Here is a 69,615-nt window from a genome sequence, read left to right on the forward strand (position 1 = left end):
GCTGGATACCAGGCAATGAGAGGCTTCTCATCTTGTCCCCAGGGCTGGTCTTTGCTGCCAGGTGAGCATGTAGCAGCAGCCACGATGGGGACCTGCCTCCCCACCCTGCCTACCTGCTTGTCACCACCTGCCTGTACCTGCCACAAGGTCATCCATCTCCCCGCTGCATCCCACTCGGGACCAGGTGGAGCACCTGAGCAAGACCAGGCTATGCCTGGCACGTCGCCTGGGAGCCTGGCACACGGAGTGATGGCACCTGGCTATGGAAGAAATACATTTTTATTAGGAAAGCGCTCTGCAGAGGTGCCAGGCTCTGTCGTACCAAACTAATCCCTCCAACTCCATCGGACAGGACACGGGACCCCTAAGGGCATCCAGCTCTGGCCGTAAATAGTGCTTTCCTCCTGGCCAGAAGCAAGCCCAGGGGTGGAGGGGAGGGTGGCATTGGTCGAAACCAGCTCGACCCCACGCCGGGCATGGTGTGGCTGTGACGGGACCGGCAATAAGAGAGCTGTGCCTGGAGCCCAGGGCACCAAGGCAGGGGGTTTGCTGCCAGCCATGGACGTGGGACACATCCCTGGCGATGCCCAGGGCGCCAAGCAGCAGCACCCTCCCTCTCCCGTGCACTGTGAGCCCGACAGACCAGAGTGGGGCGTGGAAAGTGAGTGGCTCCGTTACTGCAGAATATACCATGGGTACGTCTAGTACAACAAGCGCTGCTTATGCGATTGATAATACTGCTACAAAAAAAGGGGGGGGGGATATGCCACGCACGGACCCCCCCAGCCGGCTCCCTGCAGTCCTGCCCTGCGTGGGGAGGGCGAGCTGCCAGACCCGGGCAGGGAGCAGGCAGCAGGGCACAGATGGGGAGGGGGATCGGGTCCTGGGGCAGGGGGGACTAAAGGGAAAATGAGGATGAGAGAGATGGAGAGGGGGGTAAATGGACGCTCAAGGCTCTTCCAGTGCCCCCTGCCCAGTCCAGGCTTCCACGTCCGCTGGCCGTGCTGGAAACGTCCATCCTCCCAGCACATGGCTGGCCGGTGTGGGGCCGGTGCCCGGCTCCCGGTCACTGCACTGCCTGAGCGGGCACAGCGGCTGCTCGGGGCGGCTCCAGGCTGGCTTCTCGACTTTTCTTTCGGGGAGGCTTTTTAATGGGAGTTTTCTTGGCTGCTTGCTCGCTGGGGAGAGCCTGGTCCTGGCTGCTGCCGGTGCTTGGCTTCTCCATCCACTTGGGCTCCCCGGCCGCCGGCTCGGCCACCCCAGGGATCAGTTTTTGCAGGTGGGGAGAAGTGGGCAGCAAGGGCTTGCTGGTCTTCTGGCCGCCGGCGGCCGCCGAGCGCTTGGCTTTCTGTGGAGGGGTGGGCTTCTCCCGCTGGGTGCCCACCCCGTTCACCCGGCTGCCTCCATCCCCCTTGTTGAGGCTCTGAGTCTTTTCCTTCAGCTGGGCGGCCAGCTCGGAGGCCAGGTGGGGATGGAGGGGCTCGGAGCGGGGTTTGCTGGCACCGGGGCTGCGAGGAGCATCCCTGCTGTCCCCGGCCCGCCGCTCTGGCTGGAAGGTCCCCATCTTTCGGAAGGCATTCTGCACCGCCCCGTTGATGCTCTCCGTCTGCTCCGAGCTGGTTTTGCTCCTCTGCTTGGGCTTGGAGGGTGACTGGGGCTCCCCAGTGAGGCTGGCTTTGCCCTCAGGGACGCCAGGTTCCTTTGGTTGCTTCTGCGCTTTCTCTTTGCACCGCATGCTGCCTTTCTCCTCCCCTCTGCCCTGCACACCAGCTGATGTCTCGCTCGGGCTCCTCTTCCTCTTGGCCAAGCCCTGGCCTTGCTCGGGGCTGCCAGACCGGGCAGCCGCTCGCTCCGGGGACCGGCTGGGTGCCGGCAGGGAGTTGGACTGGCTGGAGTTGTACCTGCCGTGGATCCAGGAGACTTTGGGCTTCGTGGCCGGGTCTGGGGGACGGGGCTTGGTCCTTTCTGGGGATGGTGGCTTCCCGGGGCTGCGGGGCTCTGTGGTGGCATCCTCCTCCTCCTTGGACTGCTTGGAGAGACGGGCGACCCGAGCGTAGAGCGCAGCAGCGGCTGAGCCCGAGCCACAGGAGGAGCGCTCGCTGTCCGAGGACTTGAGCAGGGGCGTTTCGCTGCTGTCGGCTGGGAAGGCTCTGACAGAGCCCGTCTCCTTCAGGAATGTGTATTCACCTGCTTCCTCCCCACCAGCCAGGGCCACCACCTTGTCCCCGGGGCTGGCAGGTGTCCCCCTGTCCCTGCTGTCGCCCACGCTCTCTGTGGGAAGAGAGCACAGAGGTGTCAGGCAGGGATGTGCCTGGGGAGGGGAAGGACCAAGATGCTCCCACAGCATGGTGGGATAACATGCCACCCGGTGTGTCCCCCGACCCCAGTGTGTCCTCAGGTGCCCCCATTCCCTCCTCCCAGTCAGGGACCCCAGCATAAGAGGGCTCTTGAAACTCTGGAGCAGCAAACACCAGGGAAGGAAGGTCTGGAACTGCATCCTGCATCCCTTCCCAGGACACAAGGAGCCAGAGTGGCACAGTCCCCACCATGCAAGGGTGATGTCTCTAGTGGCCCCTGGTGATGGCCCCAAAGTCCCCTGGGGAAGCACCCTGTCCCCCTGCTCACCTTCATGAGGGACGCAGTACACCGGCCCCTCATCTGTGGTGTCAAAGGAGGAGAAGGAGCCACGGGATGACCAGGATGGGGAAGGCTGCTCCACCACAGAGGGTGGCTCGATGAAGCTGCAGTTCAGAGTGTTCTCCAGGTCGTGGTGGGCCACTGCGAGGGCAAGAACTGCTGTCAGTGTCTATCCTGCTGGACCCTCCATCCAGGTCCCATGCCAGCCAAGAGGCTGAGATGCTGCACAGCTCCCCACTGCCCAGCTTGCTGGTGGCTGCTGGGGACAAGGACAGCATCCCAGGCATGGGGACAGCTCTCACTGGGCATTGTCACCAGGTCCCCCAGCCATGTGTCCACAGAAGCCATCAAGCAGCAGGGGTGGTGACCAGCATCCCCCGTGCTTGGGGAGGAATGGCTGTTGCCAGTAGAGCCCATGCAAGCCTCACACCTCCTGGCTATCCCCCTCTCCATGGCAGGTCTCCAGCTGCCCAAATTGAGGATGCACAGGGTGGAGGGACAAGCCACCCAAACCCCTGGGTCCCACAAGGACCTAGTGAATGTCCTGGCAGTCACCCATGAGCTGCGCAATTCAGCACAGCCACCCCATAAAGAAAGTCCCAGCGCTGTGACTGTCCCCTTCCTGGGGAAAGAATTGAGCTGCTGGCTTTAATTGCACTAATTGCCATTTCAGCATCACTGTTCGCATTTTCCTTTTTTTTTCTGCTTCTGCAAAAAGAGGTAGAAAGATGGTAAAAGGATATCTGTGCCGGTGGGGGACGCACAACGCTGTTTTTTCCCAGTTCTGCCACTCTTCAATCCCTTTGCCAGCTTTTCCCATCCCGAAGCCAAGGAGAAGCATCCCTCCATGCCCTGGCACTGCCCCCTCTGCCGCAAGGGCCACCCACAGAGAAGCTGAGCAGAAGAGAAAACCCACCAGAGAGGAAGAACTTGGTGTTAAAAATATTTTCAGTTTCAACAGTTAAAAACCAACCAAACAAAAAAAAAAACCCTACACCCCCAAGCAGTGACAGCTGTCTTGGCCAGGAGGGACTGCTTTTTCTGATTGATCATTTGAAAGGCTTTTTGCTGGGTAAGTTCACGTCTCACCCCATCCCACAGGGCTTCCTCAGGTGCCTGCAGCTTCAGCAGCATCCTCGGGGGACCTGCAGGGTGGTGACCCAGCTGCGTGGAGGGGGCTGACCCTCCCCGCCCAGAGAGTCAGGCAGCAGCAGATGCTTGTCCCCATCCCCTGCCTGCTGGCTTTTGTTCCCTGGGATGGTGGCAAGCTGCCTCCAAGCCCAGGTACAGCCCCGCTTTGCTCTAACCCTGCAAAAACCCAACACACAGGCAGGCTCCTCCTGTGCAGCAGCTGTACATCCATATTTCCAGGTATTTGTAACCTCTGCCTGCACATCCCAAGCATCTAAGCCACACTGCAATTTCCTGCTCAGACTGTTTGATTCTTGCACCACGTCCCTGTTTTACAATAAAATAACTCAAAGTGTTATTGGGATGCGCACCAGAACATTATTCTTTATTAAGGAATTTGGCTTCAGAGACACAGGGTCATTAAAATGACGGCAGCAATCCATGCTTGTCCCTGCATAGTTTGGCTTCTTGGAGAAAGAAAAAAAAAAAAAAAAAAGCAGCGATATTTAAAGAGCAAACAGCCTGGAGAGGGGGAAGCAGCAGTTTCAACATGGCTTTCCTTGTAATAAAAACCAAAAAGGGAAAATTAAAAGCAGCCGGCTGGAAGTGGATGAAGGGAGATGCTTCCTGAGAGGACGTGTGATGAGTGGCTGGGACTCATGGCCGTGAGGCATCTCCAGGACTCGAATGAGACCCAGGATGTGGCCAAAGGATAAAAAGAGGATGCGCAGTGCACCCGGAGCTGAGCTTGGGGGATCCTGCGTTGTCTCCTGGGATTTATCTCCCCTGGCTTATGTATCGTGGGCTGATGGGGCTTGGAGAACAGTGGGTACTTCCCACAGGTCCCCTCCTGCCACCGCTCCCTGAAATCTCCCAGGGCCACAGCATCAGGGTGCCAACCTCAGCGCTGCTTGCACGGTGGCTGACAGGTCTCAAGATCAGGACATAGCATCGAGCAGCTGCAGAACGGCCATGAGAGGGTGGCCCCAGAGCCCTCCTGGCCACCCCCTCCCACTCATCCCAAGCTCCTCACGGTCAGCATCACCTTTGGGGCTGGTTGAGCTTTGCTGCTTGGAGAGGAGACGTGGTGGTGGGGTGGCAGGAGTGGGCACTGCATGGTGCAGAGCTTGGGTTAGCCCCAGCATCCATGGGACAACACGCAGCTGAAACCCACACTGACATCCTGAGAAGCAAACCCTGTGAAATTCACACACACAGGGATGCCCAGAGCCTGGCACCACCGCCCAGGATCGGGCCGTGTGGGCTGCCAGCTTAGGTGCAATCCCTAGGGAGATGCTGTGGATCTGAAGCTGGTGCCAAGGCTGGGGAGCAGCTTTCAAAGGGGGCACCTGGGGTGCCCGATGAGCTTTGGTGGGGCTTCAAGACCTGCTGTCCCACCTAGGAAGGTTCTATCATGTGTGGGCTTGTGCTCCCCAGTACTGACCATGACCACATTTGAGCCCAGAGGGGAAAACCCACCCAGCACCAGCAAACACACGGCCATGGCAGTGGCTTTGCAAGGATGTAAGCAGATCCAGAGTGACCATCTACTGGGTGTCCTCAGCTTCAGCCGGCATCTTTTCACTGCAACATCCCCACAGGGTCCTGAGCACCTCCAGCACTAATGTGGCACTTCGGATGAGGCATTCCAGCATCCCCTGGACCCTCCTGCTGGAACAGGGCCAACGCAGGGAACAGGTGGCCCCTGACACCGTGTACCAGCTACTGTGGCTTCCAGGTGAAGCCTCATGCTGACACGGCACTGCGGTCCCTGGGCATCACAGGGATGCAGCTACTGCAGGCACCCCAGCAGGTCTCCCTCACCTGGGGGGGTCCCCAAATCTGGGGGGGCTGGAGGCATTGCCGGACCATGCACCAGAGGGACGGGGAGCTGCTGAAACCCACACAGGCTCCGCTGTGCAGGATAACACGATGCACACAAGGCAAGCCCTGACCAAAACCTTCCCCTCCAGTGAAATAAGCCCCCCCAGCCCCACCACCAGGCTCTGGGAATAGCCCCAGCTCTGCTGGGACCGGAGACCACCCTGAGCATCCCTCCAGTGCCAGTGCTGCATCCTTAGCCTTTCCCGGGGCCGCTGCCGCCCTGTTTACACAGAGCAGCTGGATGGGCGCCAGCTGCCTCCAGCTCGGCGTGGGGAAGGCGCAGGCAGCCCCCCTGAGCCCCCCTGCCCTCGCCGCACACAGGCACCTTCTGTCCTCCCCAAGCCCTGCCCGGCCCCTTCCACAAACACGGCCTCTGTTATCCTCTGTTATCCTTGCAGCAGGAATGTTGCTCCAGCCCCGGTGCACCACGCTCCGGGGCAGGGCTTTGCTGTGCCCCATGCGGTGAGGAGTCCTCCACCCCGTTTTGATGCTAGAGCTCAGGCACGGCGTGCCGGCATGGAGGTCACCTCCATGTCCCACCTGGAATGGGGGAACTGGCTTCATGCTAAGCCACTGTGTGCAGGGATGCAGCTGCTGGAGGCACCCCATGAGCGCTGCACACCTGGGGAGGTGCTGGGCTCGGGAAAAGGGGCATGGGGCTGAGCCCCATGTCAGCACCGGGTGGGAAGTGCTGCTTTTACCCCCTGATTTATTCAACAGGGTCCTCTCCGAGGCAGCACATCCCTGCTCCTCAGGCCAGGAGGAATGGTTCAGGGCACATAGGGGATGCAGGGGGTCCCCAACAACCCTAACAACTCCAGGTCAGGGGCTTTGTCAGGTGCGAGCATCCCCCTACAAACCTGATTTGTGCCCAGGCAGTGTGGGGAGCTCACCCAAATTCTCTGCCCCTCCATCCTCGGCATTGCTGCGCACGGCAGTGGGGTGGGCTCCAGGCCCAGATTGGATGCTCTGGCTCCATGCAAAGCTGGGGCACAGTTAGGTCGGGATCAAAAGGGAAAACGAGGCATTTTGCTGCTGTGACAGAGACCGTTCCTCTACCTGAGGAACCTAAAAACCTCACAAGCCAGCTCAGCAGAGCTCCAGGCACCAGGTACCCACCCCCACAAAGCAAAATGATGCACTCTGAGATCCAGAAGCTGCAGATTTAGAAAGGGCTGAGCCCCTGCAAGCCAGGCAGCTCGCACCAAGCACTGCAAGGGTCTCAGGGACCCTCGTGTCCCCATCGCACTGCTGTGCTCACTGCTCTGGGTTGGGGGCTGGAAAGGATGCTGTGAGCCATGTGTGCAGCCCTGCTGGGAATAAAGCTTCCAGGGTTTGGCTCTCTGCCCCCTCCTCAAACCCCAGCACCTTACCTACGACCTTGGGCAACTTCTGGCGGCGCAGAGGGATGCGCGGCAGCTTCATGCTGATCCGACTGAAACGCCCACACAAACGTCTTGGTGGCTTCTTGGCTGCTGCCGGGTCCTGGCTGGAGCTGCAAGAGAAGGTGATGGCCCCATCAGGGAGGCACCGGCACCCACCCCGTGGTGGGGACAGCCTTCACGGGCTGATAGAGAGAGTCAGGAGCTCGGGGATGCTACAAATGCAAAGGGGTTTCAGGGAAGAGAATGGGGCAGATGAAAGTAGTGGGGTGCTCAGGGCACAGGGGGTCAGGGACCTGCTGGGGCCGCTGCCAGCACTGGGCACCAGCTCACACCACACCAGGATGCAGAGCAGTGCCAGGGGATGGGGGCAAGGCCAGATCTCGCTGTGGCCATTGGCAGCCTGGCCCCAAAACACCCGCAACGCTCAGCCAAGACCCTGAATCTTTAAAAGAAAAATAAAAATCATCCCAACCCAAAAGCAAACACGTGGCTTCTCTTTATTTGCTCTCTGGTTTTGAAGCCTCCTGGGCCCGAGTTTTCAGGCAATTATCTGTGGCCACAGGAGTGAGCAGCTTCGCCTGTTGATGCGAGGCAACTTGTGACATGCTCACTGTCACCGCAGTCCCTCGGGATGCTCCAGCAAGGGACCGCTGCTGGGATGCAGGTAACTCAGCTGTGTGCGGACATTGTGGAAATCTGGGCACCCCAGGAGAGGGGAAACTGTTTTGAACCATTTCCCCTCTCCCTGTGCGATACTTCACCATGCAGGGCTGCGTTTGCGCTTTTATCTGCGGGATAATTACACGCAGCCCCCAGGCTCTCCAAGCCAGATGGGCCAGGCTGGGATTGAGCTGGCAGGGCTGCAAGGGGAGGCTTCTGGAAAATTCCTCTGCAGTGGCTGGCGGCACGAGGGGCGGCTTTCTCCACAGCTGGAGGAGCTTCCACAGCCCGCTCATCCCTTGCTGAGCAGCACAAGCCTTCCCCTCCTGCAATGGGACTGTCCCCATCCCTGTCCCCACGATGAGATGCCACATGGTGCTGCCAAAATGCTGCCAGCATCCTGACCTGGCTACAAGAACTCACCCTCCCTACCTGAAATGTGTGGGACTGCTGGGAGTGCCATAGCCCATCGCCCCACCAGGTCTCATCCCACAGTCCCGGGGTTTGTTCTAGGGGTCTCGGTCACATCTTAATGCCCTCGCTCTATTTTAGGGTTCTCTTTGCAAATCAGCTCCAGACCCCCAGAAACTGGAGGGGACCTGGTAGGTGTCCATGAAGTGATGGCCCACGAAAGGGAAACAGTCCGGGAGAGGGCGTCCCCAGGCAGGGCTCACCTGAGCCCCTCCATCAGCCCCTGGCTGGGTACCACCCCGAGGGTGTGGTGGGACCTGCTCAGAACCCAGAGACCGGCAGGGCAGACAGTGCAGGGTGGGCAGCACTGCCCTGCCTCAGTTTCCCCACAGCCCCACTGTACTAGTGCGGTCCCTGTGTCCCCACAGTGGTCCCAGCGCCATGCTGGTCACCAACATCCCCAGCTGTCCCCAGCCCCGCAGCTCAGGCTTTGTGGCAGAGCCCCCCTCCCATCCCCAGCACTCACCCATGGGCTTCATCTTTCTTGCGGCAGACGCAGCAGCAGCAGAGCAGGGAAAGCAGAAGGATGAGAAGCAGCGCTAGGAGGGCTCCTGCCCCGATCACCCCCATCCGCTGGTTGGCCTCTGCAAGACAAAATCCCCCGGCTCAGCGCCGGGGTCAGCCCTGCGGCACAGCCCAGCACCCTGACCCGTGCCCGCTGGCACTCACCCATGTGGCAGGCACCCGTCAGTGGGTCGCAGGCATCGTCGTGGCAGCTGCAGGCTTCAGCACAGTTGGCTCCGTAGTGGCCAGGTGGGCAAGTGAGGTTACAGCTGGGGGAAAGGGGCTGGATGAGAGCGGTGTCTCTCTCCCCAGGCACAGCGACCAGGGAGCCGCTTGGCTGCTTCCTCCTCCCAAACCCTGCACGTCCCCAGCCTGCTCCGACACAGCCCCCTTGCACCATGGGGGACCCTGTAACCCACAGGGAGCAGGAGCCCGTCATTCACCCAGCAGCTTTGCCCATTGCTCAGGGGATTTGGCACAGCTGGAGCTCAGACATTCTCACTGCTGCCTGCTGGGGCTTTGCAATTAGGTACGGTAATTACAACAGGTCATTAACCCAGCAGTTGCATCTAAAGACTCCCTAGAGTCACACACAGGGTCTCCAGCTCAGCTCAGGGCACCCCCAGGCCCCACCATGCCAAGCCAGGCAGAGTCAAGGTGGCCACAAGCTCAGAAGGTGCCCAGATTAATTTTATTTCTTTATTTAATTTTGGCCCCAAGAAGAAAAAACAACTGAGGGGTCCCAAGGCATCCACTCTGTCAGGGTGAGCCCTTCTGGTTCGGCTAAGCCTTGCATCAAATCTCCACCACCAGTAAAATGACCTCCCTGGTGACATCACCGAGGCCATGGGGACATGGATGAATGGGCACCGACACGTGAGCATCAAGAGCTTGAGCATGGAAAACATGTGCGAGCACATGCTAAAGCAACCGGGTCTCTGTGTCGGTGGGACTGACCCCACCTGCCACCCCAGCTGAGGGACAGGCACCACAGTGCAGCACCCAGATGGATTTGGGGGATGTTGGCGGCACTGCTGGGTACCGAACCCTCCACCAGCTGCTCACCGGCAGGAACATCCCAGCTGGAGAGGCTGCAGCCATAAGGAGCCAGCAGGCCCCAGCCCAAACCCGCTCCCCTGGGGACACAGCTGCCCCCCCAGCCCTCGGCGCTGTGCCTGGAGGCGGCTCAGCCCATTTCACACTCTGCCGACTTGCAAAGCACCGCTCCGGCCAAGCCTCGTGCCGGCCAGGTGCCACGTGCCCGCTGGGACGGGCGCTGAGCCCCCGCCGCCGCTCCAAGCAGCTGTGCCGAGGCAGCAAATGTGGCAGGATAACAGCAGGGATACTTCCCCGGCAACCCAAAACCCTTCACCCCACAACTCAGACCCACATTTTTGCCCTTGCTGAGATTTTGGGAGAGTGGAAGGAGGCAATTTTTTTTTTTTCCAGGAGGGTCCCTACACCTCTAGGAATGACACGGAGGAGAGAAACCACTTTGCACATGCCACAAATATTTTAACATTTCCTTTAGCATCCTCCCGATGTAGCGCTGAGAGGACACCCCTGCTCGGTGAAGACATTGCTTCTGCCTTCCTTCCAGAAATATCCCCTTTTGAGCAAAATTACACGCTGCTGACAAAACTACTAGTTTGCACATAGTCGCAGGGATCTGCCTGAGCACTGAGCAAGTCCCCGAGCCCTCCTGGCGTGCACCTGTATGACACAGCCCAGCCCGCGGTTACAGCTCTGGGGTGCTGCTGGGACTGCACCCTGAGCATCCCTGGTCCCCCCACCCCCGGTGCTGTGCTGGGGTGTCAGAACAGTTTAATTCACACACTGCCCTCCGGCACTGTGCTGAAAACACCACTGTACACCCCCAGTGAGCACCGGGATCCACTCGCCTCTGCTACTGAAAGCACCAACGATGCCCAGGCCAGGCATCCTTAGCTGATGCTCTTACAGTAACACGAGTGGTTGGTGAAGCCCCCCCCCAAAAAAACCCCACCTGAAATCCAAACGCTCTCTGTTTGTCTACCCTGAGGGAAACACTGGCACAGGCAGAGTGCCAGCTTCAAATCCCTGCTGCTGCCATCACCCTCGCAGTTAACTGCTGGGAAAATCTGAGCAACACCTGCCAGGACCTCGGGGAGCTGTTTGCATGTCCCAGCCGGGTGGGAAACACTTCCCTCGCCTTTTCTAACAGCATTTCAGTCCCACGTTGGAAAAAAACATCAGGGGATGTGAACAGGAGGTTGATGTCCCTTGTGCCCCTTCCCTGGGCAGGGGGAAAGGCTTCCCAGAGGTGAGGAAGACCCTGACTGGAGCTGCAGCTTGCAGCCGGAGCACCCCATGGGTGCCATGCCCATCCCATGAGGCTATTTGTTATTCTGGGCTGTGGTTTTCTCTCTCTTTTCAGCTAGAAATTCTACCCTGGACTTAAAACAAAAAACCAAAAACAAAAACCAACCAAAAAACCCAAACCACCATTTCGTCAACAGCATTTTTTTTTGCCAAATAGGCATTTCCTAAAGCAAACCCCCACTCTTGCACCATTACCTTGCTGCTGACAGCCCCGTGAGCACGTCCCTTCCCCTCTGGTCCAAAAATAATCCAAATTATTGCCCACGAGTGCTCCCACCGCAGGAAACCCCTTGGCTGGGAACCACATAGGACCCAAGGGGGCAGGAGGTGCACGTGCGTTACCTGCACCCCGGGCTGCACCCCGAAGTGTGCCTGCCGGGGCTCACTTACTAGGTGCCGTGGGAGCCGGGGTGGCAGAGGCACCGGCCGGTCTCAAAGTGGCACTGGCCATTGACGCAGTCGCTGCAGACGAAGGCGCAGTTCTCCCCGTACGTCCCGTTCCGGCACTTGGTTTCACACCTGGGGAGGGAGGAGGGCAGGCAGCTGGAGCACCCACGGCTCCTGGGGACCTCCGGCATCCCCCTGGTCCTCCTGCCTGCAGGCAGGGAGATGGGGCTGGGTGTTGTCAGCCCCATTTGGGTGCTGCAAAGCCCCGGAACCAACCCTGGGCACAAGAGCCTGCGGGAAAGCATCCCAGCTCGAGAGATGAGCCCCAGCACAAGCACCCAACATCACCTGAGGGCATGGGGCAGGGGTCTCGCAGGCTCCCTCTGGTCCCACAGCTGTGCCAGCAGGCTCAGCCCATCCCTGCCCCACCCTCCTGGCTGCAGAAACCCACTGCCACCCCTGTTCCCTGGGAAGAGCAGCAGGGAGGCTGGGCATCGCTCCGCCAGTGCCCGGCTCTGTAGCCAGCCACACTCACCGGTCTCCGATCCAGCCTGGGTTGCAATGGGAGCACTTGCCATTGATGTGGTTGCAGGTGTGGCCATCTTTGCAGGGGGGACAGAGCTTCTCACAGCCCTCTCCATAGAAGCCAGGCGAGCAGGGCTGGTCGCACTTGGTGCCGTTCCAGCCTGCCTCGCAGGTCAGGCAGCGCCCATCCGCTACGGTGCACGGCTGCAGGCTCTTGCACTGCCCGCACCTGCAACGGCCAAGGGGAGCCTGTCACCCGGTGCAGCACCCCCAAAACCTCCTGCCACCACCTCCCACCAAGCCCCCCTGTGCTGGATCAGGCCCAACAGGGTCTGGCCACTCACCGCCTCCTGCAGCCTTGGCCGTAGAAGCCAGCCGGGCATGGCTCGCGGCAATACTTCCCCCGGTAGCCCGGCTCGCATGTGCAGGTCCCATCCACCTGGTTGCACTTGCCCTTGTAGCACTGGCAGTAACGGTCACAGCGGGGCCCAAACGTCCGCTCCCGGCACTGGCAGCGCCCCGTGAACTGCTCGCAGGGCGAGTTGTTGCAGGAGCACTGGTTGTTGCAGCCGCGGCCCCACCAGCCGGGCTGGCACAGGCAGTTGCCCGTCTGCTGGTCGCACTGCGAGTTGTGGCTGCAGTAGCAGGAGCTGGAGCACTGGGGTCCCCACCAGTTTGGCTCACAGGTGCATTTGCCTGTCTTCTGGTCGCACTTGCCGTGCTTGCAGAGGCAGATGTTCTCGCATTTGGGGCCCCAGCGGTTGGGGTTGCAGGTGCATTGGCCTGTCACATCCTCGCATTGCCCGTTGGGGTGGCAGCTGCACATCTCCTTGCAGTCAGGACCCCAGAACTGCCGGGGACACTCTGCAGGTGGAGCTGTCAGACCCAGCACTGCCTGGGGAACAACCCCACAACCAGGCAGCAGTGGAGACCCCCAGTCCCAACGAGACCTCTCAACTGGAGTCGGTGTCCCCCCCAATCCTCCACCCAACGCACTGGCTCTCAGAGGAGACCTCTCCAAAAGGGATAATGCCCTGGGGACAAACCCAAGGGGACAGGCAAGGGCAGAGCAAGAGCATCTGCAGCCCCAACCCTGATGCTCTGCTCTGGGAAGTCACCCCGGGATGAGCCAGGACCGCAGGGCCACCCCAGCAAGCCCCACCAAGGACACCCTGGGTGCCTGCTGGTACTCACTGGTGTCGCAGTTGGCACCGAAGTAGCCATGGCGGCAGCGGCACTCGCCGGGCCTGACGCACACCTCATTCTCCTTGCAGGTGAAGTTCCCCTCGCAGACAGCTGGACAGACGGACAGATAGCAGGCATGAGCGTGAGTGCCACCAGGCTCATCCCTGCTCCCCCAACACCCCCAGCCCTGCAGAGCAGGGGAAGGGGTGCACAGTGGCACTCCAGGTGCTGCTGAGCTGTGGCACTGTGACCACCCTGGCAAGCAGCTGGGCAGGCTAGAGATGGGACCCTCGCCAGAAAAACGCCACCAGCCTCCTGCCACTCTGTTCAGTTCCACCCCTGCCACCAGCCTCCTGCCACCCAGCTCAGCTCCATCCTGCACATGCCTCCTGCCACCCAGCTCAGCTCCATCCTGGCCACCAGCCTCCTGCCACCCAGCCCAGCCCCATCCGTGCCACAGGCTGCACGGGGCAGCAGCATCCCTCACTCAGCTCCATATCACTGGCAGAGGCGGCTCCGGGCAGGAGTCAGGAGAAGGGGGATGCGGGGTGGTGGGGCTGCAAGCAACCATGAGCACAGTCCCCCTGTCCCCCTTACTGCACTCCTTACAGATCACAGCAGTGTCACTGCCACCACCCCCCCGCCACCTCTCCCGTGTGGGCTGCCAGCCCCCAAAGGCCACCAGCCCCTCTCCTGCTGAGGGAACCTTGTGCTGGGGCCAAAGCCCAGAGCAGGGCAGGCGCAGGACGTGGGACAGGCAGCATCGCAGTACAGGCAGGAGCAGGCAGGTCCCACACGGCCCTGGACAAGCCTCCTTAGCCGCCAGGAGAGGCAGAGCAGACCATCCATCCCATCCACCTTACCTGGGAGTTCTTAGACCTACGGTGATGGATACTATAGAAACCCCTAAAATAGACAGATTACACAGGTTAGGAGCAGTGAGTCTAATGGTTAGAGCAGTTGAGGGGGGCGAGGAGACGGGAACAGCTCACTGGTGGGACCGTCCTCCCCCGCTGTCCTGGCAGACCCTGTCCTTCTCCCTTCCCACCAGCACAACGAAGGGACCGTGTCCTGTTCCCGGCGCGCGGGCACCCAACGCATGCAGCGAGCAGTTATGAGGGCTCATGCACGGTGGGTTAGTTGGTTACGTAGTCTTCACCGCCAGCTGCAAACTGCTGATGCCCCAGGCTGGTGTGCAGAGCTCCTCCAGCTCTCCTGGGGCAAGGTGAGCCCCGTGGCCAGCTGAGACTGTGGGGAGTAGCACAGGAACCCCAAAACAGCCACCTGCATCACAGGGGCAGTGCAGGGGATGAGAGCTCCCAGGGCTTCATGCTGAGCATCCATGCCAGACTCACCGTGGCCCCCAGTAAGAGCTGTAATGCCTGGTGTGGCTCCAGCTGGGGCTGCCTTCCCTACAAGCTCGGTGACCCCTGCCTGACAGCCTACCTGCCCCAGCGGCCTCTCCCCAGTGGGGCCACAATGGACACAGGTCTGGTCCTGGCAGCTTCTCCTTCACCAGCAGCTCTGGCTTGGCTCCCCATGCTGCTGCATCACCCATGGGAAATCTCTGGGTCCCACCCCTGCAGCTTCCCCTTCCCTGTCCCCATGCTTCACCCTGTGGGACACCTTGCTGTCCTTTGGGTTCCAGAGTACACCCCACCCCCACGCCCCACATCCTTAGACCCAAAGCTGGCTGGCATGGAAACTCCCCAGCCTGGGAGCAGGGGTGATGCTCCCTGAAGAGGAGCCCGCTGGGGGCTGGGGCTTCCCAGAGCATCACTGTGGGGTCAGGGGGTACCCCATGGCTGGGCTCTGTGACTAGCACCCCAACACTAGGGCTGAGCACCCATCCCATAGGGCTCTGAGCACTGCAGGGAGGCAGGATGGCCTCCAGCAAGCCCAGGGAATCCGGCTGCAGGCAGAGGTCCCAGGACAGGGGTCTCCACCACAGGGCACATCATGGCGGCCCCTGACAGTGATGGTGAGGCCAGAATTGCTCAGCAAAGGATGAGCAGATGAGTTGCCCAACGAAGCAAAATGCTGGTGCTTACCTATTAAACACTCGCTTCCTTGTTGCCTCCATCCTGGGCAGCACACGAGCACTGAGGAGCTACAGGGGAAAAAAAGCACCACAAATGGTTATGACCCTCAGAAATTCCCGGTTCTTCCCAAAAACCCACTGGGAGCACCAATGCCATGACGGTGAGAGGTCCCACTCCTGGTCAATTGAACCCTGACCGGGGGCTGCTGCACCCCCGTGGGGCAAGGAGAGCTGTTGGCTCTTCCTCCACCATGCAGGGAGCACAGATCTGCCCGGGGGCTCCCACGGGCACCAGCTTGAGATGCCTCACCAGCCAGCCTGCCAGGGTGACGCTCAGAGTGAGGGCAGGACCAGCTCCTCCTGTTAACTGGCAGTGATGAAACAACAAAACTCAAGTTTGCAACCATTAGTGTAAAATAAAAATCCCAAAGACACGCCAAAAGCTAGGAAAAAAGGGAAAGCTCTCAACGTCCCAGGGGAAAACCAACTGCTCTGCCCCGGATAGCCGCCTGCTCCCGGGATGGGGTGGCACAGTGCCTGCGGCCAGACACCCGGCCTGTCTCCCCTTGGTGCTGCACCTCCCTGCTCAGGAGGGTGCTGCGGTGAGTGCGGGCTGGCAGTGCCCACACTGCAAACTTCCACACTGCTCTCCTCCGCCTGCCTGCACCCCCTGCCCTCCTCTGCCTGTATATCCCCTGCTGCCTCCACGCTGCCTGCTGTCATCCTCTGCCTGCGCTGCAGCCGCTGCCTGCACGCTCTGTGCCAGGTGCCAGCAGCAGCCAGGAGCAGACCAGGAAGGACCCCTGCAGTGCAACCACCCCATGGGTGCAGGGGCAGCAAGTCCCCCCCCTTGGCTCAGCCCTGCCCTGCCAGCACTGGGTGGCACAGCTCAAGGGACCCACATTTCCACTTGGCACTGGCTGGCTGCTGCAGAAAGACTGAATGTGTCCCAAAACCCAGGTTCACTGCTCGGTGGCCTGGGGACTGCACCCCAAAGGCAGGCTGGAACCACCCTGCCGGAATGGCTGGAGCACAGCCAGCTCCTGGGGGATGTCCCCCGTCTACGAGCTGGGTGATATCAACTGCAGGTGGCTGGGATGAGTCCCAGAGCCTTGGGTGTCCTGGAGAGCCACCACCTCCAGGGAGCACCATGCACAGAGCCACCAGCCAAACAGTTTTGGCACAAGCTTGACACCGACCAACACCAGGAAGGGTCCCAGATCCCCTCAGAGGCTCAACCAGAGATGCTCAGCTCCCTGCTGGGATGGGACACACGGGGATTAAGCAGGGACACCTCACCCACACTCGTTCAATGACCCCCACAAACAAATGGCTGGGGGCTCACGATGCTGCAGCCTAGGTGTGGGGAGCACACTTCCCGTGCCATGACACCACAGGAACCCCCTGGACCCTGGGAGAGCCCTGCTTATCCTGGGCATGACCTGCTCATCCCTGGGGTGACCCACACTGCCTGGTCCCTGCTGGTGACAGGAGCGATGCTGGAGGGTTATAAATGGTCCGAGTGGATGCTGCAGTCAAGGGAAACTTCACCCGGGCTGGTCCGGCAGCGCAGCCTGGAATGCATTTTGCTTTTGCTTTTTTTTTTTTTTTTTTTTTTCCCCTTTTCCTCTTTATATGTAACAAATGCAGAAGAGGAGGAGGAGACAGTGAGGAAGTATTCGCTGAAACCCCAGCGCAGTCACAGGACCGTGTCTGGCTGCCAGATCGCCTTGTCCTGGGGCTGGGGAGGGAGCTGCCAGCAGCCCCCCAGCTAAACCCGGGTACTGGACGCAGCTCCCACCACCGGCCCCTCGGCGGGCAGCACCCGCACAGCCGAGCCAGGAGCATTGCGTCCCCCTTTTCGTGGCGGACAGTAAAAAATTGGAAAGGAGGCAGAAAAGAACCACAAAAATGATTCAAGGCCTGGAAAAAATGCCTTGCAGCCGGAGCCCAAAATAGCTCCATCTATTCAGCCCGTCAAAGCGGTCGCAAGATGCTGCGATGGCAGCTGGCGTGTACCCCCTGCGCGGGAACTGTGGGGCTTGAGTGGGGGGCTTTGCTCCAGCCGAATGTCCAAGGGGAAACACAGTGTTAATGACAAAGCGGGGGTCAACCTCCAAACCACCTCCCCGAGGAGCGGGTGGGCTGCAGATAAAGTTCCTCTCTGCAAGAGGCTTCAGGCTGCCCTCCCCAAAAAGCCTTGCCAGCCGTGCTGGGATGCTCGGGCATGGTCGGGGAAGGGTCCACGGAGCCCCAACCCTCCCACAGTGCAGCCAAAGCACCCGCTGTCCCACCTGGGGTTGCTTTTACCGTTCCATCTTTTAGAAATTCAGTGTTTGGTGGTTTTTAGATGAAACCATCACAGGTTTGCAAGGGAAAACCCCTCTGCTTGGGAAACCTCCTCCCTCAAACAGCTCAGCCTGGCCACTGAAACAGGCATCGCGGGCAATGCACCAAAAAGCACCACCTGTGATGAAAGTCCCAAGCTGATGGCAGGGAGCTGGGAGCCCCTGAAACACGGTGGCAAGAGGGAAAAACCCTTCCCCTGCTGTCGGCTGGAGGCGGCAAGCAGCACCGTGACCACCACCAGCCTGGACCCCAGCCCACCCACTGCCTTGCCAGATGCAGGATTCACGCTTATCTTTTCACTGATAGCTAATCTCTCCTTCACCATGCCCAGCGATGGCATCCCACACCCCTCTGCTCAGCCCCTGCCTCATTTATCAGTGGCTCTGACAGCAAATAAACTTGCTCCCATTGCAAGGAGAGGCAGCTGGGATGAAGCACTGGATAACTGGTGCTCCCAGTATGGCACATGGACTGGTCCCCAAGCACAGCTGGCCCCAGGTAGGGTCAGTGCTGGCTGCAGAGGTGACCAGCACCCGCGGTGTCTCACGGTCTTAGCAACTCCAAAGAGGGCATGTTCCACAAGCCCTGTGACCACTGGAACTGGGTTAACTGGGAGATCTGTTTAAGAGCTTGCTCCTCACCCACACGGACACACCACCGCAGACATGCACAGTGCAAATACATTTTCTATTTCTTTTTCTTTCTTCAAAGCACTACAAACACTGGGGAAAAAGAAGAAAAAAACTGTCTCCGAGATGTGGCTGGCGCTTGGGAGCTTTGCTGATGTGGAGGAAAAGGAACAGGGATGTGGGCAGAGATGGAGCTGTGACCTGCAGGGACAAGCACCCAACTCCAGTGTTGCCCCCAGCACGTGGCCATGTCCTGCTTATGCTGAGCATCAGTGGGACCTCTGCAAATGCTCCACGGGTTTCTATGGAGGCAGCCTATTTTTCTTGCGGTTTAATATCCTGCATTGCTCCCTGAAGCGTGTCCCCTTTACCTATGGCTATGGAGAGGGCTCCTGAGGCAGGAGGGATGGCTCCTCATCCAGACCAACGCAGCCCCCCCAGACAATGAGGAGCAGGCTCACACCCCCAAAAGCAGGAGAGAGACCTTGGGGCTTGGGTGGAAGCTGCTGCCCATGGTCCCACGTGAGACCTCCCCACTCTCAGCCTGCCGGACAGAGCTGCAGAGGAGCCCTGTGGGCGCACAGCATGTTCCCGAAGCCCAGAGCATTGCTGTCACCTTCCCCAGCCATGCTGCCAACCCCAGTGCTCCCCACCCCGCCGCTCCTCCTGAGCATCACCCTGACGCTCAGCTCCTTCCTTCTCTGTGTCACCCATCATTTGGTGCCACCCAGCTCCCCCCATGTGGCACACAGTGCTCTTGGGACCACCGGGTCCCAGCAGCAGCATCCCCCTCCCAGCCAGTACCAGCTGCAACTCCACAGCCTGAACCCAGCCTCGGGATGCAGGCAAAGCCAGAGATCCCCTGGTGCAGGCAGGAGTAGGATCGTGTACGTAAATGCAAACCCTTCAGACAGAGAAAGAAAAAATAAGTTAAAAACCAAAGATTACCAAAAGAGAGCGTTAGTGAGAGCAGGACAAGGGACAAAGCAATGCCCATGCGTGCAGGGCTCCCATCAGCCTGCATCCCAAACGGCAGCTTTGGAGAGGGTCACACAAAATTGTAACTGAGTACGAGGGCTTCAAATTTAGGAGCAAGTTGCATTTAGTACACAAAACTTTAACACCAAATAGCCCCCAAATATGCTCTTTTCTTCTGTCCTGAATAGTGCCTTGAATTGCTGCTCGCTAGCCAGGTCTCAGGAGGTCACAGGAGGGGCTGAAGCAGAATCCTCCTCTTGAACCCTCTGAAACCCGCAGCCAGCATCTTCGAGGGATGCCTGGACGTGCTTGGCGGAGCCACACATCCGAGTCCAACCAGCAGATTTACCAAGCTCGGGTAGGGGGACACTGGGTCCTCCTCCCTAGGTCAACTCCAGCCCCACTGCCCCCAGCCCCAGGGCAGGACCTGCAGCACCTGCCCCATGTCCTTGGGGCCACCAAGGTGGGTTTGGATGGTGACACATGGGGTGCCCTCCATGCTGAGGGGAGCAGCACAGTAAAGATAAGGGCGGGTGCCAGGCATGTGGTCAGGGAAGGAAGAAGGGTTTGCAGAAGGGTGAGGGGGTGGAAAATGATGCAAACGTCATCTCAGCTTCCTAGGGACCGTCCCCTCCCCACCTCATCTGGCTCCCAGGTTGCCTCCAGGCCCCGTTTGCCACAGGAGGATGGACACCACCCCCTGCCCATCCCATGCACCCTGTCCTGCTCACCCGCGAGTGCCTCTTGCGTGCCCCACAGCACCCACAGGTGGCACAGGGAGCAAATATGAGCCCTATGGCACCGGGTGCAGCATCTCTCCCACCTCCATCCAGCGGGGATGGGGAGGGTCCCCATGCAAGGGGGAGTACCCAGGCACCCCATTCCCAGTATGTGGGGCAGGATGCTGGCAACAGGGGGGAACACTGCTCACACCCCCTCTGCCACCCTGGGACATGGTGACAGTTTTGCTGGGAACCAGCTGGGCAGATCAGGGGCGGCCAAGGAGGGACTGCTCCCCGCATCCTCCCCTGCGGAGGAACAGCACGGGGCCGGGAGCTGCGGCCGCTTTGGCTCGTGAAATGCCTCCTTAGGAAACTCAGACTGTAATTTGAGGAGGGGGCACCAGCGCCCTGCAGCCCTGCTGAATGGATCCATTATGCGGCCCCTCTAGCTCGCAGCACATGTTTTCCTTGTGGACTCGTCTGACCTCACGGACGAGATGTAAAGGTGCATTTATGGCCGGGGCCCCCCATCCAGGGCAGGGGATCCTGCTCTCCTGGCCGGGAGGGAGCGGCTGTGGGCGCCCTCCCGCCTTTGCTGGGGCCAGTCTGGCCCAGCGCCTGGCCAGCACCCAGCCTGAGCGCTGAGGAGAAGCTTGGCCCGAGGTGATGCTCTGCAAAGTGACCTGTGGTACACAGCGAGCAACTGGGAGCAGGGACAAGGCAGCACCAGCTCCCAGGGCCCTGCCCCCGGCCAGGCAGGCAGGATGTGACCCCCGCGGACAGCCAGGCAGTGCCAGCACTCACTTTCTGAAGCCAAACCCGAGGCTCCCGGAGCTGCCAACTTCCACCATCCCATGCAGCCCGCGGCAGCTCCACCAGGATACCCAGAGCATCCTGCATCCTGCCAGTCCCAGCTCGGCAGCGGGACCGGCCCCGGGGGGTGCAGAACCGCCCCCCTGCAGTACAACCGGCTCCCCTGAGGCACCCCGGACCGACTCCCCACAGCAGAACCGGCCGCGGGGCGGGCTCAGGACCGGCCCCGGGGGCATCCAGAACCGGCTCCGCGCAACACGCCCGGCCCCCGCGGAGCGCAGGACCAGCCCCGGGGCGCTCGGCAGCGGCCCCCCCGCTCCCGGCCCCGCTCGGGCTGAGCTCCGAGCCCCCTCCCCGGTGCCCGGCTTCCCCCGCCTCAGCCCCGCACAAGACGGACTTTGTCTTGGAAGGCGCCCAGCGCGGCGGCTGGCCCGGGGGAGGGGAGCGGCGACTCCGTCCGTCCGTCCGTCCGTGTGTGTGTCCGCTCCCCGGGCCCCCAACCGCGGGTCGGGGGGTCCCGTCCCGTCCCGTCCCACCACACCTGCCCGCCCCGCCGCTCCTACCCGCCGGCCCTGCAGACGTTCCTGCCGCGGGGGCTCAGCTCCTGCGCGGCTCCGCGGCTCAGCAGCAGCAGCAGCAGCGGCGGCAGCACCGCGGCTCCGGCTCGGGCGCGGCGGGGCGGTCGCAACCCACGGGCCGCCATGACCGTCGGAGCGGCGGGGCCCGGCTTGACCCGGCCCATCCCATACGGGGCCGGGCGCTCCCCCCGCCGCCGCCCGCCCCGGCTCCGCCGTGCCCGGTGCCCGCCCTGCCCTGGCCGCTGCTCGGCGGGCGGAAGCCGCAGTGCGAGCGCTCCGCCGCCGCCGCCGCCTCCCCCGCGCCCCTCTCGGCAGCGGCGGGAGGGGCCCCGCCGCCAGCCAGGAAATTCCGCATTGGTTCCCCTGACGGCGGGCCAGGCTCCGGGGGCCGCCGGCCGCCGCCGCCCCAGCCGCGGGGCAGCGCCGCCCCGACGGCCCCGACGGTCCCACCGCGTCGGCAGCCCCGCGGAGCCGCCGGAGGGTGGCCCAAGGGGGGGCGGGGGGGGCAAGGCTGCGAGGTCCGGGCTTCCAGCTCAGCCCGGGGGGCCGGTGGCCTCGGGGGCCAGCAGCAGCGGGGTTTGGCTGTCACGGGGGTTTGGCAGCCCCAGGGCCCCGGGAGTCCCTGGGGGTCCGGCAGCCCGGGGGATGCAGCAGCCTCGGGGGGGCAACAGCTCTGGGGGTCCAAGAGCCGCAGGGTCTGGCTGTCCCCGCGGTCCAGCAGCCTCTGGTGCCCAACAGCCCCAGGGTCCGGCTGGCCTCATGGCCTGGCAGCTCCAGGCGCTCAGGAGTCTGGCAGCCCCAGGTTCTGGTTGTCCCCAGGATCTGGCAGCCCTAGATGCACGACAGCCCTGGGATCCAGCTGACCTGCAGCTTCAGGGGTCCTACAGCCCTGGGTGCACAAGGGCCCTGGGGTCGGGCTGCCTTAGGGGACTGGCAGCCTCAGGTGCCCAAGAGCCCCCGGGTAACCGACAGCCCCAGCATCTGGATGACCCAGGGATCCAGCAGCTCCAGCTGCCTGACAGCCCCAGGGTCTGGCTGTCCTGCGGGTCTGGCAGCCCCAGGTGTGTGACAGTCCTGGGGTCCAGCTGTCCTGGTGGTCTGGCATCTCCATGTGTCTGGCAGCCCTTGGTGTCCAACAGCCCCTGGACCAGCCTGTTGGGAACTGCTCAGTGACCCATGGGAGCCAAGCGATGCCTGCGGTAGCACAGCAAGGAAGCATGACCCTGAACAGGGACAGCAGGGCTTCAGAGCAGCCACTGGTTAAACCACCCTAAGGACACAGCTGGGAATTGGGGCACCCACACTGGTCCCACCCCCCTAGCCCAGTGGAGCAGTCCAGTCAATAAACCTCCTCAGCAGTACTGAATGGACCAGGGTTTCCTGCCAGCTGGCCTTTCAGCTTAATGGTCACTGCAAGAGGTGGCTCAAGCTTGTCTGAGCTCTAGAGACATGTGATAGCTCTGTGATGAAAGCATGGATGGAGGGCACCCTGACCATTTCCCACGTGGTAGCACAAAATGCAGCTAAACACCTGCGTCAATCTCCTGCTGAGTGCTGGCTGCCTCCAAGGAGGTGTGGAAGGGTGTGTGGACAGTGTGCATCTCCCCCGGAGCTGGGTCTGAGGGCCACACACCTCCAGGGGTTTCCTGTGGATGCAAAGGCTCCGTTGCAGTAGGCATGAGTTGGGCAGCATCCTGCTAGAGAGGATTTAGGGAATCCTGATGGTAAGGCAGAGCAGGCTCACACCACCGCACCTTCCCCACGCTGTTGCTTTGTGCAAGGATGCATTTGCTTTTGGCTGTTTTCTTGGCTTCTGTAAACAGCTTTTGCTTCTCTTCCTGCAGGCAGGCAGTGTATCCTCTGCTGCTCTGCTTTTACTAGGTCTAACCCATGCCAGGGCAGGGCTCGGGCCGTAGCTAGAGGGATAAGCTGGTCTAGCAGAAGATGCTGCAGGCTGGTAGCCAGAGGGTGGAGAAGCTGCTGAGGGCGTGCAGGGGGGATTTATGGTGCTCGGGGCTGGTGATGTCATGGTCTGGACTGGCTGGTGCTGCCAGGGCTGGGGGATTGCGTAGCCTGCGGGTATCAGCCACCCATCCCACCTCTCCTTCTGCTCCCAGCAAGGCTATTGCTGGTGCCTTTTTGCAGAGCAGGCCATGCCAGGGCTCTGAGAGCACCGCTTGATGCTTTCCATTACGCCACCATTTGCAGTTCCTTTTTCAGAACTCAGGCTGGAAACACCCCACCAGGTGCTTGCCTCCTGTTGAACCGTGTTTTGGAAAATAGCAGAGAAAAAAGAAACCCCAGCACTATAGTATTTTTGAATGCAAAACTAAGGAAAAATATGCAATTTTGTCAATGGTTCAAAAACTCCTGCAACTGTTTCAGCAGGCAGGACTGCACGGCAGGGCAGGCGGGGGGAGTCATACGATATGAGGTGCTCGTCACCATCCTGTGGGGACGCGGCCAGGCTCTGCTCCTTGGAAGGAGCCCACGCTCACGTGTGCACTTGGGCTGCTCATGGCATTTGAGCACAAGGCTGCCGAGATGGTTGCTGCAAGGATACAGGCTCTTTCCCCATGCAACTCCCCCTGCTGCTGTAGCCAGCATCCTTGCAAGCAAGCGTGCTGCAGCACGAGTTACCAGTATACCCACTACTGGTTCATGCCTCCCCTTCCTTCGAGGCTAGAAGAAAGCAGCTTCCAGCAGCAAAAGCCAAAACTGGGCAGCGTGGGGAAAGCCTAAGATAGAGGGAGGGTTTGGTTGGATCAATGCACCCAGAAATAAGAGGAGTGGTTGATGTTTTCTGGCTGAGCACAGGTAAAATTTGCTGGGAACATGGGGATCTGGGGGGTTGCAAGGGCATCCAGTACCTTGGGTAGGCTACCTTGCACCCACACACAGCTCCTGCAGAGAGCAGCAAGCAGCACTTCCCCTGCACACATGCAGTGGAGCTGACGTTTCTGTCCTGGAAAGAGGGCTGGGGAGGGGATTAACTCCAAAAAAGCAGGCTGGTCCATGCCACTGCTGCAGCATCCTGCATGGGCTGGAGGCAGCCCAGTCCTGGGAGTACATCTCCTCTCCTTCCTGAAACAGCTGGACCCCAGCTGCTGCCTGAACCAGCACTGCTTTTAAATACCAGCAACCCTGGCCCCGTGCTCCAGCCATGCTCCCTGCTCCTCTGGGTGTTATTAAGGCATGGGAATCTCAGCTAGAGAAGAGGCAATAGGTGAACATCTCTGGAAAGCCTAAACTTCACCCCTTTGGCTTAGGGGTGGCTCACCAGAAGCGGAGGGACTGACCTGGGGAAAAAGGAGATGGTTTCTCAGGTGCCAGGCAAGGATTCCCAGAGGTGCTTGCGGTCCTGCACAGCCCAAAACAAGCCCAGGACAAACTGCCCCTAATTTCAGGCACAGCCTGCAAGGTGCACGTCCCCCAAAAGCAGATCTCTGGGGGAGCAGAGGCTCTCCCACAGCTGCCATCCTCCCTCTGCACCTAGTAGGATACTCCAGGTCTCCCTGCTTCCCCAAAGCCCATCACAGACAGCTCCACACAGCTCCATTCCCAGGCCTGGAGAAGCTTGGCCTCGGCACAGCCTGTCTCCAGCTCCTTTCCCCAAGCCTCAGCCTCAGCTCCAGCCCAAACACGCAGCTGGAGGGGGCCGAGGGCAGGCACTAACCTCCCGTTGAGACCAGGGCAGTGAAGCACGGCCTGGGGACAGATGGCTGCCCATTGTAAGTCCAAGAGAGAGACAGGAGCAAGAACAGTTATGATTTAATCATCATCACTCTGCAAATCCAGTGTATAGTAGAGCCAAGCTGTGGTCTGGCTCCTGGTGCTCCCACGCCATCACTGCCCCCGCCTGCAGCACAGACCTGGCCCATCCTTGGAGCTGGGACTGTGGGCAGGGCAGGAACAGTGCGGGGATGGGACCAGCCAGCTCCCCTCGCCCCTCCTGCCCTGCTGGAGGCATGCCTGAGGATGGGCAACCCCACGGGGCTTCGGCTCTGCTTAGCCCGGTGGGATGTGGGGAGACCCAGCTCTGATCTGTGCAAAGCTGCTGAGCAGCCAGGTAGCATCTGCCCTGGGACAGGCAGCAGGGACTCGCCCTGCCCCTGCCCAGCAACCCACGGTAGGCTCTGCTTTGGCATCTGTCTCCACAGAGCTGAAAGAGACTAAGCCCCAGCTGTGGCAGAGGCCGGAGGCGCTTCTGGCAGAGGCCAGCTTGCTCCCGAGCCACCCAGCCTGCCCCAGACCTGAGCCTGTGGCACGGAGCGGGTGGCCAAAGCCCCTTGTGCAATCCTGCAAGGGGAAAACCCCGGGACAGTGCTCACGGAGGCAGGAGGTCTGGCAGAGGAGCCCCAGCATCTCCCCTGAGACAGCCCAGGAGCCCCTGGGACAGCAGAGGGACATCCCCTGGGGCAGTGCCAGCTGGGGCAACCCTACAGCAGTGACCTCCAGAAGGTGTATGTGGTTCAAACAGCGATAAGGACGCATCCCCTCCCAGGACAAGGGGGGCTGGGGGGGGGGACTGCAGCAGAATTAGGATGGGGAAGGGCAGTAGTGGTTATAGATGAAGGCACAGGAGCCCCTGGGCTGGGTGCCAGGGTGAGGTTAGTGGCTGGGGCTGAAGAGGCTGCCTGCGAGAAGCCGCCTCTTGACCTCCCTCCAGAGAAGGTCCCGCTCCCGGTTCGCCCGCTGCATAAACCCCCTGTTCTCCTGGGCTCTCCGGGACAGGTAGGGCAGCACCTCATTCACCGGTCCGTAGGGCACATATTTGTAGACAGGGAAACCAGCTTGACCTGGAGGGAGAAAGGCTGGTCAAGGAAGTAACAAGAAAGAAAAAAACCCCACCAAAACCCCCCAAAAACCAAAAAAAGAGAGGAAAAAAAAAAAAGAGCAAAATAAAAAGAAATAAGGGAAAAAGCCTCCCTTACAGCCCCCAGCTCTCCCACGCCCCTGGGGCTGTGCTGATGGAGCAGGGATGGTGGGCAGGAGGGCTGCAGCAGCTGGAGGCTGCGCTTGAGCACCAGGGAGAGGAGTCCCAGGAGCAGCCCCGTGAGCCTGCCCAGGTTGGGGGAGCAGCAGCACATCCCTCCCCATCTCAGCACCCGGAGCTTGGGAAGGCGCCAGGGGGAGCGGGCCGAGGTCACCAGGAGCCCTGGGAATGTCAGCAGCCAGGGCTGGGCCAATTCAAGAAGCATTCAACCAGAAACATCAAGTTAACACATTTTTCCAGCATGACCAGAGGAGGTTGCAGACCGGCAGCCAAGCCCCGCTTGCAAGGGGAACTCCAGGACAGAGCAGCATCCACGCTGGACAACTGCCCGGTCTGCCTCCTGTTGCTCTCCTGGCCTCGGCTCTCCGCACTGGACACTGGTATGAGCAGGGGGAGTCAGTCCCTGACCTAAGCCGTGCTGCCTTGGACCCCTGCAAGTCCCTCTGCCAGGACCCCTGAGAGCTCTGCTCCGCTGCCTGGGCCATCAGCAGATGAAGTGACAAGGTCATGCAAGAGGCTGTTGCCACTCCAGCAGCAGAGAGGCCAGGGCTGGATGTGCACCTCCAGCAGATCAAAGCAGCACTCCCAGACCAGGAACATACAGGAGGGGCTTCCTGGCTGCCAGGATCAGCCTCTGCCCCTCCTAGGAGTACCCCCATCTCAGCTTGTAGTCCAAAGCAGGAATCTCCCTGCCCAGCCATTATGGTCTCATGGGGCCTCCAAGGAGACAGATGTGATTCTACATCTACATCATCCCCAAAACTCGTGCAGGGGTCACAGCACTCCACGCAGCTGGGGAAGAGGCAACAAGGCACTGTCCTCAGCCAGCCCTGCTCCATAGCCTGGCTCCATCCACCCTTCAGACCCCACAGCATCTACTCAGCGAGACCCCAGGGGTCAAGGTGGGGCAGCAGCATGTTTGCCAAGTCCCCCCGGCTCCCAGCACTCACCCAGGGGAAAGGTAATCTGGTCACACATGCCCAGCAGCTGCCCAAAATACACCTTCTTCTCTGAGGGATGGATCCCAAGCTCCATCATCCTGCAAGCCAAGTCTTGGCATTAGGGAAGAGCAGAGACAGCAGAGCATGCAGGGGCAGCATGTCCTGCCAGAGGAGCAGGGATCATCTCCAAGTATGAGAGCACGGCACTGACCATGTCCCAGATGGACGCTGGAATGCAAGGACTGCAGGGATTTGTTTTTAAAACAGCCTCTGGGTTGGGGAACGAGGCTAGCTCTAGCTGCTCTGGGCTACCGTGCTGTGCCCCAGCTCCAAGCCCTGAGCACCAGATGGAAGCTAGGATCCCACAGGGGAGCACACAGGAGACCTGACAAGTCACAGCACATCTCACCACGGGGCTTTACTGGGCCCCCACATCCCTCAAGCCCCCAGTCCCTGCCATGCCATGCTGCCTCCCTGGCACACACCTGCGCAGGGTGAACTTCACTGTGTCCTCGTTGTGAGATGCCACCATCACATTGGCTTTCCGGCTGTGCTTGATCTCCTCCAAGATATAATCCAGGCACCTGTAAGACAGTTTGAGGTTGTGTGGTGAGGCCACTCGAGCATGTGCCTGGTGGGGCGGGAGGAAGGACCATGGCTAGGGCTGTCCCCTACCTGTGGTACATCTCATTAGTCTTCTCATAGGTGGGGTTGATGGGATCCTCATAGCCAATCTGGGCCGCCCTCTCCCGCTCCTGTTCCATGTAGGCACCACGGACCAGCTTGGTGCCGAAGTGCCAGCCCTCCCTGCGTGACAGCTCCACATCCACTGTCACATTGTCATAAGCCTCCTGCGACCAGAAGGAAGAGATGGCACAAGGTCATCGCACCAGTGTCACCTCTGCACTGCACCTTCAGGCAGCCAGCCTTGGAGCTGCACCATTGCATCGCCATGGCTTCAGGACCCAAGGTCTCCATCCAGCTGCTCCAGCAGGTCTTTCCTGCCCAGCCTCCTGCCGGACCTCACCTTCAGGTAGCACTGGTAGGTGTTGAAGATAATCGCTCGATCCCTGTTGAAGCGGCGCTGCATCTCCAGGGTGAGGCGGCTGATGGCTGGCTGGAAGTAGCTCTGCTCTGCATCCACCATCAGCCTCACACCCTTCTCCACGGCTCTCTGGGGGGTGAGTGACATGCAGGTTGGGTTCACGGGGCCACCTGCTACATGTCTCCCCCTCTGCAGCAGTGCTCATGCGCAGCTCCCCCAGCCCCAGCGCTTCTTTACCTTGGCCAGGACATCCATCCGCTGCAGCATCCGCTTCATCTGCAGATCCTCCTCCTCAGTGAAGCGTGAGAGCAGAGGCTCAAGCTGCCCTGTCTGAAATGACAACAGCTTGTGGCACCCTGCCCACAGGAGAGACAAACACCCTCTGGGAAAAGCCCATCCCCAGGGCCACTGCCCACGCCAGCTCCCCAGCACCCACCGGCCAGCACAGGGTGCCCACCCTGCCAGCTTGCTGGCTGCACACACTGGATCACAGCACGGCCAGGCCCTGACAGCACAGATGCCAACCGGCACCACAGCCACCAGCAAGCTACCAGGCAGGGCTGGGGGGCAGCAGACACACACCCAGCTCCCCAAAACCCCCAGTGCCCTCCCTGTGGGGCTGCTCCGGCGGTAGCGTAGATGGGTACCCACCTGCATGTTGGGGATAAGCAGCAGCTTGGAGAGCTTGGTGCGGCTGTCGATCAGGCTGTTCCAGTCCAGCAGGTCCACAGTGCTGGGAGCAGAGAGCCAGGTCCATACTGGTGTCTTGCAGGGGCAGGGAGGGGGTCTCTACCAGCTCCTGACCCCCACCAGCAAACAGGGTGTGTGGCGCGTGTCACCCTGACCCATCTTGTCACCTCCACCCAGACCTCTATGCTTGGTCGCTGTGCTAAGCCAGCGCTGGCCTTTGAAGACCTCCCCTCACTGCTGCCCCACCATCCTGGGAAGTGGGATGAGGTTCCCCCCAGCATCCACATCCCGCAGTACGCCCAGGTCACAGGCAGCTTACCCGCTCATGCCCAGGTTCTCGCCTGTGAACCAGTGCTGGCTCTCCGCCTTGGTCGCGATGCCGAGGTTGGCCAGGGCTTCCTACCACCAAAAGGAGCATCAGTGCCAAGGGGCTACTGTCACAGGTCAGGGCTGCTACAGCCATCGGCCACCTCCAGCAGCACATCCCTGGCAGCACAGCCTCCTCCCTCAGACACCACTGCCTCACCTGCAGCTTCTCCGCCTCCAGCTTCATCTCCAGCGCTGCCCGCCCAGCCTGGCCCTGCTCCGCAGCCATTTGGTGGAAGAATCTCCGCCACTTCACTAGCACCTCCGAGAATTGCAGCTGTGGGTACAGAGCTCAAGGTGAGACACCTGGGTTGGAGCCCAGCTGGCTTGGAGCCTATCATGCCAGGGCTTTGCAAGATCATACCCAGCCTGAGGCAGATCCCGACCCTATAGCAGGGCACTTTGGCCAAGCAGGGGCCAAGCCTAGCAGTACAGACCCCCACACCCTCATGCTGAGACCTTTACACTTCTGAGCTATCCATGCATCCCCAGAAGTTGAGGCAGGGTCTCCAGGGTGGTTCTTGGGGACAACCCGTTGGTGTCTACTGCTTTCTACCATCAGTAAAGAGGCTACTGCAGCAAACCTGGCACCCCAAAGCACCTGCTCCCACACAAGCATTACCTGTTGCCCTGGCTCTGACCCACCTCACCCTGGTCACAGCCTCAACACTCACCAGGAACTGAGGCCGGCCCAGTGCCGTCAGCTTGATGGCCGAGAAGCCGTCCTCTGAGCTGCCACCTGGATGGAGCCACAGAGACAGAGCTAGCCCGACAGGCAGGATGCTCAGGCAGAAGGAAGGTACCTGAGATACAGTGCTGGGTTGCAGGGTTCCTGTAGTCCCCAAGCACTGTGGGGCTGCTCAGGACACACGGAGCACTTACTTGAGGCATCGATGCAGCGGAGGAAAGTCTCCATGTGCTGGTCACACTTGGCCTCATCAGCATAGAAGTACGTGCGAGCGCTGATGACCCCACCGCGGCGATCCCCAAATCCTCGTTGGACTTGGTATTGTTTCTCCCTTTGTCCTGCTCCTGGGGTGGAAGAGGATGGAGGTAGGAGCTCGGCAGGGCTGCATGGCCCACAAGACTTCCCAGGAGCTTCTGCCGTGGGTGCAGGGGAGGGGGGCTCCAGCTTGGACCTCAAAAGAGCCCCTGAGGGCTGCAACATGCCCTGCCTGCTCTGTTGCCCCAGCAGAGGCTGAGCCTTTGCCAAGGAGCAGGGTTGCCCAAGAACAAAGATATTCCTCATCTAATTCATGTTTTGAGGCTGTGGGAGCTGGGTCCTTCCCCCACGCTAGGCTCACAGTGCCTGGACCCTTCAGGCCATCGCCTGGCAGCAGAAGAGGCTGGGTCACTCACCTCCCATTTCCTTCTCGGCTGCAGAGGTGCAGGAGCTAAGAAGAGAAACAAGGCAGATAAGGGCCAGGTCAGCAACTCCCCTGCCACCCCCCGCTGGTGGCCAGGGCAGCTCCAAGGCTCCCCTGCCACCAGCCTGGCGCTGGACCTTGCTCTTCCCTCACCATCCCATCGCCACGGGCTCAAACGCTGTTTGGCATGAGCTCTGCTGGCAGGTCAGATGCCCCAAACCCATCCGTAGAAATGGAAAGCAACGGGGTTTCAATCTCCAGGCAAGTGTTACCTGGAGGCCCTGAGGCTGCACAGGGAGGATGCTCTGTCCCAGGGTCCAGAGCTGCTCTCAAACAGCCCAGCCCAAGGGCAAGAACAAGGTCAGCCCTGGTGGGGTTGGCTGCTGTGTCTCCAACCACACTAGCCTGTAGTCTGCACTGTGGTGGCACCAAGCTGCAGCCCAATGCCTCACGACCAGCAGCCAGACCATGAAGCAACAGGCTCCTCTAGGTTCCAAGGGTGCATCAAGCCATCAGGGTGCCCTCCTGCAGCTCAGCCACCCCGTGCTCCTCTGTGCCTTGGCATTAGCCAACAGCTTATAAACAAGGTCTCAGCTTCAACTCCAGCTGATCCCGGATGTAATTTCAAGCCCAAGATCTTTGCCACAGAGATAACAGGGCTCTGACAGCCTGGGGGATGCTGGCCAAGTCACGAGATCCTTGAGCTTGAGCAGCCAAGCCTTCTTGCTGACACCCTATATCCAGCCCACAGACCTGGGGTCTCACCCTAGAACTCTCCCAGCCCCTGGAGAGGAGCCCTGAGTGACAGCAGAGCCACCTCCTCCAGGAGATCTCCTCTTTGGAGTCACTGTCCCAAAAGTGGCCATGCCCAACGGCGGGGAAGCACGCTGTGAGGCAGGCAGCAAAGCCACCCATCTGGAACCAGAGGACTCACGCAAGGGAACAGAGGCACGTGGCATGGTCCCAGAACATGTTCTCTCACATGCAGACCCTGTGACAGGGATTAGGGGCTGCTGGAAGCATAAACAAGCAGAGAAAAGCCTTTCCCTCCTGCTCCTCTTGGCCAGTAACAGCCCCACGTTGCTCAAAATGCAGCAAAGCCTGGCGTGAACTGGGGCAGGAGCAGTCAGAGCTCACTGGGAGTAGCAGGCACCACGTCTAGCAGGCTCTGCTCCCTGATTTTGCTACCACAAAGGCAGGTCAAGAAGCTTTCTGCTCCTGAATACAGAGGATGGAAGAAAGAAGGGAGCAGACATCATACACCCAGGGCCGGGATGCAACAGCAAAGCCCTCAGTGGATGGAAGGTCCCCTTGGAGCAGGCGGTGTGGCGTTGGGGAAGGCTTCAGCAGGACACTGCTGTAATTCTGAGGACATGCTGAGAGATGGGTCCTGTGGGCAGGTCTCAGCCGCAGCAGGACAGCTCTGAACTCCAACACACAGCTTGTGTCCAACACCTGAGATGCTGTGGGCAAAGCCTCCTCTGACCTACCCGGGGTGAACACACACAACTCAGTTAGCAAACAGCACCCTTGAATTTGAGGGGTTTGTGTTCCTGAAGGCAAACACACCCTTTCCAGCAGCATTCCTGCTGCATGACTGTACTGAGCCCTTCACCCCCCCCAGGGGGGCATTCAAAGCAGTGCCATGGTGCTCATTTTATTGTTCTGCATCAAGCAAAATAAAGGAAGCTCCTTCCAGCTGAAGAAACAGCTCTTCCTGCTTATCATCTGCTTTCTTTGTAATATTAGTCTTGGCCAGCAAAGCCATTCCTACACCAACCAAGTGCCACTTAACCCAGCTTCTACCTGGCCATCCCTTCTGCGAACGAAAAGCAAGTCTCCCAGAGCAGGACACATCTCCAGGCACTGTCCAAACACTTCTGGCAGGCTGTAACCAGAAAGGAGCCACCTGCAAGGGATGCTCAGGACCTGGGAGCTCACACTCGCCCAAAGCATGCACCAAGCAGGCCTTCCAAGTGCTGCAAAGCAGGTTACAAACACTTGATGCAGCTCGCTGGATTGCTGGGAAGGGTAATGCAGCTGACACAGCAGACTGGCTTTCAGGAAGTTTTTGATCAGGCTCAAATAAAACGTCTCAGGAGAAGCACAAAGGTCCGCCTGTCAGAAATAAGTAGGCAATAATCCATTTTGCCCTGGAGGTTACCAGGAGGGTGCCAAAGCACAGCATATTGCTTTGCTTGTCAGCAAATGGGTCTGTCAAAGGGGATGAGGGAACACCGGGGAGAAGTTGTCCCCCAGTTACCAGACCCAAGGAAAAACTCAGTCACGTGAAGCCCAGACTGGAGCTATGGGTGATGCTTAAAACCTGGCAGGTAGGAATAAAACAAAACTTTTGGCAGAAGGAAAGTCCTTCAAGCGTGCACCATGAGTTGCCAGCATGCACCAGCCCAGGACCACCACAGGACCTCCTTGCACAGCTTCAAGCTCCACAGAGACCATGCTGTGACCCTGAGGAGCTGCAGCACAGCAGGTGCAGCAGTAGGGGAGGCAGCAGCACTGGGAGCAGAAGGAGAAGGGGAGGCAGTAGCTCTGGGAGGCTGATTGGCCAGGCTGGATTGTAATCCCACACTGGGGTAGATATCGGGTGTCCACACAAGAAATCTCTAGAGGAAGCAAAGTCCACCAGCTGTGTGTCAGAGCCGTCCAGGGTTTCTGGCAGTGCTTGGGGCAGGATTATCTTTGCCCATGCTAGCACAAACCCAACCCACCTTCTGGCTCATGATGCCAGCATCTTGGGACGCCCATGAGCCAGCAACGGCCCCAAGGATGCAAGGGGACCATAATCACCTCTGCTATGGGGGGGCTCCTTGTTTCACCCCAGAGGGAACAGAAGGCCCTGCCCAGCCGCAGCACTGCAGCTCCACACCCCACCAGGGCTGCACCCATCCCAAAGCCCCCAGCCCACATGCTGCCCCAGGAGCAGAGCAGCACCTAGGTCCTGCTGCCTGCAGGATACCTTCCTCCAGCCACGCCACCATGACCTGGCAGAGCCTTCAGCACATTGCCAAGGACTCCTGGCACAAGCTGGCAGAGCTCTGGATGCCAGCCCAGGTGGGGCAGGGCAAGTATCAGCCTGCAGCAGGCAGGATAAGCCGGTGCCTGCCCACGTTGCATTGGTATTCCCAACCAGAAAGCCTGTGACAAGGAGTGGCCATGGCCCATTGCCGGGGAGGAAAGGGCATTTTCCTGCTGTTGTCTCCAACTTGCTCCAGAAGAGAAGGCTGCACTGGTAGGGCCAGCACAGCTCAGCTTGGAGAGACAGCAGATGGCACCAGGAGGCCAAACAACGGTGCTGGGTTTGTGCCTCTGCTCCGCAGCTGGCAGTGGGGTAAAACCCCCAAAGCGCTGAAAGGAGGACATGATGCAACTCCAGAGCCCAGCACCACTCACCCCTCTCAACCACGTGAGCATCACCCCCAGCAGAAGCACTGGTGATTTGGGGTTTTACCCTGAACAGAGCCAAGGAGGATCCAGAGCGATGCTTGGCATGGGCCAACACAGTCCTCCTGATGCCACCCACACCTCCCCTGGGCTTTGTCCCCATTCTGTGATATCCCTGGGCAATATGGCATCCCCCTTTGTTGGGGAAAACCCCACTGGGGCTCAGGCAGGGTGGTATCGGGAGCAATGGGGAACAGGGTCCAGTGTGTGGCTTTGCTGAGCTCTCTTGGGTGGGAATGACTCACACAGCACAGGCAGAGTTCATCCAGCAAGGAGTCCCACACATGCAACCCCCAAATCTGCACTGGTGGGGGATAAGCACAGCTGAGAGCTCACAAATCCTGACATCCAGCCCCCCATGAGCAAGCAGGACACAGGCGTGGGCAGAACCTGCCTGCCAAAGCCCTTAGTGGTCCAACACAGGCAAGCACTCAGCACAGGCACAGCCAGACCAAGTAGGGCAGCAGTGCCAGCACCAGCACCACCAGCTCAACCCCCACTGGGATGCTGAGCAATGTGTCCAGACCGTGGCTGCATGCCCAGGGAAGAAACCAGCAGCTCCTGCAAACACCGCTGCTCTGTGTCTCCCAGAGAGCCATCCCACAGCCACGGGGCTGCAGTCAGGTATTTTGAAACTTTTATATATAAAAAAAAAGTTTGCAATTCAATCCACAAGGGGCTGGGATGGGCACAGTCCTGCCTCCCCCCCACGCAGCTCCCATGCCAGTGCTGCCCTTGCAAGCTGCCTGTGCTTGCTGCAGACAGGGGAGACCTTGGTGCTGACAGGAATTTCTGGCAGCAGCAGCAAGGGGCACTGCCACCCCGCTACAGCAAGTGGGGGTCCCTGATAAGCAGCACCTGGGTGGGACACAGAGATAAGGTTCCTAGCAGCAGCTGGGAGGAGGCCAGCAGCAGCACCTGCATCACCACACTGACCCGAAACCCCGTTTGCAAATGACCCCAAGAAGCAGTTTCCACTGCATTTCTAACACCATGTGACAAGCATGTGGCAGCTGGATGGTGGCCCTGGCTGCAAACAGGGACACAGGGCTGCTGCAGCCTTCCCTGGCTGCGTGCTGCATCCCCAGCCTGTGTCCTCTGGCAGGGCCACCCTCGTCCCGAGTGGGGGGGACACACCACCCACCCCAGTGACTGTGGGGTGCCACCAGCAGCCCATCGACCAGATGAGCTGAGCTGCCCAAAATTGGAGCCCAAATAGTGGAAAGTAACCCATGACTTGGGCTGGCACCTGCTCTTGGCAGAGCGCAGGAGGCAGGGAAAGCTGCCCAGGATGGGGGGGCAGGGGGGCAGAAATGGTGGGGGACTGTACGCCAGTGGGTGCACGGTGGGGGATGGAGGGAGCAGGAATGTGGGGAGTGGTGTCCCAGTGTGGGGGAGAAGGGAGATTAGAGCAGGACAGCACCCCAGTGTGTGCAGGGCAACACGACCCCACTGGGGGTAGGAAAAAGGGGGATGGGGGGACTGATCCCAGTGTATGCATGGCAGTGGAGGGGGGCAGCACCTCAGCAGAAGCAAGGGAAAGGGGGACAGTGTGGGCAGCACCCCAGATGGAATGGGAAATGGGGGGCAAGTGCCTCAAAGGAGGTGGGGAGCACCTCAGGGCATGCAGGAGGGTGGGGGGCTGTGCAGCACCCCGGTGTGCAGGAGTTTGAGTGGGACAGGACTCCAGCGTGGGAAGAACAGAGGGAGCTGCCCCCCGGTTTGTGCAGAGGGAGGGATGGAGACGGGAGCTGCCTCCCAGTGGGTGGAACTGAGGGGGGGCTGCACCCCGATTTGTGCAGAGGGATAAGGGGGGGCTACACCCCCGCGGGGGGGCACAGAGGGGGGTCTGCACCCCAGTGCGGGCAGGGGATGGCGCACCCCGGCGCGCTTCGGGGGGCGGGGCTGCGACGCAGCGCTGCGCAGCCAATGGGAGCGGGGGGATGGGCGGGCGCAGCCAATAGCGGAGCGGCCCGCTCCCGCCGCCGCCGCCCGGGCCCCGCACTCACGCCAGGTCCTTGCGCTCGGCCTCCTCGGCGCTCAGGTCCTCCTCCACGCTGTAGTCCAGCACGGCGCCCACGCCGAAGGCCTGGTTCCGCCGGATGAGCGGCTTGATGGCCTCCTGGTCCTCCCCGGCCACGAACTGCCCGTAGAAGGTCATCTTCATCAGCCGCTCGAACAGCGCCTGCCCCAGCACCCGCTGGCACAGCTGCAGCAGCTGCGGGAGAACGGCAGCTCAGCGACCCCGCTGGCCGGCACCCGCCCTGCTCCGGCGGCCCCACGGAGCGGATAGCTCCTCCCCGGTACAGAACCGGCAGCATCCCCAGGCCCAGCATAGGAATCCCCCCCCGCCCGGGACCAGCAGCCCCCGGAGCGGGAAGCCCCCGCAGCGGCGGGGGACCGGCGGCCTCCCCCGGTCGGGCACAAGAGCCTCTGTGCCAGGAACCAGCAGCCCCCCAGGCCCGGCACGGGACCCCCCCTCCCGGAGCGGCAGCCCCCCAAGGCCAGCACAGGCCCCCCCGCCTGAGACCGGCAGCCCCTTCCCGGTCCAAAACCAGTAGCCCCCCAGGCCGGGCATCCCACCCGGAACCGGCAGCCCCCCTCCGGCCCGGCGGGGGAACTGCCTCTGCCCGGGACGGGTAGCCCCCGCCCCGCCCAGGCCAGGCCAGGCCCCCGCCCGGAACCGGCAGCCCCCCCGGGAGACCCCATCATCCGGGAGCGGCAGCCCCCCCCCGCACCTCGCGGTTGTGCTCCACCAGCGGCCCCACAGCGCACAGCCCCAGCACCAGCAGCCCCCGCAGCAGCTCGGCGCTGCTCTTGCTGCGGAACGCCTCCCGGGGGTCCCCGAAATCCACAGCGGGCGGCGGCCCCCGCTCCGCACCCCGCGGAGGGGGGGTGGGCGACACCGGCCGGGCCCCCCTACCCGCAGCCGGCGCCGGGGCGGCTCCGCGGGGTGCGGCGGCGGGCGCGGAGCGGGGCCGGCGGGGGACACCCAGGCGGATGACGGCGCAGAGCGCCCGAGCAGCGCTCGGTGGAGCCATGGGCACGGCGGAGCCGCCCCCCCCGCCGCTGCCGCCTTAAGTACCGCCCGCCCAGCACCGCCCCGCCGGGCTTCCCCCGCCCCGCGTCCCGGCCCTGCCGCCGCTCCGGCACGGGGCCCGCCCCGCCCCCCTCCCGCAGCCCCCGGCCCGGTGCCTTCTCCGTTGCTGTTAGCCTGCCCCGGGGGCGCGTCCCTTCCGAGGAACCCCGGGGGGGGGGCGGGGAGGGGTGGCCTGGGGGAGCCCCTCGCCCTTGGAGCAGCGCTGGGGAGGGCCGAGGGGGCGGCGAAGGGAGCCCCGTGCCCTTGGGGGGTGCCCAGCGAGAGGTATAGGTATCCCAGGGGCGCCCCATCGGGGGGACCCTCGGGGGGGCACTGGGCCCAGCCCCGGCAGGCCCCCGGCAAGGGGGTCCCTCTCCCCTCGTAGCAGCCCCCGGGGCGGGCTGCAGCACGTCCAGCCCACCGAGCTGGGAGGACGATGTCGCACGTCCCTGTGCTTGCTCCTGTGCTTGCTCCCCCTGGTCTGTGCACGAACCATTTGGGGGTTTCGGCTGAATCCTCCTTCGTCTGCTCAGGGTTCAAGGGTGCTGGGGTGCTTGGCGGGGGGAGGGGGCTTGTGCCAGCAGACCAGCCCCCTCGGCTGGGCTTTACCTGCCCCGGCAAAGGCTGAGGGTCTGTGCCGCTCGGGGCGGGGGTTTGCCTGGGCTGTTCCCCCCGGCACAGCCGGTGCTGAGCTCCGGAGACCACCCAGCTCCTCACGGGCACCCCGCGGCCAGACAGGCACCCGACTCCCGGCCGGGGGAGCAGGGAGCTCTCTTCCTCTTTGCAACATCGTTTCGCAGCAGCACCACAGCCGCATCCCCTCCCCGCGACCGTGAACTCTCCCCGTGACCGTGCCTCCCCTCCGTGGCCACTTCCCCAGCCCCAGCTTTGCCGTGACTACCGGCGGGTGGCACCGGGCGGGTGCAGCCCTGCCCAAACCCAGCTCCTCAGTGACATCTCGTGCCTGGGGATGCTCAGCGCAGGCAGCACCGGTAGGGCACCGCAGCAGGCTTGCGAGCTTTGCTGAGGTGGGAAACCACGTCCTGAGTGGGGAGTGGGGTGGAGAGGAAGAACCCGAAGCTTTGAGAAGCCTCCGACAGCTGCGATGCAAAATTTTTCTTCTCCAAAGCAAACTCCAGTCCAGCAAACTGTAACCACTGCAGAAGCGTGGCCTGATCTGGATGAGGTACAGCTACCACAGGGCCAGTGGTACAGGAAAACTTAGTTACAGGAGGTTTTTTTTCCTCCAGCACTGGCATTGCTGTAATTAGCAGTGAAAGCATGGAGGTTCCTTGAGCTCATTTGCAATATCTCCTCTTGGGACATCCCATCCTTCCAGGGTGAGAGCCAGGCGGTGGCATTGCCCCTAGCAGAGCTGGGTAAAAAGTCAGCTATGAAAAAGCATTCATTGCCTTAAAAACATTTCCTGAGCTGCATTAACCCTTTCATGCTAGTTAGAGTGAAGTAATTTGCCTGAAGTTCCTTCCTGCAATGAGGTTGCACATGTGAAGTCTCAGGCTGCAGTTCAAACTCCTGCTGGATAAAAAAAGCCAACATCATGCCGAGCTGCATTAAAGCCTACGGAGCAGATGCTACCATTGCAATTAAAAACTTTTAATCAGCCACAACTTTTACTCCTTTTTTAGCCTCAGTGCTGCCAGGCCAAGCCATGACTCCCTGTTCACCGACAGCCATAGCCAGATCCCCCTGCCGTGGCAGGGCCCTCGTTTCTCAGCCAGATGCCGCCCAGAAAATGCCCTTGAAGGGCTCTAATGGCATTAGCCAGCCCCGGGAAATGACCGGGGAATGAGACCCTGCCTCGTCTCAGCAGGGAGAGCTTCCAAGTGTTGCCTGTTGTGCCAGCAGTGCTGGCAGCCCTGTGGTATCGGTGGAGCTCCAGGCTGGGAGGGGGAGTTTGTGGTACACGACCGGGTCTGAGTTTCCGGAGAATCTTTAGTCTCAGATCCAAATGCAAATATGACATATAAACCCCCCCACATTCTTGTGGAAGTGAAATCTGATGTTTTTTGTCTCCGGATGGCTGCTTCTGAAGCAGAGGGGATTCCTGAGCTGGCAGCCCTGCTGATGGCTGGGAGACCAACAAGGGATGCTCAAGGCTGCTGTAGGTACCACGCCAAGCTCCCCTGGGTCACTGCACCATGGCCCTGCAGAGCACTAATCCCCAGGTCCCAACACCCTTTGGCTGTAACGTTATGCCCTTCAGGCCACTGTCCCCATACTCCACCAGGTCCAGGCAGATGCTGCTGTGTAGAGGAATGAAGCTGGGTTAATTAACATTGCTAATATACAGCTGTGGGCTGGCTTCAAGGGGCAGTGGGTTGGCTGATGCAGATAATGTGCAGCTGTGGCTGGTTCCTGCTAAGTAGTTAAATAGCTCTAAGGGGTAGAGAAGAGGAGGACTGGGTGAAGTGAGACTTGGAAGAAGCAGAGAGAGAAGAGAGAGTGTGTGCCCTGGATGTAGGAGAGACAAGAAGCAGGGTGGACTGGCCTGAAGAGGATGAAGAAACAGCAAAGACAGCAGATAAACTTTTGAAGCTTTGTGGGGGGTTGGTGGCTGTGTCAGGGCAAGGTGCTGAAACTACTTACTGAAGCTAACCTGGTTTGTGATTGTAAAAACTCTGTTACAGCCAGCTAGTTTTGATAGCGCTGTGATGCTGCTGGCGCAGAGGAGGATTGTGTATGCCTAGGGTCTACTCCTACTGACATGGTGGCTGCAGCTGGCATGGGAAGGCATGGGTACCCACATAGCAAATGCAACCATGCTGCTGTATCCTACATGAGGAGTGTGCCTCAGGCCTGTTAATGTGCACCTGAGTCCTTCAGTAGGCACGCTCTACCACAGTGGTGATGGTGCTGAGCGGGGGAGAGACTGTTATTGATAGCTTGAGAAGCCATAAGATGGAAAGAAATGAATTTGAATGTGAGACAAATAGAGGAGAAGGGGATTTAGTGCAGGAGGAGATGGAGGATTGGAAAGGGGGAGGCCACAGCATGCATATTTCATGGGGCAGCGCTCGGCCGAGAGGCATTTTTGACACTGTGAAAATAATGGATGGCAACAAGCAGCAGCAGGCACTGATGGCGCCTGGGAGGGAGAGCTGTGAGGTGGAAATCACTCCTGCTTTTGGTAGAAGTAGGCATGGGTGCATGACCCAGGGGCTGCTGGGCTGTGCCATATCACTGGGGTGTGGGCATTGCCTTCCTCACCATCATCTTCCTCCAGCCCAATGCTGGGCTTGGGGCAATCCTGCCCCATCCTTGGGATGAGGGCTCAATCCACGCTGTCCCGTAGCTCTGCCAGCCCTCAAGCACTGCCTGCTCCAACAGCCCTTGCTGTGCCAGGCACCCTGTGCTCCCAGCATCCGTCCTCTACGGTTTCCCTGGAGAATGCTGATTCAGATCCTTCTCCATCGAGTATTTCTCACGCTGCCCATATGCCTGACTCATGCCCGGCACCAGTGCTACTGAACCGCTTCCACCCCAGGGCAGCATGCCAGGAGGGACATCTGCACTCTGCCACCAAGCAGGCAGGGGTGTAGGGAACAGGGTTTAGCTCTGCTAAATGTGCCCCTTGGAGCAGGACATGATGGGGTGGCCAGGAGCTGTGGTCCTTCCCCAGCACGGGGGCAGGGGCAGCCATCTGCCATGGACCTGCCAGCAAAACCCAGGAGAAGGTGGAGGTGGGGACAGTGTTTCCCAGATTGCAACTGCATGTGGCTCATCACCTGGCTGAGGGTTATTTTTCTGCTCAAGAAGCTTCATCTCCTGCTGTGCCACTCTTCAGGTAGACCCCAGACCCTCTAATATCCACACTGATGGGAATAAAACTCTCAAGGGATGCACAGGAGCTCCCAGCCCTAGGACAGGGTGTATCCAAATTGAGTTGGTTCTTTCTAACTCCTCCAAGCAGCCCTGCCACCCTCCCGGGGGTGGCTCTGGCTTGTGCTGCAGTACAGACCATTGGGAGCACCCCTCTGCTTTGCTGTGGTGTGTGGCAGTGGGGTGGAGAAGGTGGTCTGTCCTCCCATGAACCCCATCCCGGTGCTGCACAGGCAGCGTGAGGCTGCAGCACCTCGTCTCTGGCATCTACAGGACTGGAGTAAGGAGTTTTGGGGACTTGCTGGTAGTTACCTAGGGAATCACAGGGCAGGAGCTCAAGCACCGGGAGCGTTTCTGTGGGTTGGGAGCCCCAGTGAGAGCTGGCAGAAAGAGATGCTGGGGGGCTCTTTTTGCAGCTGATCTCCTGGCTGTCTTGGACTTTGCTCTTTCAGTTACAGCTAGGATTTGGGAAGCTGGGCTGGGCACTGATCCCTGGCATTTTCCACTAGCATCCCAATGATTTTCGGTGAATTGCTTGTAGCATAAGGAATAAATGTCCTCTTGATTCTCCCTCTGAGTTCCTGCAGGTCTGGTGTGGCTCAGCAGCTACGAGAAAATACCTGGGTGAATTCCTATACTCATAAAGGTCAAAGATACATATATATAAAGAGGTTGCCTCTGAAAGGACGTCTAGGAAGTATCTGAGGCAAGGAAAGGCACATCAGACTTCCTGCATCAGGTAATTTATTTTTTTTTGCAGTGGGTCCCTCTGCTTTTCCATCTGTGGGCAGAAGTGGGTCATGTGAGATGTCCACAACCGTGCCTGGGGGAAAAGGAAGGTCAGTGAATGCCTGAAACAATTTTGCTGTGCTTAAAGCTGAGAAAGGATCTTGCTGGAAAGTTTCTGTAGAAGTGGGGTCTGGGGAATAGACATAAAAATCCTTTTTTCCAAGCTGACTCCCTTGGCGGGTGGGTTGTTTGCAGAGCCTAGATGCCAGAGTGCTTGGAAGGGAGCCAGCTCTGTTTTAGCCCTTCGTGAATGATTTAAACACCTTGTGCTGGGGGAGCATTCCCGGCAAAGCAGCAGGGATAGGAAGGCAATGGAGAGGAGTGCTTTGGGGCAGAGGCAGGGCTGGGTGGAGGGAAGGGGCTGCTTGGCTCTGCTTCCCTGGTGGAGCAGGGACGTGGGTCCCTCAGAGATGGGCGGGAGGCAGACGGGGCCAGCCTGGGCAGGGACAGCTGGAGCATTTGGTGGGGGTTGGCTGTGCCCCTCCTGCCCCCATCAAGAGCTGCCGCTGAGACATGAGCCCAGGGAGGTATGTGCCTGGGGCTGGCAGTCCCTGGGGGCCAGTTGCCACCAAGGATAGCTTACTAGCAAGTGTCTTCCCAAACCTCTCAGCTTCCTCCCAGGTGATGCTACTAAGGAGCCCTTCTACTCCTTTTTGCAAGGAGCATCCCCTGGCCAGGCCCATGGAGCTGGGCTTCCCATGCTGAGCTGAGCTGGAGACCCCTCAGGTGCATGTGTGGGAGCCCAGTGCGCTGGGGGCTCAGGGCAGGGCTCCCTGTAGCAGTCTGGGGGCAACCAGCCATCATTGGACTTGGGATAAGCAGAAATCTCAAGGCTGTAGCAGATTAACTCAAACCACCCTTAGCCTTGAGAACCTGGCTGTTCCTTAGATTCATGTGGTGGCTCATTTTTCTAAAAATATGCTCTTAATTACTGTGCCTTGGGAAGCAGAGATGTCTCACAGTGCAACCTCATCGATCTGAGGGCTGCTACAACCCCAGCAAAGCCCCTTTGGTTGCACAGCCTTGATGTCCACCACCCAGAGACTGCTCCTCTCTGGAGGCAGGTTTGGGTCAGGTTCAGGAGACAGGTCTATTCCCAGCTTGCAGCAGCCAGTTGATACTTGTCTTTTTTTCCAAATGTCTCATGTTTTTGCTTCTTTACTTTCTGTGTATTTAACTGAGAGTAGATAGCACTGAGTGGCTCTTAGACTTCTGTTCCAGTGGAACAAAGCGGAAGCAAAGATGTTCCTTTTCCCCTTGTGCTCCTGAGTTATCCATATGGAAAGGGGAAAAGCTGTTCTGTTTTCTGTGTTTTTGTGGTGTTTTCCCACCTTCCTCCTTTTCACAGGCAAATACTCCGTAGGAAATGTCGTGCTTTTCTCTTATTTTCCTGTTCCAGGGAAACACAGAGCTGCCCCCAAAAAGGGACGACACCCAGGGAAAGGCCTGATGCTCCCCTCCAAGTGCAAGATGACTGAAAATACAAAAAAAGTAGAGAAAAAAATAGAATTGAAAAGAGATTGACTTTTCTGGGGTCATTTCACCTCTCTGGGCTCAGCCACTCCTGCTGGGAGCAAGTGGCTTGCCAGGTCTCAGAGAGGGAGTTGCTGGAGGACCCTGTGGTCCCCCATTCTCCCACCAGCACCCTGACCTCTCTGACAGCCAGGCACAGCTGGAGAAGGGGAGGACAGGGGTCTTCTGGGGCAAATGAAGGAGAAAAAGAGACTAGTGACTGAGGCTGCTGGTTGCTAGTGCCGGCTGTGCCTGCCTCTCTGGCCAGAGCAGCCAGCAGCAGCGTGCAAACCATCCGTCATCTGACAGACCAGCTGGACACAGCTCTCCATCTGCTTTTGTCCAGGATCCATACCCGCTGCATCTCCTGTCCTTTTCCATCTTCCCTGCAGTTGCTGCCCTATGATACCAGCCAGCTCCTGACCCTGAGCTGGGCTGAACACGGCAGAGCCAGGGGTTGCTCAAAGAGGGTTCGTCCACTTTTGGATCTCTAAACCCATGTCTCCTTGCTCACTATACAGACTGCAGAGTCTTGTTGACCTACTCACATTTTTTTCACCCTTTACGTCTTCTGTGTAAGCCACCACCCCTGTGGCCCCCCACCTCTCCAGACCAGGTCTTTGCATGCCCACAGGCTTCTCTGTTGTATTCACCTTTCCCCAGGTGAGGGATTTGCAATTTGCTCAGCAGACCCCGGGAGGTGTTGCTCCAGGGTGACATTTCACTGCCCCTTTCTCTTACTGCAGCACTTGCTGCCCACCTTCAGGTGTCAGCACCGGATGGAGTAGGGCGTGCAGATGATGGCATCCTTCCTCCCCATCCTCGTGTCCCCCTCTTCTTCCCATCCTACATGATGAACATGACCTGCAAAAAACAGGCTGCATGGCTGCTGTCACTTCAAGATGAATTTTACTGCCTAGAAACACTGATTATTTTTTTTCAGTGCTGAATTCTGTCACTCTGGTGGCTTCATTTTGCATATTCCAAGTTCCTTCTGGTCAGGCTTTTATATGTAATTTCTTAATTCTTTGCTCGAGGAAGTATCAAAGGGAGCATCCCTCCTCAGAGGGATCCAAGCCATGGCTTGATCTAATGCTCCTCCAAGGGAAAGGCTGATCTGGAGATGCCAGAGACCCCCATGGCTCTGCCATCCTTGAGCCCCGTTCCTGCTGTCACACAGCCATGACAGCCACCCCAGGACCGCAGGATGAGGAATAGCCTAGGATGGAGCCCACCCCAATGCTCTGGAGGATGCTTCCACCAGGGATGGTAAGTGGACCCCAGGCCTGGGACAGCAGTGCTGACAGCTGTCACCAGCACTCACACCCTGACTGTCTGAGAATTCAAGTCATTCTTCAGTGTCCCCAGCCAAATTTCTGCAGATTTTCCTGGGGACAGGAGAAGGCAACCCTCCACGCCCCTGTTTCACAAGCTGGCGATGTGACAGCTTTCCACTGGAGTGACTGATTTATTTTTCTCTTAATGCAGGCCAAACAAAGTCATTTTCTCTCATTAGAGCTGCTGATAGAGCTGGAAAAAGTGAGCTTGCTCTCTGAAAGCTCATCTGCTGTTCTGATGAAGGGCTGCCCCCGCCCCAGTAGACCTCTGGGTGTTTGGCTGCCCCAGCTTCAGCACTTCTTGTTCCTCTGGCTGTGACTGTTCGCACTGAAACTTGGAAAGAAAAAGACTCCAGGATGGAAAATTTCAGGCCTAAAGGGTAAAGTTGGACAAAATCCAGGCAGGACTTGGCAGACAGACCCAACAAAGGTTGTTCCTTTTGCTGAATTTTTTACTTCTGTGCTTTTGAGAGCCACTCTGCAGCTCTGCTCCAGCTAGGTCATGTTCTGCCAGTGTAAGAGGTGATGTTACCACCATGACAGATAGCTTTCGCTGGGGTTTCCCAATCTTTCTTGTTTCTGGAGCTGTGGATATTCCAGAAGCAGACACTGAAGTGGCCTCACATCTTGTGGGGATGGCTGTCCCATCACCTCATCCCACTCCCTTGCCAGCCCAGAGGTGGCCAGAGGGCTTTGCTCCTCTGGCTGCTTGTGCACAGCAGATGCTGTCCAACCATTGCTGCACCAGAACAGCCCTAACACAGCTCAGATCAGCCACCTGGTGGAAATGAGGTGCTGGGATCTTATTGCAAGGTCTGGTTATGGGCAACCAAACCCAAACTGTTACTCAACACATCGTGCATGACAAGCTGGCTTTTGGATGCACATGCTTTTAACAAGGAACATGCTGGAGAACTGGTGTGACTCCATCTTCTTTCTGTGAATTCTGGCACTCAGGTCTTGCCAGGAGGACAAGTCAGCCCATCCCTGCGAGGCTTGAGGGGCTCTGCAGAAGGACCTTCCTGGGCTGTGCTGACTCCTGAGCTGCTCTGCAGCAGGAGGGACCCTGTAGCGCTCTATCATGACCGAGTCACTCCTCCAAGAAGCCCCCAGATGCTGAGGCCAAAAGAGGACCAAATTCACCCACAGAGAAACAGCAATAAAAGGAAGTTGGATTAGGGTAATTCCAAGTGTTTAAACCTTTTTTACATTATTAAAAAGGTGTCTTTATGTGGTTTTTTTGTTCTGTGTGTTTTGTTTTTTTTTTTTTTAAAAAAAGTGCAAGGCAGCTGGTTAAGGGTGAGGAAAAAGCAGGCTGAAGATGAGAGATGAACCTGCTCGGAGATAAGTTCAGAGAAGTCATCACCACACTTTGTGTGCAATTGCTCTCAGCATCTTCCCAGGAGCACTGTGGCACCTCCTTTCCCCTGGGTTTTGGAGAGAACAGATTTGTGTCGCTTACCCAGGTACAGAAATACAGCTCCAACACCCTTGTTCCCCCCTCCACTGGCCGGGTCCCAGGGGGGTGCCCAGAGCTGCACCAGGACCCACGAGTAGCCAAGAAGAGGCTGCTCACCCTCCAGGAGGTGCATGCATCTGCCTCGGGGAGCAGAGATGGTTAAGCTGCCACAATGCGGAGGTGACCTTCAGCAGATGTCCCTGCCCCTCCAAGACCCGGGGAGGATGGTGAGGAGCAGCACAGCTTTGGCATGTTCGGGGGGGCACACAGCAGTGGCTCCTGGCGCTAGTCGGGGGGAGGGGGGCGGGGAGCGGGCAGGAGGGGGCGCTGGTGCTGGGCGGGGGGCGCTGGGTGCTGATGGGGGGGAAGGGTGCGAGGGAACGGCAGTAGCGCCTTGCGGCCGCTGGGTGGCGCTGCGGCTCCGCCGGCCGGTGCGGTGATGCCGGTGCGTGCCGGTACCTGTGGTGCCGGTGCTGGTACCAGCGGGGTGGCGGGGATGCAGCAGATCGGCTCCCCTCAGCATCCCTCGCACCCCAGCCGGGCACGGCCCCGTACAGCCCCCGGTGCCCACCAGTACGCACCAGTACCGCCGGTTTCCTTGCCGGGTGACACCCGCGGGGCACAGCCGGCCGGTCCCGGGCAGGGGCGACGTGCTGGAGATGTGCCGGGGCTTCTGCTGAAGCCTCTGCCAGCACCAAGGCTGGTGGGGACCCCTCAGCCAGGCCCTGCTGTTATGCCGCCGTGGGGCAGCCTCAGAGGGGTCTGTCCGTTAGCTGTCCTTATCCCCCAGCCTGGGGTCTTGGCCACTCTTGAACTGGTTTCACCCCTGAATTCATCCTGCTGCAGACCCTCACACTCCTGCAGCCCCTGCCCTGGTCTTCCCCCACTTCCCCCCAGCACTGTGGGTCTTCGGTTCTCTTTGAGAACTCATGATCTGTGCTCCAGCCCTGCCATGGCCAAAGCTCCCCAGTGCATGGCCCCCCAGCCTGAGCACCGCAGCCTGGGGTCTGCTGGCAGCGGGGTGCGTGGGGGGCAAGGTGCATTTGGCTCTCCCATAGGCAAAATTCTCCTTTTGCTGCAGCTCGCAATTGTGAGATGGCACGGACCTGGCAAGCTCCTGGAGGAGCCCTGATGTAGGTGTACCGGGTGGCACCGAGATGCCAGGCTGCCCTTGGGTCGCTGCACCTACTCTTCCCCCCCTGGCAGCATGCAGGGCTCCTGCAGGGTGCTGGGAGAGGGCAGGCAGGTTGGGGACACCCAAATCCCTGTTTGGGCTCTCTGAACAAGCCCTTCTCCCAAGCATGTTGTCAGCCAGCTCCACCAGTGTCTTTACGTGCATGGGATGAAGGTGTGCGTGTGTGTGGCATGCAGGTGTAAGCACGTGCAGGGCTGTGCACAAGAGCACGTGTGTGTGTGTAAGAGGTATTCACATAGGGTGAGGGGTGTTTACCGGGGAGCATGTGTGTCGGGGGGCTGGAGGAGGCAGGGGTGCGTGTGCATGAAGCAATTCCCTGTCTGCCCTGTCCCTGGGGACACGCTGCTCTGGCCCTGGAGGTGCCTGGCTGAGGCAGGGCTCCCTTGAAAATGCTCCTTGCAAAGCCATCCTCTGCGCGCTTTGCCCGCTCTGAGTGGCAATGGCATTTTATCGCTGCTCTCAGGGACAGTTGCTGGAGCCGCTGCGGAGACATCCTGGGAGGAGCTCCCAGCCCATCCATCACACACTGACTTGGCATTTATGAGGGATCTGAAGCAATAAATTCTCCCCGGGATGTGCCTGGGAGTCAGTGTCAAGGACAGGCTCAGCAATACCTCTGCAGGCACCATGTGCCCACACGCAGCTGCTGGCTGGCACTGCACAGCCCAGACTTCTTGCAGGCTCCCCCCTGGTGCCCACAGGACCACCCTTGGGCTGGCCCAGGCTGAGGGTGCTGCCCTTTCCCAGGCTTGTGTCCCCTTGGTCCTGCTGCAGAATGCCAATCTGCCAGCCTGGCCTCATGTTGACGGCCGGGACAAGGTAGGCACAGTCATGGTTATGAGCTTCTTGCCAGGACAGATGCAGGTCCCACAGCCTGGCTGTCTGATGCAAGCAATTATGGGAGAGCTAGTTTTATTTTAAAAGACAAGTGAGATGGCATCTGGAGTGTTGCATCCAGTTGTGGGCTCCCCAGTACAAGACAGCTGTTGGCATGCTGAATGAGTCCAACAAAGAGCTGTGAAGATGATTAAGGCGTTGGAGCTTGTCATGGGAGAAGCAGTACTCCCCATCCTTGGAGGTATTCAAATCCCAATGGGACATGGCCCTGAGCAGCCTGCTCTAGGAGACACTGCCTGAGCAGGGGGTTGCAATAGACCATCTCCAGAGGTTCCTCCAACCTCAGCAGTTCTGTGAGCCTGTAATGGGATTGTGGAACCCTGGAAAGATGGGGCAAACATCCAAAACCAGAAAAGAAAGAGAAGCGAGAAGGCAATCCACACCCTTCCTTATTTTCTTTTGGAAGCATCTCCAGTTGCAGAGGCTGGACAGCAGTGAAGGGCCAAGCTGGGTGGTGGTGGGATATGGGGGAGAAGAACTAATCTCCCAGACTTCCTTTTGGCTGTTCAGCATCAGCAGAGGACATCAATGGGGAATATGGCATGCTCCCAAAGAAAACAACAGTTCAGGCCCAGTATTGTGTTGCTCCACCCGTTACTGGGTCACGGTAACAAAAAAGATAAGCAATACACAAATTGTCCAAAATTTGGCATTTTTTTCTGTGAAGGGTGCTGGGATTCTGATTAAACCTAGTTTTATCATGACATTTTGCTCTGTGAGAAAACTCTTTTTGGCTGTGCCCAACACTGTGTGTTGCTCAGCAGAGCACAGACGGCTTGACAATGATTTGGCTGCTAAAACTTCTAAAAATAAAAGCTTTTTTTTTTTTTTTTTTTTTTTTCCTCCTCCCCTCCAAAGAAACATTGCAGCATCACACCTTCCTCCCAGTCCAAACTGTCAAGCCTCTTGAGGCGGAGGGGCTGCATGCACCAAGCTGAACTCCAAGAGTGTGTCATTCTGGTTTTCTGCAATATTTTGTGCTGAGAATGGGGTATTTTCTCAGATCTTGGCAGTGGTGGAGGAAACAGGGAAGCAAAGGTCGCAGAGTGGATTCAAACACTTGGTGGTGGTTGGGGCTGCCCAGAGAGGAGCCTTTGGGGGACCCTTCTGGAAACCATCTGCCCTGATGAGGAGGTGGGGCTGGAGCTCGCCCCTCTGCTCTCTGGGGCGGTTTTTTGTGCTGGGCTGGTTCAAACTGGGAGCTCTGTCATACAGCATCACCTCCCATTGCATCAGGCTGGCTACCTGGGGCTTGCAGCACTGAGACCACCGCTCCTCGTGTGTGCCCCAGGGCTGAGCTGGCAGATGGAGCTGAAGCTGTTGCTGATCATCGCTTAAAAGCCAGGAGGCTCAAGAGCAGGGCTGGAGGAAGAATTGCATTTTTAATTTAGTGCATGAACCATAATTAAAAAATAATAATAGATTCTTTTCATCTGAGTATGTGTGTATATTTATATTTAACAGGGCTTTACTCAAAGCCATGCACTTCCCGTCACCTGAAATACCCAGTTAAGAGGAACTGCTTTAGTTTGTGGATGTTTTGAAGGGGCTGGGGAAGGGTGCCAGTCCTCCCAGTGGGGTTTGGTGCTGGGAGAGACAGGAGACGTGCAGCGCTAAGCAGGGGACACTAGGGCCTGTCACAGCGGTCCTGCATGTTCCCGCTTGCTGCATCTCTCCGAAAATCCAATGCTCAGTCTCTGCAGCCCCCAGCCCCAGCGCCGGTGGGTGTCTCAGCGCCCTGCTTGCAGGCAACTCCATCAGCCCCCTCCCAGGATGATGTGCCTCCATCACACTGCTGCTGCCCACCAGCCCCTGCCCTCCTTCCCAAGGGAAACTTGGCACCGCAGTGTCTGCTGGGGGACTGGGGATCCCCAGTGGCTTTGGGGACCTACCCGGGGGCCACCCTTGCCTTCTGACCAGCCCTTCGGCTGTGCTGCAGGTGACAGAAGGCATCCATCCTGCCCTGGGACGGGGTCCTGGCAGCTCCCCCCCTGCAGCCTGCCAGAGAAGCGTGGCTGGCTTCACTTTGAGCACCAATTTCTCAGTTTTTGCTCAAGTTGTATTTCCCTGCCTTGTTTATGGGAATGCCATGCGGGACAGCACCAGAGGCTTTGCCTAAGATGTATCACATCCACTGCTGCCTCTTCTTCCACTAGACCAATTACCCTGGCAAAGAGGGAAATTACATTGCCCTGACATGATTCGTTCCCAATAAAAATGTGTTGGCTGGTTTTTAGTCTTTATTTTTATCACATTATTGTCCTCTAGGTGTTTACAATGGATCGTTCAATAATTTGTACCAAATTTTTCTGAAGAACTGGAGCTAGGCTGCCTGATCTGTAACTCCCCAACTTCTTAATCTCTCTCTCTCTTTTTTTTTTTTAACAGATAGACTTCTGCACTTCTCTGGGAACTCTTGAGCCTTCAAAATCTGTCATAAACTACTGCTAATTGTGCACAGATTGCTTACATTTTTAGGGTAGTTTTTCTTGACCTCTGACTACTCGTATACATTGAGCTTATCTCAGCATCCTGTAACTGCTTTCTTCCTGACACTGACCTCAGCTCCTATCCCCTTGCTAATGATAATTCCTCTAGATACTGGTTACAGCCTTGCAGTGGGAAAAGCATGGTAACGAAGGCACTGTTTACTTCTCCATATAATCCCTTTGCTTCTCCTCCCCATCCCAAGACGCAAGTGCCAGCTCTCCTTGCTCTCCATTACACTTCCAGTGTCTTTCTGTAACTTCTTTTGCTGCTTTTTATGCTCCTTGCTGGCTGTAATTCACTTGGCTCCTTAGCCTTTCTTGCTCTACCCCCATGCGCTTGAGCTTTCCCTTTACACTCATCCTTATACCCTCATTCCTATTTTTATAGGATTCCTTTTTGATTTTCAGGACACTAAAGTGCTCCTGATGCAGCAATATTGGTCTTTTACTGTTGTCCTGTGGTTCCTCTGCATCAGGATGTTTAGCTGCTGTGCACCTAATATACTCTTTTAGTAACTTCCCACAGTCCTGTATTTCTTTTTTTCCTTAGGATGTCCTCCTACGGGACTCTTGCTGGTGGCAGAGCATCCCCACAAGTTCCTTAAGTTAGTGTTTGTGCATCCAATTGTCTTTTTTTTTTTTTTTGGATGCTCCCTTTCTTTTAATGTGAAACCTGATGAACCATGCTGTTTGTGTTTGCTGTGCCCCACACGATGCCCAACCAGTCCTTCCATGTTGGTCAGAAGCAAGACTGGAAGAGCTGCCCCCACCCTATCTCCCCAGTTCCTGCACTTTGGAAAAGAAAAAAATGGCCAGGGAACTTTGCAAATGTTGTCTGGGTAGGCTATGTCCTCCTGCATTTGTTTGTGATGGAATGTCAAAATGAGATGGTTTAGACATAAAAAAGTTGCTGTTTATTCAGCCAAATGCTTGCTGAATGAGGCCTTAACTTGAGAATAATTGCAGATAAAATGAAGCTATATTTTTGATGAATAAATTGTTCTTCTTTCAAATGTGCTCAATTTGAGGTTTAGTGCTATGATAAATCTTCACTAACTTCTGTTCCTGAGAGAAGCAGCAGACAGGGAGGGAGTGTGCCCAGCCCCGGTGCAGGACAGATGGTCCACGCTGCAATCCTGTGGGGAAGCAGAGCCTCCTCTCCACTGGCAAGAGTGGTGGGGACCTGCCAGCTCTGAGCACGGGCACCTTCCCTGTGGTCTGGTCAGCTCTAATGGGAAGGGGGAGTAATGCGAATGCAAGAGAGGTGCGTTGAAGACTGGTTATCACCTAGAGGAAATGTGCCCAAGATGCCACCCTTGCTCTCTAGCCAGCCAGTCTGTCCATCCATCCCTTCATCCATCCCTTCAGCCTTCCATCATCCATCCATCTGTGTATTGGGTTTGCCTGGCAAGGTTTTGGAGTTGGGGGGGGCTACAGGGGTGGCTTCTGTGAGAAGCTGCTAGAAGTTTCCCCCATGTCTTATAAATCCTATGCCAGCTGGCTCCAGGATGGACCCACCGCTGGCTGAGGCTGAGCCCATCAGTGACGGTGGTATCACCTCTGGGGTAACACATTTAAGAAGGGGAAAAAAACAGCGCAACAGATGGAAGCAGAGAGAGGAGCCGAGGCTCTGTGAGAGCAACCGCCCTGCAGCCCCACAGGTCAGGGCAGGAGCAGGGCAGGAGGTGCTCCAGGTGCTGGAGATTCCCCAGCAGCCCATGATGAAGACCATAGTGAGGCAGGTTGTGTCCCTTGGCCCGTGGAGGTCCATGGTGGAGCAGATCCCCACTCGCAGCCCAGGGAGGACCCCATGTTGGAGCAGGGGAGGAGTGTGAGGAGGAAGGAGCAGCAGAGACAGTGTGTGATGGACCGACCACAACCCCCATTCCCCATCCCCTGCAGCACTTGGGGCGGGGGAGGGGCGGGGGGCAGAGAAAATAAGAAGTGAAGTTGAGCCTGGGAAGAAGGTAGGGGTGGGGGGAAGGTGTTTTAAGATTTGGTTTTATTTCTCATTATCCTACTCTGATTTTGACCAGTAATAAAATTTAACTAATTCTCCCGAGTCGAGTCTGTTCTGCCTGAGATGGCAGTTGTTGAGTGGTCTCCCCATCCTCATCTTGACCCGTGAGACTTTCATTCTATTTTCTCTCTCCTGCCCAGCTGAGGAGGGGAACGATAAGCGGTTTTGGTGGGCACCTGGCCTCCAGCCAAGGTCGAGCCACCACAATCTGCTACCTTTAACAACATAGTGCGGGAAAAGGGACTATATATTCTGCAAAACCCTTTGAGCCAAGGAAGCAGAGGTGCACAAACCGTGACAAGTTTGAAGGTGCTGCTGTTGCCAAGGCTGTGGGTGCAGCCTCATGCTAGCAGCCAGCAAAAGGTAAACACTGGTGAACAGAGGCTACGATGGAGGACAAGGACACCACTCAGGGGTTGGAAGACAAAAGGAATCCAGGGATGGTGAGGAGTCAGGCACCAGAAGACAATTTCCTAACCCAAAATGTGAGCCATGTTCTGCACCAACAGAAGTTGAAGTTGTGGCCTCTGCAGTCAATGATGCTCAATGAAATCATGAGGAAACATGGTGGGAGAAATGCCACCACTGGTCCTGCCATGTCCTCGGGGCAGTGAGGAGTGTCCTGATGGGAAGCTCCTCCCAGCCCCACCTTCCTCACCATGCCCTGGTTGATGCTGCCCATGATCTGAGACCACCAGATCTGGGCTGGGGAGGAACAGCCAGCCCCCATGGGGATCAGCCAGCCAGGGCTATGCCTCGGAGGGTACTCTGCCCTGCTGGGAGAGGTGGCGATGCCCATCACCACACCTTGTCCTGCCCCTCACAGCTCTCCCCAGGTTCAGAGGAGAGCAGGCTCTGCTCTTCATCTGGCATGGTCAGGGCAACATGGGACTTGGGGCCACAGGCATGACCCTGTTTGGGGACATCTGCTGCTTGTGCCCCCAGGGAGGACAACTCCCTGGCCCGGGGAGCTGCAAGGTCTGCCCAGACCTGCCATTGCAATGGTGGCAGCTCAGAGGGTCACACGTCACAGATGTGACCTCAAAAGGGAAACGCTAAGCTGCTCAGCTTTCGGAGAAGCTTAGCACTTAAAGCTGATTTCAACAGCTTTTGCCTAAAGTTTTAAGACCCATCACTAATCAGCAGCTGGTTTATGGCTGTTGTAAAAGATCAGAAAAAAATAAAGAAATCTCCGAAGTTGGGGGGGGAGCGCATCCCAGCTCCTGCATCCATCACCAGCGGTGCTGACATTTACGAGTGCAGGGAGCCATAAATCCATGTGGGACCGACACCGGCCTGGGACTTGGCACTGAAGGGGAAGTATTGTGTCTGAATCTGTGTCCTGCCCTGGGAGAAACTTTATTAATGCTTTGCACAGTGATCCAGATGCATCCAAGCCCTGGGACACCCATCTCTGGATTCTGCAGGCTCTCCTACCTGCTCCTGCTGCAGCCTGGTGCTCCTGCTGGATGATTCTCTGCTCCCAGGCCTCCTTTGGGCAGGACAGCTGGGAATTTTTTGGGAGAGGGGACAGGCTGTGGCACATTTTGCCGTGATTTCTGTTGCCCTCCTGACTCCTTAGCTTCACGGAACAGCTCTAGTGCAAACCGCATCCCTCCTCAGACTCGGAAGGGAATGGAGAAATTGGGTCCAAACTTGTCCCCTGTGCAGAACCGCTTGTCTTCTAGATGAAGCTGCTCTGTATCAGGCCATGAGATGCTCTGGGCCATGGAGAAAAGCCCCTTGGAGGGATGGCTGTGGTCTGAGGGGTCTCTTTTCTCTCTACAAGTGCTTCTGCAGGTAGTAGGTCGAAGCACTGCTGCCATAGGAACTGGCTGGTGAAGTCTCCCAGCTCTGCACTTCAGGCTTGTGGTAAAATCCAGCCCAAGGGGAGGATGCTACAGGCAGCCCAGCAGTGTCCCTGGCCTGGTCTTTGGACACAGCTGGGACCTCCTGGGGCTGCAGCAGCTGAACCACAGCAGGGGAACGGAGAAGCCAGGAGGGACCCCCGGCTGGCGGCCCCTGGGCACTGGGTCTGGCAGCTATGTGTGAGTCTGCTCAGCCTGGTGCAACCCTGAGCTGAGCCTGCTGCCAGCAGGGACCAGAGCCAGCCATCACCCCTACGGCTGACAGCCACCCCAGAGCACCCTGCAGGTGCATCAGCCTTGCTGTGCTGACCATCCACCATAACCAAGCCTCCCATCCTCACCAGCGCAGGAGCAGGATCCTTTGCATGGCAGCCAAGGAACAAGAATAAACACAGGGCAGCTGGAGTGAGGGGAGGCTCAGACCCCATCCTGGTGAGCACAAGCAGAACGAGACGTCCATGCAACCCAGCAACTTGTGTCAAGGATGCCTGGGCCACCAACAAGGCCACCTGCTTGCTCGCTCACCAGCCCTCCAGCACCCTTGCTTCCAGGCTCAGACCTCACTCCATCACCTTGTAAAATATTTTCTTTGCAAACCTAAGGAAACCGTGCATGTGTGCGTGCAGGGGGAGAGGCCTGGGACGTCCTCAGCTGCTGTGTTCACCCCGATTACACATAAATTGACATCTTGTAGCAGAGCTGTCCAGAATACTGAGTAATTATAGCTCGTACTGAATCACAGAGGAATGTGGGCACGGCATCTCTCTTACAAATCATTGCAAAGACCCTGCAGATTAAATCCTTCTTCCCCCCCATAAAGGGCTGCGTTTGTGCTGTAAACAGTAAAAATAGCAAGAGCTGTTATTAACGAGGATGTACCGCAACTGCTGACTCCAATGCAAAACGCATCTCCATATGGTCATTACAGTTGAAGGACAAACCCAGTATTTTACGTTTCTCACAGTTATTGTTCATCAAATGTTTATGAAAATGCATAATGACTGTGTATGATGAGCTTGTTGTTCAATAAAAGGGACGTGATGAGGACCCATGTGAATTTCCAACCCAAATAATAAAGACCATTAAATTAATAGCCTAATTATGCGATAAATTCCAAACCACTTTCTAGAATGCATTTTATTTTTATTTAACCTAATAACATGTTTATCTGCAACTCTTTCTGGGATTTGTACAATAAACCCACAGCGACGGCGATGTTTCCTTGAGTCTCAGTTTCTATTTTTATTGCCCTTCTGGAAGGTGCTGAGGGCCCAGGTCCCGGTTGGGTGGCATGGCATGCACTGGGGCCGAGGGGTGCGATGCACAGAAGAGGTCCAAGCAGGGCTTTGAATCACTTAGAAATGCTGAATGCATTACAGTGCCGATCCCCCTCTGCCAGGACCCGTGTGGGCTTATTCTGCCACTCACATACCCTTTGAGGTGTCTTCTTGCCAGCTCAGGGCCACATGCAGGCTGTGCAAGCGATATTCAATACCGCATTTTTGCAAGGAAGCAATTATTTGACATCACTCAAAAAAAAAAAAGTTCATTAATTTCACTTCCTCACTATGCAACTGTCCAGCTTCATGCAAAGTCCATTGCCATGCGCAGCCGTACTCAGCTCTAACAAGCTGGTGACTGTATCCTCCAGCAAAGCATGGCATCCCCACCTTGGCACAGGTGTTGACAAAGTGGAAGACCATCAGAAAAGAGCTGCAGGAAGGGTGGAGTGGCTGGAAAAACCTGCCTTACCCTGGGAGATGTCCTGCAAATTCGCAAGGTGACCTGCCTGCAGCGCAGAAGTCCTTGCTTTGGGAGACCTGTGCTGGTAAGAGACAGGTGTGTGGATGAGCAGGGCAGCACACAGGGAAGAGCCAGCTGTGGAATCAGATGCTAGGATGAGTCAGATCAGAAATAAAATAAAAAAAATAAAAAAAAATAGAGCATGAACAGCTCAATTACAGATCTGTCAGATTCGGTGTAGCTGTCAATCTTCTACCGGAGAGCTGTCAGGGAGCCTTGGGTCTCTGCCCTGCTGCATCAGTGCTTTGAGGTTGGCAGTAGGAGAGACTGAGAGATATTCTAGGCTAAACCCTGTGGGTCTGGGGTGTGTGGGGACTGCTGGGGCCATGGCCACTCCTCCACATCCCATTCCCTTGCCTGCACCCCTGTCCTCATCCCCTTGAAGCCACATGCCCCTGTGCACCTCCAGTCTCCTCCTGCACATCCCTCATGGTGCCTGCCCACCCAAAATAATTCCTGTGGCCCAAGGAAACCCTCTGGGAATGGATCACGTAGCACTTTGTGGTGTCCCATCACCGTCCTGTCATGGCCAAGCTCTGGGCACATTGCTTTGGAAAATCAGAGCAGTTTTCTCTCAAAATCCATGACATACATCAGCAATCGGGGTCTTTTCCATTCCATTTTCTGGCTGCGCTGTAAGTGGAAATGTCCCTGCACGCAGTTAACATGTCAGGCGAGGAGATTTGAGGCTTGTGCTCCTCAGCAGATCCGCTAAATGTTCTCTGAAACACAGCTACGGGTAATTCAGTAATAACCAATGCCCCATTAACAGCAAGCAAGGACTTGCAGCAGGCTTCTGAGAGGCATCATGCAATTAGCTGAAACTTCTGTAAACTATAAATATATAATTAGACTCTGTCTAACACATTACGGTGGTGGAGGGGGGGGTCTATGCACACTTCCCAGGCACAAACGCCTCCCTGGCTGAGAGCAGCACGTTTGAACAGCGTCTCAGCATTTATGTCCACTTAATATTCCTCTTGCAAAAAGGTGTTTTATTAAATGACAATTTGAAACTTAATTGTATTAATTTTCCATTGATTGCGTATCTAATTCTAAATGAACTCATTGGCACCTCGCTTCCCTGCCTGCATGTTGAATTAATCTCAAGAGCCGGCATACTTGCAAACACAAAAGCTGACGGAGTTACAGGCTTGTCGCTGGCATGTCACTCATTTATGCAGGTGCTGAATACTCACCCTTTGCCCCCAAAGAAAGGGGCCAATGCTTTTGTTTTGCAGACGCTGGGGCTTTCATGAGTTTCCATGTAGGCAGTGCTCTTGGCCTGACCTTGGCTCTTGGTCCTCTGCTTGTTGAAGCCCCGCTGGAGGAAAGCTCATGGTTCATGCCAGGCATGCCAGGCTTGTCACAAACAGCCCCTGTCAGCAGGTATGGGTCTCTGGGAGCTGTTGTCCCACCACAGCAACCTGCTGGTGTCTGTGGCCTCATGTTTGCTCCAGGGATGGTTGAGCATCTAAAGGAGCAGGATTGCTCTCCTCTTGCTTGGAAAGAAGTGCCTCGGGCCAGGACCTTCTCTGTGTCCCTGGATTTCTCTTCTGTGCTCTGCCATGGGGCTGTAGCCTTCTGTCCATGGCCACCACTGGTCCTGAGCCCTTCCAGGCCCTCCTGCCCTGGTGATGCTGCTGTGTGGACAAGCACTGAGGTGCACAGTGGCTGGACTGATAGGTGCATACCCACAGGGACATACCGAAGGGTAAGATAGGGTGTGAAGACCCAATGAAGTTGCCACAGCTTGCCTGCCATCAACAACCACCACTCTTGCCTTGCTTTGTAGGTCCTTCTGCTGCACCTGCCCCTGTCCTTGTCATCAGGAGCTGTGTTGGGTCCATGGCCCTGCCTGGTGAGCTGAACTCCCTGGGACCGGGGTCCATGACGAGAGGATCCATGACGCAGCTGAAATCCCCTCCTGCCAGCACAAGAACGAGTCCAGATGTTTCTCCAAACAGCATTTGAGGTATGGGGACATGCTGTGCAGCCCCTGCCCCTCAATACCCTCATGTCTTCTGATGCTGGTTCCAGAAGATGTTTCTTCATCCCCAGCTGGGATCCTCATCCTATCCAGGGGTTACTGCAGATCCTCCTGGTTTTGACTGAAACATGACTGGAGAAAAGAGAAGTTTCCAAGAAACACCATCTACAGGCATTGAACCTTGCTGAGCCCATGAGAAACACCGTGGGCTGCTCTCAGTGCCCCGCTGCCCTGGACCCTCCCCAGCTCCAAATCTGTGTCCTCCTAAGGAAAGCAAAGAACACACATCTCACTCATGAATACTCCTGCCTTGGTTCCCACTCCCAGAGTAGCTTCTCCATCCACACCAGCCCATGAGAGGATACCCTTGGATGGGCAGGTTCCAGGTCCCAGTTCCCTGGATGGGCAGGGCAGTGGGAGCTGTCTAACAGCCAGGATGAGGGTGGTGGTGGTGCTGCCCTCCAAAGTGATGTGGGGCACCTTTGGCTGGGGGGCTGTGTGTGAAACAGGCTGCTGGAACGGGCAGGTGGTGCAGCATTGCCTGGCTGGTCGCTGGGCCACAGGGATGTGTGCTCTCGGCTGCACACACCGGGAATGGCCACAGGAGCTGCGTGACGTCCTTGTCCCAGGCACCAGTGTCCCTGCTCCTGCTGCACCCTGGCTCAGCGTCTCTTCTGAACATGGAGATCGTAGCTTTTATAGGCACTACAGCACTCATCGCTTCATTCGAACGGAGGCTTCTTATGGTTTAATATCATTAAATACAGATGCAACTTGTGTTCTCTAAAGCCATAATGCCCCTTCCTGTTACTGCCTTACAATTAACTGGGCTATAAAGCTTTCAAACATATTGCAGACACTAATTCAACTGGATGGTGAAGAAACATGGTTTTATTGGGCAATTACAGTGCTTGGAACATGTTCCAGTCTGTGCGATATCTTCCCAACAGAAATGGGGGCTACCAGGCCATGCCACTAGGAAAGGTTCAAAGGTGGTATCAAAACAGCTGTGTCTCTAGGCTGCAGGGATGGTTTTATTTACACCTTAATAAAAAGCTCTCCAGGAGTGATGTCAAAGCTTGTGAAAGCAGAGAGCACAGTGAGCTGTGCAGATCAGAGCTGGGCCAGCTCCTCTGCGTCTCCACTCTGTGTTGCCTGCCCAGCCATCCTCCATCACGCTGCTGATGCCCATCTGCTCCCCCGCTGCTCCCAGTTTGGTTGCAGATGCCCAGTCTGTGCCCTCCGCACTCAGCCCACACCTAGTGTATTGGTTCTTGCAGAGCTGTGCAGAGAATCCATTGAGCCCCCTACTTCTGGCAGACCCTGAGGGCGTGCACATTGCTGGACAGGAGGAGAAACGGGGACATGGCAGCTTTTGGGGTGTTGGTCTCACGTATGGGATCCTGGTCCTTCAGCAAGGACATGTCCCAGTGCCAGGGCACAATGGGCAAGGGAGTGAGGAAAGGTCCTGAGGTGGGTGGTACTGAGCCAGGGGACTAAGGGAGCCTGGGGAAGCTGGGATGGGCCCTGGCACCATTGCTATGATGGCTACCAAATAGAAGAGGGTCCTCATCTCCTGCGGACCTGCAGGATGCCCCAGAGACAGATCTCTCAGTGCTTTTGCTCCTGACATGGAAGACACATAACATGACATGATACACACCAGACACGTAGGCATGCCTGAGCATGTGTTTGGGCAGGAGATGAGAGCAGACATGAATTTATTCAACTTCTCTGAGTGTGGGGCTTTCTCTGGAGCACATCCTCCCACCAAAGTGTCTCTGCATCTTTGCAGGCCCTTGGAAAGGTGAATCTAAGCCCAGGTGCACAGCCATTCCCACTACAGTGCTTTGCTACCCTGCACAAAATAATGTCTTGTATGAGGATGGTTGAAGGGAAGCGGTAGAAGAAGTGCTTCCTTGTAACATGCGGTACCTCTGCTGGTGCAGCCACCCAGGGAATGATCTCACCCAGGTCTCACTCATGCACAAGAGATGCTTCAGCCTGCCTGCAGAGTGGAAGACCAGGTGACATGAGATGTGGATGCTCAAGCAGGCCTGGAAGGCAAGGCATTCAATGCTGAGGAAGGGAAAAGCAGTGTGGGTCACTCCTTGTCCTGAAGAGCTTTTTCTGGTTGTCCCTGGAGGTCAGCCACAGCAACCACTGATGTAAGTGGCATGGCCAGAAGCAGCAGGAGGGTGGCTGTTGTGTTGAGGACAACTGCTAGTGTTGGCAAGGCCATGCCACTCAGCCAAGCCTGAACAGCTTCTGCAAGCAGGAAGGGATGAGTGGGCCGTTAGATGTGGGGATTTCTTTGGAGTTAATAACCACATTAATGAAAGAAGTTGTAGTCAAATACTCCCTCTTGACCATGCTGATTTCCACAGCCTGGACTGGGAGGAAGAGCAGGCTATATTCATATCACTTCCCCACCCCCCCTCATTTTAGAAATGGAGAAAATCTCTTAAGTCTTGAGGAAAATGTTTTTATTTCTGCTATAACAGCAGAACTTTGTATCCCTGTTTATCCTTGATATGACTGCTGCTTTCATGGTATTGCCTTCAAGAAATGGTTTCTCATTTGTATGTTCCTCTCTGGAGGGGAAGGTCATATCCTTCCTTCACGAATGGGAAAACTAATTAGGGAAGTAATTCAGCAGTTGCCTGATAGGTCAGATATCAGAAATAAATATACAGGTTAGTGCATTATTATGATGTTGGGTTTTTTTGCTCCTTTAGTGAGTCATAAAGAAAACATGTTGTATTAAGAAAAGATTAATTTTAGCACCGACTGGTGGAGCAGAGGGTGTGTAGCCACACAGCACGCTCAGCAGCGATCTGGACACAGCCTGGGAGCCTCTCTGTAGCTTTCTGGAGCAGCGTCACCTCCTCTCTGCGGTCGTGCAGTCAGGCACCATTGCATGGGACTCAGGTGTGCTCAGCAAAGCCTGCTTGTCAAAAGACGTGAGTAACACAGATGAGCGAGTGGATACTCCTGTTCCCCAAACTTCTGCAAAAGGTGAGGTTGCTGCTATTTGATACATAGGAAAAAACAAAGCCCCGCTTCTACTCGAGGTCTCTGATGACATCTGCTGGGTTTAGGCACTTCCCAGACAAGGCACCGCTGAGCTGCACCTCTGGGCATCCCCTCCCACCGCTCTACACCCTGCAGGTTGCACTGGCACCTCATTCCTTGCCCATAAATGCTCGTTCCTTGACTGTGCCTGTCTGGGAGTGGGCTGAGAAGGCTTGTGAAGCTGGTATGATGTTCAGAGTCTCATTAGTGGTTTCACACTGCCTGCGATCCTTCCACTGAAAGCAGAGTGTTACTGTGGGGACTGCTCATCTCTGGGATTCCCCAGCACTGCTCTGAGCCCAAGGGGCAGGAGCAGCCCCTCCTGGGACAGCATCCTATGGGTGGGAAAGCAAGACATCCCTCCACTGCAGCCTCAGAGCTGGAGCAAGTGTGGGACCAGTGAAGCGGCATTCATGTTTGTAGCTGTTTACTGCTTGCAAATGAGCTACAGCCTAAGAATTGTTCACAGGAATGGCTCCAAGTAACAAATTCATTTGAGAAAGCCGCAATCTGCTCATGGCTAATTCGAGAACAGAAAGAGAGGAGGACTGGTGCATGTGATGAATTATTCACACGGTGCTGAGGAGGGTGCATGAGGCCCATGGTGCAGAGGTGTGATGCATTCATGGCTTGGCCTTTGCAGCTTCAAATGCAAAGCATTTTGAAGCAAAATGAAGTAGCCTGACCTGGCCCCAGCCCTGGGAGCAGATTCCTGTCCTTGTTCTTGAAATAAGGAGAAGCAAGCAAAATGCCTGACTGTCAAAGCTAGGTGGTAGGCAGTCAGGTACCTATGTATGTGCCCATGCATTAGCATGTAAATCACTGTGCAGCAGGCAATGAGGTTACACCTGGGAGCAGAACTAGACATGTTCATTAGGTGCTACTAAACTGGGAAATAAAACCTACCAGCAGTCCAAGAGAGTCTGAGCTACCACCTGAGAGAGCAGGTTGTACAGCGTGTGAGCGTGCAAGGTCTCAACAGCTTCTGGTGGTGCTGGATTAACTCCACTGGGGTACCTGTGACCTGCCTGGCCAGCATGGTTACTGACATTGAATGGTCTAAGTACCGCTCCAGAACTACATGAGAGACAAGGAGCAGAAGGGAGTGAGAAAGGGGGACGGTGCAGGAGGACAAAAATAGGACTGACATTCGGCAGAGATGCTGAAGATCATGGTGGATGGTGGAGCTGAGCTGGAGGCAGGGAAGGAGTGGGAGGAACACGTATGGGAGGTAGAGGGGCCAAGGGTCCTGAAGTGTTCAATGAACCTGACCCTGGGAGCCATAACCGCAGGCTGGCAGAGTGATGAAATGGGCATTTTGTTCCATGGGATTGGACACAGCAATGGGTCCAGACCATGGCACGAAGGGGTCACCAGCAGGACTGGAGACTTCTGGGTTGTCACAGTCCAGTCTGGCTGGGAAACTCTGCCTTAGAGCTGGGGCTGCGCGGACACAGGTCAGCTGCTCCCCAGGAGTCCTGATGGACTCAGGAACATCTCAAACTGGATGTCAGCAGGCGCAAATATAACCTTGGGCACAGACCAACTCGGGGAATTAGACATCACCAGCAGCCATCTGGACACTGCTGCTGGAGGACTTAATGCTAGCAGGGAGAAATGAGATCAGTCAGGACTAAGAAAAAACATTTTTGGCCAGGAGTGACCAGAATAACAAATCCTTAACCCAAAGATAGTCCAGGTGAAGCAACAAAGTGCCATTTTCTTATAAAAGAAGTGTTTTACCCAAGGGTCCCTGTTGTCTGTGGGTGAGATGGGAATGAAGAAGGAGGGTGACAACTCTCCATCCCTTTTTCTGGAGTGCCCGAGCCCTTTCCACCGCCCCGCCTGTGGTCAGCCCTGTCAGGGGGGTTTATGATGGCTCTAGGTGCTTTCTAGCTCCAGCCTGCTCTGCATACCAAGGCTTTGAGCATCCTCCTCCTGCAAATGCCATCTCTGTTCCTCAGAAGCCTGAAGGGAATTTCAGTGCCCTGTCCTCCAGCCTGTGGTGCTTGCTTCCTGAAAGGTAATGCCAGTTGGTGGCAGGTCTCCTTGCTGCAGGGCTCGGAGATGGGAACCTCCATTAACCTGCCCAGTGCCTGTGAGAGGAGGCACTGACCCTGCTGTTTGTTACAGCTTTGTAATTTAATTTGAGTTTATTGACTTGTTTGTCACGGTCTGCGAGCAATCACTGCAGTGCTCGGGATCCAGCACTTGGGAGCTGCTGCTGACAGTTACGTGCTCCTCCTGCTTCTCCTGGCCAGCCTGGAACAAACCTCAGAGACTCAGTGCCTGTGGATGGGATGTGAGTGGATCCAGGGAGTCGTCACCCACATCACCCGCAATGCCAGGCTGTGTTTCTGGGAGGGATCAGCTTGACAGTGCCTGTCCTCCACATGCATGTTAGGAAGGCAGCCTGGCAGGTGATTAATTAATAAGGGGCACTTGTTGGCAGCTTTCTGCAGAGCTCTGATGTCTAGAAACACTTTTGTATCTCAGTGGCATTTTCTGAGCGATGGAGGGAGTAGTGAGAAGCAGTAGGATAGGGAGTGCTCCATTAAATGGACCTTCCTAGGGCAGGAGCCATCCTGCTGCCTGGATGGGGATCGGTCAGAGGGCAGAAAGTGCTCGTGTGTGATGCAGACACTCTGAGGAAGGTTGGAGCATGTGGTCCTGCTGCAGGGCTGGAGGGGCCTTACTAGGAGCTACTGGGCTTGGCTGTGAGCAGACCATTATGCAGAAGCTGTCTACCAGTGGGCTTATCTCTGGTGCCACATGGCAAGTCCCGTCATTCACGTCCAAGTCTCTGCTCTCAAACCCGCTGGCTGGCTGGAGCCTTTGACCCAAAATCCAGTGTGAGCCTTGACCCAGAGGCAGGTTTGGTGGGCTCCATGGCACGCAGGACGCCCTTTGCCCTGGTCATGCTACAGATGCTGTACAGAGATGGTCAGTGTGGTGACTGCAGGTCCCTGCATGCATCAGAGCACGGACTTGCCAGGCTCCAGTGCTGATGGGGGCACCATCAGTTGCTGCAGTAGAAGGTGCAGCAACAGGTGTTGCATGTGTGGGATAATTCTGGTTTCTGAGTGCTAGAGACTGGATTCCTCCAAGGCATCAGGCAAAGTGTCTCTGCCAGAATCGCTGCTGTGCTCAGCCGCACGTGAATGATCTTGTTATCTGTGTAAATTTACAAGACCCCCTTCAGACTCGCTAAATTCCAAGACCAAAGTGTCTTCTGGTACTGGGGAGGCCCACAGGTGCCTCCTGCAAGAAGGTATTGCCTCTCCCCACAGGAGCTGCTGCTTTCGAGTTTCACTGGGTGTCCTTGGATTAGGGAGCAGATAGAACAGATGCTGACAATTGCTCTTTTCTAGATCACTTATCACATTGTTGTGCCCCTCTTGCCTGTTCCTTCTCCAAAGCAGCAGGCTCAGCCTGTCCAGCCTCTCTTCACAGCTGAGCTGCTCCAGGCTCCTGCCTCAGCCTGATGTTCTCCAGGAGGAGTTCAACACGGCTGCTTTCTTTCAGTGACTCCTTTAGCCTGGTTTAAACCACAACATCAGCACAAACTGAAATTTTCAACTATATGCATTTGCTATCTGACCATGGAGGGGCATCACATGCAGTTTCCTTCATGGCTGGTGCTCTTGCCACGGGACCTTGTTTTCTGAGTATGGTTCTCTAAAGGCCACACACCTCACCCACCCCATCAGTGTGCCTCAGTTTACATGGCTGGAACGTCCCCAAAGGGCTTAGGGGACCTCAAGCTCCGTGGCCAGAGTAGGACACCTGGAGAGGTTGCTGCTTGCAAGCAGCACCAGGTTTAAATCCCTGGGTGGTGTGATACTGCTGGAAGGAGTGGCAAGATCTGTCGAGCAAAATCTAGAGATGGCCCTGGGCAGACCTCCAGCATGGATGCTGCTGGAGATGCTGCTCCATGGGGAGGTGGGGACCAGCCTCCTGCACCACCCTCCCACCTTTGCTGGGAAAGCTGGGACCCTGAAGAGCAGGGAGACTTGTTGCACGATGGTGCTGCTGTCTGAAGGAGGCTGCAGCGATTATTTTTCTGAATGCTCATTGTTTGCTATGGGAGATAAGGCTGCTGGGAGCTAAAAAGATAGAAAGTGCTCTGATAGCAGCGCTTTCTGCAAATATTTGGTGAGTGCATTTGATTCACTCTGAACAAAGACCACCGGTGTGCCCTGTCCGTAATGGAGAGATTGTTTTCCAGGTTTTCAGGTAAATTCTGTTTGTCGTCTCCATCTGGAGCTGTTTTCAGTCGCAAGCTCATGTTCTCAGCCCAAATGAATTTTGGTCTTGACCCAGCCTGGGACTGACCCAGCAGATGGGAAGTGCCAGTCACAAGAGGTGGAAAGCTCCCTGTGCCCTCCTTGCCAGGAGCACAAGCAAAAGCTGGGATGCAGCACTGCCTGATGGACAGTCCCTGTGGCCTGCCTGGTGACAGGGACACCTACCAGTGTCTCTTTGCTGTGGTGGTGGCCCAAGCTAGTCCAGAAGGACTCTGGGGTTATTCCAGCAGGGCTCTGGGAGCAGAGGAGGGCTCAGGAGGCCAGGGAAGGGCAGGGCATGCAGAACACAGGGGTACGCAGGCTGGTGTCCTGTTATGGGACCACTGAGGTGTACCCTACTCCTTGCTCAAGCTTTGCTCTACATGGGTCTTCTCCAGCATCACCCCAGCTGTGAGGAGAGCTGTTCCCAGATGCACATATCCTGCCCCCCATCACCTCCCTCAGGCTGTTTCTCCTGCCCCCCTGTTAGTCAAACTGCTGTCCCATGTGATGTGCCTTCAGAACACTGAGTGGCTTGCAGAGAGCTGTGGTGGTCCCAGAGGTCCTGCTGCTCCCAAGCTCTCCAGACCATTCCCTCCAGGTCTTGCTTTTGACCCGATGGATCCCTGATCCCATCTAACCCTGGGTTGCAGCCTGGCTCCAGAGGTGATTTCTCACTGATGCCACATCCAGCAATGGGAACACTTAAGTTTTGCTGAACTCTGATGAACGCATTTTATGGATCGAGGTTTCTGGTGACAGCTGGGGTGCAGCAGGCTCTGGAGGCATGTCCCCACCTGCAGACCCACTCTAAGTACAGGGGCAGCCCGGTCCATGGGGAGAGGGCAACAAGCCCTCTGCTCTGCTGCAGCTGCCACTTGCCCTCAGCAAGTGAACAAGGAGACTGCCCAGATGGTAGATTTGCTGGTAGATTTGCCCGAGTGTAGGTCACTGCACAAGATCTCTTGCTTTCTTGGAGAAAAATGTAAATATGAATGACAAGACTTTGGCCTCTACTCTGTGGTGAAAGATCCTTTCTTTAAGGGATATGAAGGTTTCCCCGGGGAGTTTATCCTGGGGGAGTGGTGAAGCTTTGCTAATAGGCAAGGAGCCTTGGAAGTAAGGTGCTCTGAGCAAGGAAGAGGTGGTGGCACATGAGTTCAAGCAAGGATCCTTGAGGCTTCCTGGTCTCCAGTCTCTAGCATGTCACAGCCACTCTTGTCTCACCCACTCAGCCCTTGTACAGAAACATGTCACTTGCCTTCAGCTCAAGCACCCCTAGGACAGCATCCCGGGTCCAGGAGATGTGGAGACCTATGGAAGGCACCTGCTTCCCTTCCCCACTCACTAGGACATTTCTCTGCTAGTTAAAGCTCCTTCCAGCACAAAGTATTGTCCACAGGAAGATGCTTATGTGGGGTGATTGCCAGCCTGCAGATTTCTTATTTGTCAAGATAAATGTGTTGAGCTCTTTCATGCCCCTCATTTCCTCATCCATTGAATCACTGACTGGCCTCCAGCCTGCACATCAGTTTTGCCTCTACCATGCTCAGAGGTGAAACCACTGCCCTCCCCATCTATCCCCCAGCCCACACAAGAACTGCACAGGGTGTCCCGCATGCTCACAGTGACCCACAGGTGTCCTGCAAAGCCCCCTGTGCAGACCTGACGGGCTCTTTGACAAGCACTGGGCTGTAACACAACACTTAAGGGAAAGGGTCCAGCTGTGAAAAGGGAAAGTGATCCCAGCCTCTCCCCAACCCCGATGAGAGCCTGGTGTGATTTTGCCAATCTCACCATTCTTTGCATCAGCCACAAATTTTTTATGAATGAGTTTTTAATATGTATGTTCAAATCGTAGATGAAAATATTGAGTACTGTAAGCCTCCTGCTACAAAACATTATGAGAAACACGGATTTAATGACAGCTCCCCGTCAGTGACTGCTGCCTGGGCTCTTACCCCAGGCTCGGTTTGTCTCACGTGTTTCTCTCTGACGCAGTCGAGTGCTCGTTTTTAATCAGCCATGCAGCACTAAGTCAGGCGTGTTCCCCAAGCTGAAGTATATCGTAGAATCATTATCACATCTATTCAGTTACTTTTATCAACCACACAGGTAATCTCCTCTGTGAATGAAATGAAGGCTGACAAGACCCGTTTTCCATAAAACCTTATTGATTGGCATTAATTCTCCAGCTTCCTTTCAACTGACGCCGGTATTACTTTCCCTTGGCTTTGCCCATGTGTGATGCTCAGAGGCAGACTCACCCAGCCTGCCATCTCCTTTGTGATGGTCTGTTCCAGCTTCCCTAGTGGTCCAAGATTTACCAGGGATGTTCCGGAGCAACCTTCTCCAGACCTGCCCATTGTGTCACATATCCCCATGTGGTGCCGTCTAACACCGTCCTTGACCTTCAAAATGCCGATGAGTTCAGCATTCTCCTGTGATACAGACACAAAGACAGCCCAGAAACATTCATTGCATTTGTGCCCTATCAAGAGTTCAGTCATCTCTATTAAGAAAACTTCTGTACTTTTTTTTTTTTTATTCACAGAGCATTCCAATTGCCTTCTCACTGTCATTCATTCACCAAGTCATGCATTTTTAACTGATGAGTGTGGCTTCTCATACCAATTTTCTGTACTTCATAACTTCTAATTCAAAATCAATGGTTATCTATTTCCCCTCTACACTCCATTTTGTTATATATTGCTTTTTTTTATTATTATTTCTAATAGCTGCCTCCACTTCATCACTGAAGAGGATGGGCGTCTGGCCAAACATGTCCTTTTACTTGATTATGGAATTATGGCTCTTTCCCTCTAAGAAAAAGTCCCTGGTTTTACTCCCATTTTTCTGCCAATGTTTTGCCCTTCCTGCTCAATTCTGCTTGCAATTCTCCACCCTGCTGGGGCTGTTCTGTAACACCAGGCAAGCCACTTCTGGCTGTGGGTCCTTCAGTCTGCCACAGTGCTGTGGGGGAGCTTGGCTCCACCTGCTTCTCCAGAGTCCTTTCTAGCTCCATTTCTAGTAATTCTACAAATACAATAATTACAGGACTTCATGAGCCACTTTCACTCTGGTAATTACTCCCCCTACCTTCCTCCTGCTGGGTACCTCCCAGCCAATTTAACCACTCTAGAGGTGGATTTCCAATCACTACAGGTCCGAAGACCACCAACCTGTTCCCACCTTGTATATATTTTTGCCGTAAATACATGTTGTTTGTATTTCCCAGGACCGACTGTATCAGAGTGGCCAGGTAAAATCCCCCTCAGGACTGATGTGGAAGGACTGACCCCTCCAAAAAGCAAAGACACCCCATCCTGGTGCTGTGGAGAGTTGCTACCCATCTGTAGCAAGCTGGAGAACTTCTGGGGCATGCCTCCAGCGAGAGCCCCTGCTCATCGAGAGCCTGCAACCCTGAAAAGGGAACCCGGCAAATTGAAATTAATAATTTATGAGTGACAGTAACAATTTCCACCATTCGAGGAAGCAAAGAAAATTGTTCCATAAACATTTTTCTTTTCAATTTCCTACCAGTTACTTGAAATTTGATTTCCATCTAGTTTGTTTCATCAAACCTCCCCAAAGTGATTTAAAAAGTGTCGCTGGCAATTACCCAGCTGCAGAAAGAAAGAAACGGCAACGGGGAGCTCTGTTTCACCGGCCCAAAGGAACTGGGGGGAGGAGGGTTGGTGTCGCTGGCAGGGAAACGACTAGGCAGCACCAGGAATCACTTGTCAGGAGTTCGACTTGATCAGCCTCAGCCATGCTGGGCTGCACAGCACTGCCTTGATGTGGCAGGGCCAGCACCGTCCATGCCATGAGGCCAGCAGAAGAGGTTCAGGGGCTGTGGGTGCCAGCAG

At 57.1% G+C, this 69,615-nt stretch overlaps 2 protein-coding genes across 2 annotated transcripts; both read right to left on the minus strand.

The window, feature by feature from the left end:
• Positions 1-261: 261 nt before the first annotated feature.
• On the minus strand, positions 262-21,610 carry SCARF2 (scavenger receptor class F member 2). Its single transcript, XM_056361691.1, is given in 13 exon segments — positions 262-2,271; positions 2,626-2,778; positions 7,026-7,147; positions 8,635-8,752; positions 8,838-8,941; positions 11,424-11,552; positions 11,956-12,174; positions 12,290-12,809; positions 13,140-13,241; positions 15,182-15,240; positions 21,226-21,416; positions 21,418-21,465; positions 21,467-21,610. Coding segments are annotated over 13 exon segments (3,099 nt in total). The 5' UTR covers positions 21,596-21,610; the 3' UTR covers positions 262-1,066.
• Positions 21,611-24,994: 3,384 nt separating this feature from the next.
• On the minus strand, positions 24,995-37,156 carry PRODH (proline dehydrogenase 1). Its single transcript, XM_056358958.1, has 14 exons — positions 36,846-37,156; positions 36,117-36,325; positions 30,638-30,672; positions 30,161-30,310; positions 29,953-30,017; positions 29,439-29,555; positions 29,232-29,311; positions 28,874-28,955; positions 28,460-28,552; positions 28,205-28,351; positions 27,853-28,028; positions 27,663-27,761; positions 27,187-27,275; positions 24,995-26,039 (listed from the first exon to the last, which is right to left on the minus strand). Exons 1-14 carry the CDS (start codon positions 37,146-37,148, stop codon positions 25,852-25,854), a joined length of 1,833 nt encoding a protein of 610 aa, XP_056214933.1. The 5' UTR covers positions 37,149-37,156; the 3' UTR covers positions 24,995-25,851.
• Positions 37,157-69,615: the final 32,459 nt, after the last annotated feature.

This window comes from Falco biarmicus, chromosome 1 (genome assembly GCF_023638135.1).
Source record: "Falco biarmicus isolate bFalBia1 chromosome 1, bFalBia1.pri, whole genome shotgun sequence".
NCBI lineage: Eukaryota > Metazoa > Chordata > Aves > Falconiformes > Falconidae > Falco > Falco biarmicus.

Bases quoted from the DNA above. Each gene is read 5' to 3' on its own strand.
- PRODH (XM_056358958.1), bottom strand. From the start codon at position 37,148: ATGGCTCCACCGAGCGCTGCTCGGGCGCTCTGCGCCGTCATCCGCCTG. The intron at 30,673-36,116 runs GTGAGTGCGGGG...TTCTCTTCTTAG, and splicing joins GCCGAGCGCAAGGACCTGGC to CTCCTGCACCTCTGCAGCCG. The intron at 30,018-30,160 runs GTAAGTGCTCCG...GGCTCCATCCAG, and splicing joins CCGCTGCATCGATGCCTCAA to GTGGCAGCTCAGAGGACGGC.